Here is a 69,931-nt window from a genome sequence, read left to right as displayed (position 1 = left end):
CAACACATCAATTCTCCTTTTATTCTCCAGCTATTAGAATTGCCATGCTGTGCCCAGAGAGAAATCAAATCTACATTTCTAGGATATTATTTTTGCTAGTAGATTAGATCTGATTGATTCTGACCCATTTGTGCTGCACTTGTGCACAAAGCTAATTTGCTCTTCTTAGTAAATGTGGTCCTTTATGTTTGATGTCTTTAAAAACTAAAATGCTACCATATGACATCAGTCACTTATCTGACAGTGATGTTTAAATGGCACAACAGGGTGTAAAGCTGTTACAACTACAAGAATAAAGTCTATACAACACACTGATGCATTTTGTTGACCTTGTGTTGTATTACGCTCCACCATCCTCTTTATTTTCTACTTGTCAATATTTGTGCTCTCCTTTCACACTTTTCCATGACCTCCAAATACTTTCTGTCCATGTTTATTTCCCTTGCCTGCACCGTTCTACCAAACTCAGTTTCCAATCATTTTTTAACTCTCCCATGCAATCGGTTCCCCTGATTTCTGCCTCACCTCACACTCTGCGTCTCCCTCTCCATCTCCCCCTCCCTTTTCTCTAATCGTTCTGTTTTGCACTGAAGGTTACTCATGCCTGCAGGGCTATGAAAATGTCAGAAAGGCCCACTCCATTTTCAGCTACGTAAATAGCCATTTCCCGCCAGAGCAAACCCACTTTCCCAGGTCTGACCTGCCACGTTCCACATCTCACTTCGCACCTCCTTCTCCAATACCTGAATAGAATAGTGAGGGGGGGAAATAACGGTCCTCCTTTATTGCCAGTCATTTTGATATAACAGAGTGTTTCCATTGTCTTCTGTAGGCATTTAACCCTTGTTCTATATTTAAACAATCTGAAACAACAACCGTTTTTCCATCTGTGTCATCAGGTTTAGTGTCAGTTTTTGTGTTTTTATTTTTTTTTCATGTTTCTTTCTTGTGGTTTTTCATCACCTGTCTTGTTACTACTTCCTGTATTTCTTAGCCTCCCCCCCCTCATTTGCATTACCTGTTGTGGCGTAGGTGTGGTCTCTGGCCCGCTGCAGAGGAGGCGTGGCACAGTGAGCTCCCGGGGCGGCGTGGAGGCGGAGTGAACAGGTGTGCTAGGGACACCTGATTGATTGTGACTCTTTTTATATTGCAGTGACAGTTGAGGAGGGCTGGTGAGCGGAAGTGACAGCCGAGCGTTTATCCATTGCATATCTGCCTCATGCTTCTTCCACTCAACTTTGAACTGCTGTTTTGTTTTTGCACATTTTCATTGTTCATGCATTCGAATCCCCTCTTCAACAGCACTTTACATGAGAAATTCTATTGACAAACTTTACTAATTAAATCCTCAAAATGGGATTAAATATTCTGATATAATCACAAACGTGCAACGGCAGTGTTGAAAGAACATGCTAAAATAACTTTCCAGAACTCACAAAAGAAAAGAAATGGACTTTTAAACCTTGCCTAAAATCATTTTGTACTGTCATTATAATTTATCAGCACTTTTCATTGACAGACATAGAGAAAGCACTTACAGTGAAGAAAATGACAAGCAGTGAAAAGAAACCCCTCTCTCTCCTCCAAGCCGCAAAAAGTTGCAAATCAAATCTTGGTTCCATTAAAATTTTACTCTTAACACTCAAGGGACAAATGCTCTTTTAAGGCTGAGCAAGTGCAGTAGTTCTCAAAGGTTTAGTGTTTTCCCTGAATTAAAATAGAGCTTTGGATGCAGTAGTGAGAGGATGCGTGGGATGGAGAGGATGTCACAGAAATATTAAACTGGATTTGTGCCCTGAGTGTTTTACTGAATAAATATAATCACTTATTTGATCTCTCGTGTTCTCTAAAACAAATGTTCTTGCTTTTCTGCCCCGCACATCCTCACACTTTGAGAGTAGGGTCATGCAAGGCTAGTTCATTTCCGTGTGCTGTGTCCCAGAAAACCCTGACGGGCTGCACGTCAGTCCCGTCCTCCTCCTCTTCTCCCCTTCACTAACACTCTCCTGATCTTCGTTTTCAATTTCCTGCAGCTCTGCAAGACAATGGAGAGCTACATCAAAGGCCTGCATGACGGGTTTTATAGCTCACATCAGCAAAAAAAGAAAAAAAAAATTCACTCACAAGTCCTATTCAATAGCATTTGAACAACTCATCATCTTTCAATCCACTTGCAACCAAGGTTCCGTTTTTCTCCGAGGCTTCTTTTTAAGAAAGTCAAATAAAAACTGTTTGAATGACAGCTGAAGAGTGGAAATCATTTCCAGAGGCCACGATCCATTACTATTTTTTTTTTTTTTAAAAAGTATAAGGAATAGAAGCGAGATATGATATGTGAAAACAGACAATATGCCTTTACATCAATGTCAAGGCCATACAAGCTGAAAGTATCGTTTTTCATGGTCTCATATGTATTCCCTCTGACAAGACATGATTCATGCCACAGCCTAACCACATGTTATACTCCGGATGTGAGTGCAAAAGTACACATGCATGTACACACATTATGGTATTGTATTCTATTGTATTGTACGACTGGAAATAACAGTGAAATAATGCACAAAAAACCCCATAATTGAACAGTACATATATAAAATGACTTCAGGATCCATTCAGGCAAATTTACCTCGGTTTACTCAGTGTTGCTCTTCTCATAACAATGGGTATATTGAGTCAGCACTGTCAGTCTAGCAGTGCCCCCCTTCCCGCCGTGACTGAAAATGACTTTCAACAGCTTGATCGAATTAATTGGCTTGACTGTTGGGCAGGGAAGGATAGCTAGACCATTAGCTATTGAAAGAGAAAAGATTGACAAGTGCGTTGTTTCACTGAAATAAATGAGAGGGAGGACAGCGGCTGAAGGCAGAGTGAAGGGTACACAAAGAAAACAGGCCTTAGATGAGGACAAAAGAATAGACTTTGCAAAAATGAGCCTGCTTTGTTTCCACTCCTTGGCAGGAATCAGATGTTTTGCTGTGCTCCATCTTGTGAAGCATGACTCCCTCTTCTCCTTAGACACAAAACCTATCATTTGGACATTTGTGGACAGAAGAAAGAAAAGCGGCTTCACCAAAGACAGGAATAGACATTTTGAGGGATGTGGGGAAATTGGGGTGTGGTGGCAGCATGAAAAGCATTCAGCATGGAAAATTTATTTTCCAATAGTAGAAAACGCATGGTACTACATTCATTCATGCTCTGGGGATAGTATGTTATTACTGTGATAGTCAAATCCAAGAAAAAGCAAAACAATCAATGCTTTTATGATGTTGCTAATCATATGGATCGTTCCTAAATAATTCCCTGTGTTAACCATAAGGAATATTAGAGACCAGTGAGGCTGTGGCCAAGCTGTAGCACCGTGGATGCCACGCTGCCGTATAGCTGCTTGTGTCAGGGTTACTTTGAGGGCAGGGCAGAGGTGTGGAACTCATTCTAATTGGATCTGTCAAAACTCGCTATCAGTTAATGTAGTGCTTCTATTAAGCAAAGCTGCAGCCCATGACCTGCAGCACTCCGAGCATGATCAATGGTTCCATTTATTATTTTGCTCTTGTTGTCGCTGTTATTGGTGGTGATGATGATGATGCTGTCATTAATGATGCTCATTCAAAATGCCTGTTACATTTTGTCTGCGACTGATTCCATTATTTACATACTGCCGTCATGCAATGCTAAACCCACCACCTTTCTTTTCTTGCATAGAAAGCAGTTTGCAAAGATAAAAGTCTCAGATTTACTGTTAAACATTTGCAATAAGTTTCTTTAAAATAACTTCTATGTGATTTTGGACAGCATCTTAGTTTTATAGTACTAAAAACTGAACAGTTCCTTACATTGCTCACTTTATCTTCTGCTTCTGCCCCTTCAATAATTCTAGCGTCTTACCCTGCAGTTACAGTAAGTCACTCTGGAAACGAGAACAATTCAAATAAACCAGTCTAAGATTTGCAGAAGTATCCTCTCTCCCTTGACTGTCTCAGATGGAAGAAAGGGATCAATACCTCAATTCGCCAGAGTAAATCTATAGAAATCCTTTTATGCTACATGAGCCCTGTACTTTTCTGTGGCTATACTTGCACACAGAAACAAGGTTTTTCCATAGCTTTGATTGCACTGCTTGGGGACTTGAAAAGTGTTTATAAGCCATCCCTGTAAGCATGTTGTGTTGTCTCATTCGGTTCATATCAGATTATTCCCATCAGAGCTTGTCCCGTGTCTTGGCAAGGTTACAGATGATGAATGACTTCACTTTCAGTTCGTTTTTCATCTTGAGGACATATGCTGCCGTTCCTCCTGACTAATTCAACCCCTGACTTTTCTATACTCTATGCAGGTATTCATATAGCTCTTTTTTTCTACCTTAATTGGAATCTCTCTATATTATTGTACATTTTCTGCCTCTTTCTGTCACATGCATAGTTTTCTGCAAGACTTTTCAGGCAGTTTTTTGTGTTGGTTTTGCTTTTTTGTCATTGTTTTCTCGCTGCTTATCTGAGCCCAGGCATCTTCATAATAAAGACTGGTTTGTATAAATGTTTTTTTCAGTTCTACGCATCTGCACATAATGTGTCTGTGTGCATATTTAGGCCTCATATAATAAGAAATAAACAAACATTTAGAAATACTGAGAAACTACATTGAGACACAACATCTGCAAATTGGTTGTTTCTGCAACAGCCAATTTAGATGATCAATGTTCTAAATATTTTCTTAGAAATTAATGAACCACTGGAATACCATACGATACCATAAATTATTGTCAAATTGCCATTTGTTGTAGAACAATCAATCTGAAAGCACAAGACGTTGAATCAAAAATGACAAAACCAGATTACATGACGAGGGGGAAAAAGTCATATTTGAGAAACTGCTTGTTTTTTACTTGATGAATTAATAACATGATAGAAAGTAAGGCTCTAGGTAGCAATTATAATTTATTATTATACAACTGAATATCCCCTTGTTATTTATTTGATTAATCATCAAATGATTCAGTTAATGAAGATTCAAAAATGGTGGAAAAATATATTGTTTTTTAGAGGGCAAACATGTCTCTGACTCACTGGAAATCGAAACATATATTACACAAACACAGGGCTCAACCAAGACAATATTAAAAATGTAAAAAGTGAGTCTCTGAAGGATTCTTTGCTTTTAAATATTTCAACAATTAACTAATAGTCATTCATTTTCCCACTGGACTCATTTAATATGGAACCAATATTTTGTTATAGTTAAAGGCGTTCAAATTAAAATATTCAATTAGCCCTTTCATCCTTCATCACCCCCAAAGAAATACATTTTTGTACACATTTAAACAGGACCACACTCAATCATCCTGCAATCATCAGCATAGACATGAGTAAAAAGAAACAAAACAAAAGAGAAAAACAAAAAAAAAAACCCACAGTGTGCTTTCATATGAATCCGCAATAATCTTCACTAGTCTGAATGAGTCAAAGCGACTCAACGTGGATTAATAACAAGGATTAGTGAGACATAAACTGCAGCAGAGGCAAAAGAAAAAGGGACAGAACGACATATTTATTTGAGTCTAAATCTACAAGTATACAGTTGTGGTCAGAGGTCTACATACACTCAGTGGATATCACAGCAATTTGGGCTTTTAGTGATTTCTGTGAACTGTTCTTCTTCCGGCGAGGAATAGTTTTACAGTACTAATGAGTGGGGGAAAAGGAATTCGGTGCACAAATTTGTGTTTAATATGAATTTTATCTAATCCACAAAGTAGTATATGTATAATGTATAATGTTGACCAAGTATTGAATAGGAAATGGATAGGATAGTATTGAATAGGAAACTTGTGGTCCCCATTAAAAGATATGTGTAGTACAATCATTCCGCTCTGGAAAAACAGTTCAAAGAATTCGTTAAAAGGTTTTTATGCTGGAGCTGTAGAAGCATTAAATGCTGCAATAACAATATCCACATGAATGTGCTCCGTGCCATAAACGGTGTGTGCAATTTCAGATTGTATGTTATAAGTATTTATATAGTTTATAGCTTTATATTGTTTTTGTGATGAAGATTGCATTTAATTTAATTATATATGTTAAAGTTTATAAATACAAAACAGATATTCTCTTTTCTTCTAAAAGCTCAAAACTATACCGTGACATTCGCGGCCAGGTTGAGTGTTTATAAAAAATCTGACCACAACTAGGTCTACATACAGTGTAATCAGTAATTATATAACATTTCATAACTCTCGAGTCATTTTGCTGCTGCTTTGATATCCTGCTTTATGGACCAAAAGGCAGCTGTGCTTGTTTTGTCTTTTTAAGAGTTTATTTTTTGCCAGTAAAACAGCTGAACCATCTGCAGAGTTTAGGGGCATCAAAGGTCCTGATGAAGCACTTATGGGGAGTTCATCTTTGAGATTCTAGTAATCAAGCAGGCAGTTCTATCACAAGGAAAGCAGAAGAAAGAAACAAGACAGCGAGGAGCAGACAAAAGCTCAGGCAGAAAGAGGCAGACAGTAAAGACAAGCACCTCTTTTAAGCTGCTCCATAATAAAGCATGAAATAGGCTGGTTAAGTCGTGGCTCTGGCACGGACACTAGTCCACTTCAGAGAGCTACATCCTCAATCAAAGAAGAAATGCAACAACAAAGATGTACTCTGTGCACAGTATAATTGCTTTCATGTCCACAAAAACAGAAGCATCTGGGTGTTAAACAAATTGAATGCGTCGAAATTGTAGTTGTTCATAAAATTTAACACCCACACTCCCTCCAAATCAAAAGAATCCAGCAAAGTGGACTGCAATGCACTGACCTGAACTACAAATAAGACAAAATACAGACAGACACTGAAAATCTCAAGGCCGAGCTTGTCAGTAAAGGTAACCCGAGCCGTTATGTTGCCATGAGAATAGGGACAGTGAAGTCCTATCACCTCTACAAGAAGGTCGACAAGCAACACAGCAACCTCTCAGGTGGCAAGAGTGGCTGCCTGACAAGTAGGCTGGCCCCGAGGAAAAGCCCATCTCGGTGACAGCTTCACTTTACCCTAGGAGATATTTGTGTCTGTCTGTGTCCTGTGTGAGAGTCCTGGAGTGAGTATGTCTGACAGCTACACAGGAAAAAAACACTATTGTGTTGAACCGTTGACATCATGAATGTATTGGTTGTTTAGACCAGTTTGGCACTAGTCTAAAAGCTGTGAATTTAATGTGCAGGCAGAAAACCGACCCATCAAGCAACTGATGCACTTTAAAGATTCCATTCATATTGAAGCAGAGGCTTAAAAATCAACTGCTGAATAGCAGAATTTATAATAATAATAATAATTCTCCTCAAAATACATTTCGCTATTGCACAGAAAAATAAAGTAATTGAGAAATTAAGCTGAACTTTAACCAGATGAGACATGTGTACTCAATTGCTACAGAGCATCTACAAGTTTGTCCGCCCCTGAGAGGCTATTCATCCGCACTCAGAGCAACCTTAAGAAGCCAGCGCCTGGAAAGAACAAGGTCAGTATGTCATAATGAAATGCAAGTAATACCAACAGGCTGATAAGCATTAAATGAAAAAAGCTCATTTTGTGGTTGAAAAAAAAGAGATGCCAATTTGTAATTAGGCTAAATTAAAAAACACTTACAACATGCAGCTGAATCAGAAGAAAGGAACAGAGCAGTGCACCACAGTTTGCAGAAGCATCAGTATGGTTGACTGTCCTTCGTAGCTTAAAAAGAATCCAGCCAGCTGTGTTAGTTTCTTGGCTAATAAGCGGAGGTGGCCAGGTCACCTAGCTACCATTACAAGTTGCTAATTAGGTCAAATTGATCCTCAGTCAAATTGAAGGAGGAACTCAAGATTCATATTACCTGGCTGCCTGTAAGACAAATCTCTTCCTTCTCACCAAGAGGGTGAACACTGAGCCCCCATCTTTTAATTTTCATCTATTAGTACCACCATTTTTTCCTAGATTAATCATTATTTGAATTTTGAAAACAAAACAAAACAAGGGGACAACGTTGGCTCACACAGTTACATGGATAATTAAACATAGATCTGGGGGGGAAGTGTGCACACAAAATGTAAATAATAAATGCCCATCATTATTATTATTATGCATGACAAAATCACTGCAACTCTTAATATTGTTGAAAAATTAAATCTTGTTCAAAAAAGGCTAAACCCACGCTGATGTGAAAACAAGCATGTTCTGTTGGTGAACTTGTCTAATTAAAATTCACATTACAGTTCAGCTCCAACGCAGACTGTGAGTTTCCATGTCTCCAATGTCTCAAAAGACAGAATGTCCCCAGTGCCGCTTTCAAAACACGAGGATACGTTCTGTCTTGCTTGTACTTACAGATGTGTATGCCATAAAAACTAATGATTCTATTGTGTGTCTTAAAGGATTCCCTATATCGTACAAACAAATCTACACTGCATTTGTGTATGTAATCTCTGTGTATGTACACCTACCTATGTAATCATTCATTGCTCAACTACTCCAACTTGCTTTAATTTCAGAAGACACCTAATTGCAATTAAGATGCATGGGGTGTTGAGCTGGGAAGTAAAAGGAAGTAATCAGTGCTGATTATAGAGCCAGAGCCTGATCAGAGTAAATCATATACTGACTGTACGTCTCCTCTGTGCCCGCCTGAATGAGACGGGAATGAGACGGAACAGAGCCTGTTTTTAGTGTGATTATGTCCATGGCAGCACTACAGACTCCAGCTCGCTGCCAGATTTGAAAGGATTATGCCGCGTGTGACACCATGAGGTTGACCTAATCTTGTGGAGAGACACACAAAGATAATTTATGGGTCACATCGGACATGAATCTGTCCAATATGTTTTCCAGCTTTTAAATTTATAGTTTCCCCACCAGTCTCTTTAGTTTCAGTTTATGGGTTTGTTTTGCAAACTGTTCTATATAAAACACAAAGTGCTGCTTATGTATGTGGAGTTTGATTTGTGTATGTAAACACAGGAGCTTAACGAAACTCCAAGTCTAGCTGTCTAGGTCTGCATTCTGAGTGCTGCCAAAATGTGAGGGTTCTGAAAAACTGGTAAAGACATTATGCAACTAAATGTATTTTTTGAATTCTGTATGTTTAAATGAAAATTTGCAAGTATAATAAATCACTTCCCCTGTTTATTTGATATTAAATGATCCAAGCTGAAATGCATTAGCACATATTGATCTAGCGATGCAGAAGAAGCATGGTGATCTGAAACAGTCAAAACATTTCATGGCAGCATTCAGGTTATAGTTTAAATATGTAAACAGACGGTCTTTGAGGACGGTGTTTTTAAGTACCACCTTTTCATATAATGCTTTTTCTTGTACATCAGTTGACTGAAAAGAGTGCACAATATTTGCTTTGCTATGCTCCACACATACATCAGGAGACTATACCATCTCAATGTAGTCGCTAATGAGAAACTTCACTGAAACATTTGGGGAATGAATGCCTTGCTCAAGGGTTTTGACAAGTTTGACTGTGAGTAGAGTCATACATTCATTCTTTCTCAGCCTTATCTTTACTTTATCCATGTATTCAGACTCACTTCTATTACATCAGAGCCCCGGGCCATAGAGGGCCAATTTTTTAGTGTGAAAATCCACATGGAAAGCTTCAATCCTGGCTTTAGTCACACCATTTGTTAGCAGTAATGAGGGCAGATGAGAACTGTAGCGTTTTGCAGATTGTGAACATTGGCTATCCAACAGTGACACCTACTGGCTAATAAAGTCAAAATTAATCATTTCAAAAGACATGTCTGATTTTATTTGATATTAATTAATGTAACATTAATTCATATTAAACACACAAAAAGGGATTTAGACTTAGTAGACAATTTCTTAACATTAGGATAAGTATTTATATAAATGTCAGATGATCACTGTACTCCCACTTACATAATTCAAACACACATTGGTAATATTACATCTAAACTAATTGTAAAATAGCTAAAAATTCATGTAAAATGAATCTTTTCTTAATGACATGTCAAATGCTCATGGTTCATGTTCTTTGCTTCTGTACTTGACTTGAGATGTGAATGAGGAAATACTCTATGTACAAAACAAATGCAAATAATTACAAGCATGATTGGTGCATTAAAGGTTTTGGCACGCAGGGCTCGCAGAACAAAGACTTAACATCTGTGGAGCAAATCTGTGAAAAGAAACTCGAGAATAGGAAAACCCACACAGAGCTCTCTTATTGATGTCTTAATCGAGCAAGAAATTTTCCTGGCAGTACTCTTTAAAGTTGAACTCCTCAACAGTGAAAGGTACATCCTTCCACTTCTTCACTGGGAGCCGCTCTTGACCAGGGCTCTCCAGAACAAAGTTCTTAATGGCTAGATTTGGCAGTATGGCACACTTCTTGTACTTTATTTCATTTCCCCATTTCTGTAAATTTACACAAGAACAACACTCAGAATCCAACACGAGCATGAACGTAACATTATGTTTTGTTTTTATTTGAAGAGGGTACCTCGCTGCATATTTTACAGCCGATTGTACATCCAGGCTCCCAGTCCTCAAAGCTTCTTTTTAGAGTCAGTTGGTCTCCAAATGTATAGTGTTTCCTGAGGACAAACCAAAAGAAAAGATATTTTACTTTGTCCCCAACATGCTTTTGCGTTAACTCTTAGATCAGAACATATTTAACTCACTTAAAGTCAGGGTTGACGTTGACGTACATGTTCTCAACTAGCTTGATGTCACTGCCAGAAGCCACAGGGGTAAAACAGCTTCGACACAAGAGCTGGATACTGGAAGCAGTGTTACGACTCCTCTTCTCTGCTTGGCGCCTCTGTTCAATTTTGGTGCAAGTGACTACCATCTCTTGAAGCTGAGTAATCTGGAGACAAGGAAGAATGGAAGGTGATGTTAATACCACGGGGCTGTGAAATGTATTAAGGACTGGTAGAGTATATACGCTCACCTTTGTGCAAAAGTCTTGAGGGGTCATAGTTTGCACACGGTCAATGGCTTGTCCAGTCAGCTCCTCCAGATATTCATTCATGCGATCTTCACGCCCGCCTGCTTGGGCTACGACTGCATACTGACTGTTTTTTGCTCGTGCACGTCCACTGGCCTGCTGCTGGGCGATCTCATTAGTAAGGAGTCCGTAGCGCACCACCAGGTTGCATTCAGGTATATCAAGACCTTCTTCGGCCACACTGGTAGAGATCAGGAGGTTCAGAGAACCCATACGGAAATTCCTGATTGTTTCTGCCTGTTCATTCTGTAAGAAATATGCAAATAAAAGCAAGGAAACATGCAGAAATGTCCATAGAGATGTTACTGAATGTGACTGACTCAAAGCTTATAGGCGAAGACTGTATATCATCATACCTGTGTCATGTAGGTGTTGCCATTACCAGCGCCGATGAAGATGTCTGCCTTGATGCCAGCTTCCTGCAATGCCCTGTTTTTGAGGACCCAGTCTTTCAGGCAGTGGGTGCTTTTACGAGTTTTACTGAAGATGATTGCCCTTGATGGGACACCTGACCCAAACTGTTGTAACAGAGTGCTCTGAAGTTCATCCATCTTTGGGTTATCAAAGCGAGAATCCATAGCAAGGTTCTTTAGCTCCACCTGATTCTCTGTGTGCCACAAAATAGTGACGCAAGTGATGGTTATATTTGCTGAAACCATGAAAATGTGGATTATAATAAAAATATGAGGACTCTCACCTTCAAAAAGTTCCAACAGGAAGGTGTCTGTCCCATCAATGGGATTGGTTCTCTTTTTGGAGTAATACTCCTCTAAGGAGCGATAAGCATCAATCATCCGTAAGGTGTCATTGATGAGGAGGGCATCATTATATTGCCTTAGGTGTAACGCACATTGTGCAAGCAGCCTGTTTTTCTCCTGTACGCCTGGTCAAAGAAACAGATGTAAGCAGAAGCATTGTTTCATCTAAAGATTTACTTACTCTAATTAATTCTATGAAAAAATATGCTCAAAACAAAATCACGTTACAAGGTTAAAAACTAAGTCTGTACCTCGGTGCTCTAGATTCACCACATCTGCCTCATATTCTTGTGTTCCGCACTCTTTAAGTCTGAAGTCTGGGGGAAGGTTCATGTGACTGTGGATGCTGTTCATCATTGATATCAGATGATCACGAAACGGATCCTCAAAGAAAAACACGTGTTTGTGTTTACTAGCAGATACTGTTTTTCAACAAGTGGTTGTTGTCCTGAGGCCAGCATTTGTATGATACCTCTGGGACAGCAACTGCTTCAGCCAATAACATAATATTATATTAAATATAAAAAAATGTTTACAGTCTGATACTACAGGGTTATTTTTTATTATATATTAAAATGTGCATTTGCTTCTTAGTTTAGTATTTTTCCATGATTTGTTTAAGATATCTAAACTTAATATGTGTGTGATAGCTAAGGGTCTCTGCTACAATGCAAGTTCAGCATACCCATGATAGCTTAACTGGTTTCACTAACTAACGTCAGTGGTAAAGCAAATGTGTTAAACAGGCCATTAAGTCAAACCTGAGTTTCCCAATGTAAAAGCATTTTCATGGGAAAGGCATGTTGTTGGCAACATGTGAGCAGTCAAAAACACAAACAGGTTTACAAGCAGCACAGTGAATTATTTCACAAAGAAAGGGAAAGTGGTAAAGCTCTGTCACTAAAACACTGGAAGATCTGATAGATTATTTCTTTTTTTTTTCTTTAGATGTGCACTAGAAAACTTTACCATCATTTTTTTTCTAAATGAGCAAGTAAAGAATACATACAAAAACATTCAAATTTAGAGTTATCTTGCAATTTTCATATAAGATCAACAAGGTTAACAAGTGCTCTGTTTGTGTTTCATGCCAAGAAGTGATGTTAGGAATGGGAATAGAAACAAAGATAATAAGGGAAAAACATAAACTTTATAGAAGGATACGAAATATTTATCCCATATCTGGCAATTTCTTTTTTATTACAGCAAATGAAAAACAGCTTCTAGTGCTACTGTCACTACAACAACAACAACAACAACAACAACAACGTGTTGTTTTTATAAATACAAGAAAATTGTAATTTTCGTATTTCAAATAAATGGTCTTATTGAAATAAAAACAGGTATAAAAATATGCTTACTTTAAGTCTTTCTTTTACAATTTTGAAGCTTTTTCTGGGTTTGGGCACCACTTCCTTCAGTTCAGATGCATATTCTTTAGCTGAAACTATGACTGAGTCCAAGTTGGCACAAATCTGAAAGGAGGAGCATTTTCAAGCAAAGCCAGCTAATTAAATAGAGATAAATTATATAAAAAGCTCAAATAAAAAATGAATCCCTGACCTCCAGTACATGCTCCACAGCCTTGTCCAGGGTCTTTGCACCTCCTGTTCCTGGAGATGCTGTGAGGCCCAAGATCTGTGGCAGTGGTTTTTCTCCCTTCAACTTTTTCTCCACATAGAGTCTCATTACTTTGTTGTAGGCTTCCTCCTTGTGAGTATGGTGGCACTCATCAATTATCAGCAGAGTAATATCTGTAGAAAATCCTCAAGTCAGTTCATTTCAGCATAAAAGCATAATCAGACATGTTTAAGCTCACTTTGACTCACCTGAGAGCTCGACATGTCTTGCTTCCTCTTTGTTAATCAGAGCGTTGTACAAGATCTGCGCTGTGCAGATGACTACTTGTGACTGCTTCACCACTAACCCAAAAAAGTCCTTTTCATCACTCTCTCCACTGACTTTCTTAATAATGAAGGTACCACCCAGGTGAGGCTCAAACTCTTTGTTGTAGTGTTGGTCAACAAGATGAACCTGAATTATAGAGCACATCAAAAACATTATATTTAGTCACCTTTAGTCACAGCAGGTGTATAATAGTTTTTTTTTGTCTTAAAAATTAAATCCCCTCTTTCTGTTTTAGGTACCTTGTTTACGAGAACGATCACTTTAGCATTTGGTGTGGTCTCCAGGTGTTTTTTGGCCACATACACTGCAGCGCGGGTCTTTCCACCTCCTGTCGGTAACCATATTATGATGTTCTCTCCTTTAAGAGCCCTTTCAACCACTTCCTGCTGGTAGTTATGCAGTCCAAAATCTGCCATTTCGCAGTGCCCTTTTGTTCAGTAATATTTTTGCGTGGCATAGAATACAGATACTGTAGAAGAGAAATGGACACCCAGTTGTGACTTCAAACTCTTAGCCTTAAAAGTCTGCTGGAGCAAAGCTAGTGACAAAACAAACAGAAAGAAAGTCAGCCTTCTGAACTCACCAGTGACGAAGCTCTGTGTAGTTTTGTCTCTTTTTCAGCCGTCACAAGACAGTTGCAAGCTGGTGATGTTTTCAATTTTGTTTGGACTGCCCATGTCACGTGGAAACTGGAAAATGAAACTTATCTGAACTCAGAAAGTTGGCCCTCATGAGGGAGTCTCTGGATGAACAGAAGGTGATTACTAAAATATCTACTCTTAACTCGCTCTGCCTATTGTTTTTAGTTTTGCTTTCCTCATGTAACAAACAGCTTGTTAGTGTTGCAAAAAAAAAAAATCCCCTTGTCTGTTTTAATGTCAGCTCACGTAACTTGATCTCTACCCTCTGGCAAAAGAGCTTCAGCAGTATTTGGTTTCAGTTTCCTTTCATTGTGTTACAGTCAAATTCTTCATCTTTACAATGTAGTCTAAATGTTTATAGATCTAAACCATAAAAAACTAATTTCAGCTGTTAGTTGACAATGACATTTTCTAAAGACTGAGCTCAAATGAAACATCTAAATTTGAGATAATCAATGTATGCACAATATCATATTTTTGTAAACTAATTTGTAGTATTACATCTAAGTGCACTTTAAAATGACTACAATGGTTCATGGAAGTTCATCTTTTTGATTACATAAAGTGTACACGATGGTTAAGGTTCATGTTACAGCAGGAGATGGTTTTATCATTTGCTTCTGTGCTGGACTTGAGAGGAAAGTGAAGAACTCCTTACAACAACATGCAAAGGGGATGATACAATGGCCGTGGTCTGGGTTCATTCAAACGTCCAGCTGCAAAATGATTAACTTGCATTTTCTTAATGAAAATAGGCTCACAAACTCCAGTAGATTGCAAAAGAAAACCCCCTTTCCTCCCTTACAGGGGTCTCAATTGTGAGAACGTCATGATGTTAACAAATATTTATTTCTCTTTCAATGTTTTCCTTCCACCCTGAATCTCCAAAGAAAAATACATAGTCACTGTGGATAGGGTCTTCTTGTACGTTATCCTATTCCTGTGTATTTACATAAGAACAACACAATCCCTAACTATGGATCTATTTGTACTAGGGCTGCAACAGAAGACTATTTTGGTAGTCGACTAATCTGCCAATTTTTCTTTGATTAGTCAACGAGTATTTCAATAACTCTTATCTTCGCTTCCTGTAGGCAAACCTGTTCTAGGGTATCTCACCTGCTCAGGTGATTAGCTAGCATATCCTGAGAAGTTTCCGGTAAGCTAACATAAACATGAACATAAACATTACTGTACAAGCATTAACATGGAATTACTGTACAAACGTTAACATAAACACGGTCAACGCAACGCACTAGCTCTCTCAAACTGACTCATTCAGAGTTGACGTCACAGCTCCAGGGTGCTTCCTGTAACTGCGGTCAAGTGAGCCCTCACACACGAAGTCAGGTCAAGCTAGCCGCACCGCCAGCCGCACCTACAATCGTATTGCACTTTTCTTCCGTATATTACGGTACGGGTGCCGACTGGCTTAGAAGCGCTTCTGGATACTTGCATTTTTCCTTTTCTCAATTCTCAAGTACGCGAGTCCGTTCTCATTTTAGACTGCAGGACCAGCAGCTGGTGCTGTGTACAAGTATGGGCATCATCAGTGACAGAGATGCCAAAAGGAAGAGCAAATTCATCTGCAAGGTTAGAAGCAGCACTGGTGGGCGAAGGTCAGAGGTCATTGAACAAACGGTTCTCCATTATAGACACCCCATCACACCTGCTTCATTCCACCTTTGTAAAGCAGCATAGCTTCTTCTCCCTCTTACTGATTCAACCTTTCAGCCATGAAGTACACGTCAGGAAATCATTCCTATTGTTATGTCTGTAAAAGTGTACAATAACTCTTCGGTATGTGGCACGATCAATACAATGTCTGTGCCTTCACCTGGAGACTGGCGGTCCATCACACAAGGATTCCAGGAGCGCTGGAACTTCCCTCTCTGCTGTGGAGCTCTGGATGGGAAGCACGTCCAGAAAAAGGCCCCCCCATACATCATATAGGAGACACACACATCAATATACACTAAATATTTACTTCATTTCTTTTTTTGTGGTGCCCAAATTTATGCACCTGCTTAAATTTTCTTTAAACAATTATTGCACACTTATTGCACACACATAGTGAAAAATGCAAGTATTCAGAAGACTGTTTCTAACCCAGTCGGCACCCGTACCGTAATATGTGTATGAAAAGTGCAACAGGATTGTATAGGTGCAGCTGGCGCCAGGGCTCACTTGATCGCAGTCTTCCTGTAGTGTACTGCAGTGTAGTATACCTTGTATTACAAAAACATATTTATTAGTAGACAGTATAATTCTGCGTCTACAAATTTTTATAGTCGACGTCATCGATTATGTCGACAAATCGTGCAGCCCAATTTGACACTAGTGTTTAAAGTATTATTAAATTATAGTATTATTATTATAGTATTATTAAACACAGTATTAAAGTCTGTGCCCTGTTTAAATTACTATATCTGATTCTACATCCAGGCGCCCAGTTCCCAAAATGTTAGAAATGTTGACGTTCACTGACCTGAGATCACAACATGTCTTAATACCTCCTTGTTAGTCAGAGCATTGTATAAGAGCTGTGCTGTGCAGATGAAAGGCTCTGACGTCTGCACCAGTAACACAAAGAAATGCTTCTTATTGGTCTCTCCACTGACTTGGTCCAGCTCTTTGCTCTCAAACTCTTTTCTTCAGGATTGGCCAACAAGACAAACCTAAATTGTGGATTGCATTAAATAATAACTTGTCATCATCTTCAGCTAGAGAAGTTTGACATAGCCAGGCTTTCTGTCTTAGTTAAGCCAGGCTTTCTGCTTAGGGCTCTGTGTGCACTCAGAGGAAATAAAGCATTTGATGGATCATTTTACACTTCTTCTGCACAAAAATGACAGATTTGACAGATGCCTAGTTCAGAGACACTAGGAGTCAGTCAAATAAAGATGTATAAAGAATATTTACAGCTAAAGCCAGCACTGGTGTTGCAAATAAGTCAAGAGAGCTGCAGACAATCAGTAATAATTTGAATTAATGAGTTTATAGATTTATTTTACAACTCAGTAATAAATTACATCTAAACTTAAGCTCTAAAATAGATCTAATAAAGATTCAGTGTTCAGACCTGATACTATCCCACTGCTTATTGAAGGTTAAATGCCTCATCCGTGGCCAGATCACAGCAAAATATATATTTTTTGACTTATCCTTGGGAATAAGTCTGCTTTAAACAGACTTTATAATTGTAAAACATGTATGCCTTACTCCAGTGTGACAAATTGCAATTTGAAATAATCATATCTCTAATGTAGATCAGTTATATGGTGTTAAACCACAACAGTTAAAATACATAACTATGTATTGATCCAGTAATACTGAGGGTGCATCCCCAGGTGTTAAAACATTACATTAAAGTCTCTGAAGTCAGCATTTTCACATATCCTTTTTTTTTTTAATGTTTTTATGTAACAGTTTTATACAGAGATATAAACAGAAATATATATTTTTATATCCTCATCCCAGCAAATAACGTGTGTCTATTCAGTCAACTGAATGCACATCTCTTTTACAGTGGTTGCCTAGACACATCAGAAGGCTGCACAACCGTGCTCCTGACGTGGATAATACCATAATTTATAGAAACAGTTGGGGATTAAATGCCTTGCTCATGGGTCTGTCATGTTTGACTGTGGCCTGCAAGTCATTCATTCTCAGTATATTTCCACATTATCTGCAGATTCAGACATTTCCATTACATCCACATCTTTCAATGTGAAAATCCTCGTGGAAAGCTTTAATCCTGGCTTTACGAAAACATTTCTTGTGCTATCCAAGACTGACACCTACTGATTAATAAAGGCAAACTTATGAAAAATCAATCATTTCAAAAGGAGCATTTGTTTAAATTAATCAAATTTAGATTTAGTTAAAAAAATTATATGCTACAATATAGAAAAAATAAAAAGGATGATTTCATCTGTTAGTGAACAATGATAATTCTTAAGATTAGGCTCTCATAAAACATCTGATTTAGTTACAGAAATTGTCCACAATGTCAAACTTCATACACACATCAACAGCATTACATCTGAACACATTTTAAAATAGCTAAAACAGTTCATGTTAATTAATCTCCTCTTGATGGCATGTCACATATTCATGATGTTTAAGGGTCATGTTATAGAAGAACGCAAATGAACTCAGGCACTGGGCATAAACGAAGCATTCACTAATTGCTAATTATAAACATGACTGATGCACTAAGGTTTTTAGCTGCCTCAGGCACCATGGAACAATGACCGAGCATATGTGGAGTGAATTTTTCAAGTCTGTGTTCATGCAAACATCCAACCATACAACAGTATGGTGTTCTAAAAGAAACTGGAGTCTCAAAATCAAGTAAAGTGCAGAAGAAAACCACACAGAGCTTTCTGGTTTGTGGCTCAATCAAAGAGGTCAGGGAAGTTTTCCTGGCAGTACTCTTCATAGTCAAAGTCCTCAACAGTGAAAGGTACATCTTTCCATTTCTTTACTGTTATCCTGCCTTTGGGGGTTTCCAGGGCAAAGTTCTTAATGGCTAGATTTGGCATTAAGACATGCTTTTTGTATTTTATCTCGAATCCCCATTCCTGTGAATGTGTATAAGAATAACAGTCAGATTCCAACATGAGCATGAACTGTGGATCTATTTAGATACAGTATTAAACAGTGAGTTCACTGTACCTTGTCGCATGTTTTGCATCTGATTCTACACCCAGGCTCCCAGTCCTCAAAGCTCCTTTCTAGAATCACCCGCTCTGCAACTTTGTAGTGATTCCTGAGGACAAACAAGAAGCAAAGATATTTTTATTTGGTCTCAACATACTTCTGCTTTAACTCTTAGATCAGAACATCTTTAACTCACTTAAAGTCAGGGCTGACGTTGACATATTGCATATTGTCAACAAGTTGAATGTCACTGCCAGAAGCCACAGGGGTAAAACAGTTTCGACACAAGAACTGGATATTGGAAGCAGTATTACTCCTCCTCTTCTCCATTTTGCAGCTTTCTTCAATTTTACTAGAAATAATTGCCTTTTGTTGAAGCTCACTTAACTGGAATCACAGAGGAATGGATGATAATGTTAGTAACACTGGGCAGTGAGAGTGAGAGCAGTAAGTTATGGCTCGGTAGTGTCCTTAAACATCACCTTTAAATAAAACTCGTGGTGACTCATACGTTGCACACGGTCAATGGCTTTACCAGTCAGCTCCTCCAGATATTCATTCATGCGCTCTCTGCGATGTTCACGCCCGCCTGCTTGGGCTACGACTGCATACTGACTGTTTTTTGCTCGTGCACGTCCACTTGCCTGCTGCTGGGCGATCTCATTAGTAAGGAGTCCGTAGCGCACCACCAGGTTGCATTCAGGTATATCAAGACCTTCTTCGGCCACACTGGTGGAGATCAGGAGGTTCAGAGAACCCATACGGAAACTCCTGATTGTTTCTGCCTGTTCATTCTATAAGAAATATGCAAATAAAAGCATGGAAACATGCAGAAATGTCCATAGAGATGTTACTGAATGTGACTGACTCAAAGCTTATCGGTGAAGACTGTATATCATCATACCTGTGTCATGTAGGTGATGCCATTACCAGCACCAGTGAGGATGTCTGCCTTGATGCCAGCATCTTTCAATGCCCTGTTTTTGAGGACCCAGTCTTTCAGGCAGTGGGTGCTTTTGCGAGTTTTACTGAAGAGAATTCCTCTTGATGGGACACCTGACCCAAACTGTTGTAACAGAGTGCGTTGAAGTTCATCCATCTTTGGGTTCTCAAAGCGAGAATCCATAGCAAGGTTCCTTAGCTCCACCTGATTCTCTGTGTGCCACAAAATAGTAATATTTTTATTGGCTGAAATCATCAAACGTTGCATTATGAGCTACAAAATAAAGTTATGGTATTAACACATAACAGCAAGTGATGAAAATGTTAGGATTTTCACCTTCAAAAAGTCCCAACAAGAAGAAGTCTGTCCCATCAATGGCCTTGGTGCTCTTTGTGGAGTAATACTCCTCTAGGGAACGATAAGCATCAATCATCCTCAAGGTGTCATTGATGAGGAGGGCATCATTGTACTGCCTGAGGTGTAACGCACATTGTGCAAGCAGTCTGTTGTTGTCTCGTACTCCTGGTCAAAGAGGACAGATACAAACAGCAGTATTATTTTATTTAAATACTGATTACCTTAACTCTCACAAAATCCGTTGTATTTACCGCTGCCATCAGCAGAAGGATTAAATGCTACGGTCTTACCTCGCTGTTCCAGAACCACCACATCTGCTTCATATTCTTGTGTTCCACACTCTCTCAGTTTGAAGTCTGGAGGAATATCCATGTAACCGTGGATAATCGTCATCATTGACTTCAGATGATCACCAAAAGGATCCTCAAAGAAAAACATGTATTTGTGGTTACTAGCAGGTCCCAATTTTTGCCAGGTGGCTGTCATCCCAGGGCAAAAAATGCCTCAGACAGTCAGTCAGTGATGTGACACCCAAGAGCCCTTTAAGCACAGGCAAAATTAAAAGGAAATTTTTGAAAATCTTTATTTTAGATTCTGCTACTACAGATATATTTGACTCTTATATTAACATTTTTCCAAGGTGGAATTAAATTAACACTAGTCTTGGGAGTGGCAATAAAAGTATTTGTGGTCTTTTCTGAGGTGAACTAGTAGATGAGGCTTTTACCCATTAGTCTCTCAGTGCATTTGTTCATGTTACAAGAAAATGCAGTTTTTCAAAATCCATCAGTTTTTTGTTTGTTTTTTAATATCTGCTTACTCTATCTCTCATGTTGACAATGTTGAAGGTTTTTCTGGGTCTGGGCACCACTTCCTTCAGTTCAGGAGCATACTGTTTAGTTGAAACTATGGCTGAATCCAAGTTGGCACAAATCTGAAAGGAGGAGCATTTTCAAGCAAAGCCAGCTAATTAAATAGAGATAAATTATATAAAAAGCTCAAATAAAAAATGAATCCCTGACCTCCAGTACATGCTCCACAGCCTTTTCCAGTGCCTTTGCGCCTCCTGTCCCTGGGGATGCTGTGAGGCCCAAGATCTGTGGCAGTGGTTTTTCTCCCTTCAGCTTCTTCTCCACATAAAGTCTCATTACTTTGTTGTAGACAGACTCCTTGTGAGTATGGTGGCACTCATCAATTATCAGCAGAGTAATATCTGTAGAAAATCCTCAAGTCAGTTCATTTCAGCATAACAGCATAATCAGACGTGTTTAAGCTCACTTTGACTCACCTGAGAGCTCAACATGTCTTGCTTCCTCCTTGTTAATCAGAGCATTGTACAAGATCTGTGCTGTGCAGATGACCACATCTGACTCTTGCACCACTAACCCAAAAAAGTCCTTTTCATCACTCTCTCCGCTCACTTTCCTAACAGCATAGCGTAGACCCAGGTGAGGCTCAAACTCTTTGTTGTAGTGTTGGTCAACAAGATGAACCTGAATAATAGAACACATCAAAAACATTATATGAAGTCATCTTCTTATACCAGTTTTACGATGGTTTTTATTGCCCTTTTTCTGTTTTAGGTACCTTGTTTACGAGAACCATCACTTTAGCATTTGGTGTGGTCTCCAGGTGTTTTTTGGCCACATACACTGCAGCGCGGGTCTTTCCACCTCCCGTCGGTAACCATATTATGATGTTCTCTCGTTTAAGAGCCCTTTCAACCACTTCCTGCTGGTAGGTATATAGTCCAAAATCTGACATTTTCCAGTGTCTTTTTGTCCAATAATACTTTAGAATGGCATAGATTTCAGATACTGTAGAAAAGAAATGGACACCACATTGCAATTTGAAGGCTTAAACGTCTGTAGGACTAAAGCTGGTGACAAAACAAGCAAGCATTCTGAGAGGCATAGTGAATAGAAACACTTGATATCATTTATATATGAAGAAAATGTAATTTTAACTCACCAGTCAGTGCTGACAGAGCTCTGTGTTGTTCTGCTTCTTTCCTCTTCCGCTGTCACCAGGCACTGCAAGTTGGTGAGGTTTTAAACTCTGTTTGGACAGGCTGTGTCACGTGGAAATTGGAAAACGAAACCTCTATGTTCTCAGAACAGTGGGCCTCACGAGGGAGTCTCTTGAAGAACGGCAGCAGGTGATCATTATGCAGTGACAAGGGAAGAATGAGCTTCACTAAAATAAAGTAGGTTCTTCTAAGAAAAGCCACACCCAAGGTACTGCTTAGAAATCGATTTATTTATTTATTAGTCAAGGTAATTCCCTAACTTAACGTATTCATTGTTTGTAGTTTTGTTTTCCAGACACAGCTTGTCAGAATTAGTCTTTAAAAAAGGCATGGGGATTTTTTACATGTACTCATTCACTTGTTTTCTGCCCTCTGGCAAGAAAAGAGCTTCAACAGTATTTGGCTGCGTTACAGAGCTTGGGTACAGCTTAAGTCACCATCAAAAAAGTTGTGCCATCTGAAAACATATAAACTCACAAGTAAGAATAACCAAAACCAAAAACTAAAACCATAGTTGCCCTTTTTTCAAAGGAGCTTGGAAAGAAAGTGGCTTCTTCAGTTCTAAAACCAAACGGCGGAGAATCTCAGGTATGTAAACCTTAATAGTGGTTGTCCCTTAAGAGGGTGATAGGCCTCGCCGTATCATGTGACCTAAGGTAACGTGACGCAAGGTGTGAATCGGGGTTAAGGCACCTTGGAAGGGATCTCAGAACTGCACTGAAGGTGGAATAAGCCACCCACTCTGTTCAGCTATGGCCTCTTTTACTCCACTTTGAAACCATTGTCATCTTCTCAATTCAAATTGCGAACATTGGCATTCTTAAGAGAGTGACCTTTAACCTTTAGCTGCAGATGTACCACTGAGTCGAGGTGGCTCTTCTATATTACACCATGCATGGTTTTTTTGGACTGGCTGTTTAGAACTGAAGAAGCCTCTCGGATGAGAGAAGACACATCGTCATGAAACTTTAAAAAGTCCTGTGGCTTTCATTCTAAGCTCTGTAATTAGTTGGCACATTGTGTAAAATATCAAAAACAAGATGCAATTATCTGCAGATCTCGTAAAGCGTTAAAAGAGGAGAGCATGCTACACTATGGTGAACACGGGCCTCTACCAAATTTTTTGCAACATGTTGCTGCCATCAAATCCAAAGTGACCACATTTTTTCTCTTTAAAATAGTACAGTTTCTCAGTTTAAACATTTGGTGTGTTTTACTATGTTCTACTGTGAATAAAATGTGGGTTTATGAGATTTGCAAACCATTGCTTTGTTCTTTTATTTACATTTTATATAGGGCTCCATATTTTGGAATTGGGGTTGTACTTCAAAGCAGTCCAGCTCGTTTAATTTTTCATAGTACAGGGAGTACACAATTATTAGGCAAGTTGTATTTTTGAGGAATAATTTTATTATTGAACAACAACCATGTTCTCAATGAACCCAAAAAACTCATTAATAACAAAGCTGAATGTTTTTGGAAGTAGTTTTTAGTTTTAGCTATTTTAGGGGGATATCTGTGTGTGCAGGTGACTATTACTGTGCATAATTATTAGGCAACTTAACAAAAAACAAATATATACCCATTTCAATTATTTATTTTTACCAGTGAAACCAATATAACATCTCCACATTCACAAATATACATTTCCGACATCCATCCATCCATCTTCATCCGCTTTATCCGGGGCCGGGTCGCGGGGGCAGCAGCCTAAGCATTTCTGACATTCAAAAACAAAACAAAAACAAATCAGCGACCAATATAGCCACCTTTCTTTGCAAGGACACTCAAAAGCCTGCCATCCATGGATTCTGTCAGTGTTTTGATCTGTTCACCATCAACATTGTGTGCAGCAGCAACCACAGCCTCCCAGACACTGTTCAGAGAGGTGTACTGTTTTCCCTCCTTGTAAATCTCACATTTGATGATGGACCACAGGTTCTCAATGGGGTTCAGATCAGGTGAACAAGGAGGCCATGTCATTAGTTTTTCTTCTTTTATACCCTTTCTTGCCAGCCACACTGTGGAGTACTTGGACGCGTGTGATGGAGCATTGTCCTGCATGAAAAGCATGTTTTTCTTGAAGGATGCAGACTTCTTCCTGTACCACTGCTTGAAGAAGGTGTCTTCCAGAAACTGGCAGTAGGACTGGGAGTTGAGCTTGACTCCATCCTCAACCCGAAAAGGCCCCACAAGCTCATCTTTGATGATACCAGCCCAAACCAGTACTCCACCTCCACCTTGCTGGCGTCTGAGTTGGACTGGAGCTCTCTGCCCTTTACCAATCCAGCCACGGGCCCATCCATCTGGCCCATCAAGACTCACTCTCATTTCATCAGTCCATAAAACCTTAGAAAAATCAGTCTCGAGATATTTCTTGGCCCAGTCTTGACGTTTCAGCTTGTGTGTCTTGTTCAGTGGTGGTTGTCTTTCAGCCTTTCTTACCTTGGCCATGTCTCTGAGTATTGCACACCTTGTGCTTTTGGGCACTCCAGTGATGTTGCAGCTCTGAAATATGGCCAAACTGGTGGCAAGTGGCATCTTGGCAGCTGCACGCTTGACTTTTCTCAGTTCATGGGCAGTTATTTTGCGCCTTGGTTTTTCCACACGCTTCTTGCGACCCTGTTGACTATTTTGAATGAAATGCTTGATTGGTCGATGATCACGCTTCAGAAGCTTTGCAATTTTGAGACTGCTGCATCCCTCTGCAAGATATCTCACTATTTTTGACTTTTCTGAGCCTGTCAAGTCCTTCTTTTGACCCATTTTGCCAAAGGAAAGGACGTTGCCTAATAATTACGCACACCTGATATAGGGTGTTGATGTCATTAGACCACACCCCTTCTCATTACAGAGATGCACATCACCTAATATGCTTAATTGGTAGTAGGCTTTCGAGCCTATACAGCTTGGAGTAAGAGAACATGCATGAAGAGGATGATGTGGACAAAATACTCATTTGCCTAATAATTCTGCACTCCCTGTATGCAGGCAAGTTTGTGAAAGTTGCAAAAGGATAAACTAAAGTTAATGTACAAAAAATCCCAGCTGATTCGAAGTAGGAATTTTTACTACTTTTTTACAGCACTGTGTAAACAATATGCAAGTTCTAATAAATCCTTTGGTAATTTCCATTACCTATCCACTATGTGAGTCACAGCACAAAATATCAACAGTAAGGAGTGGACGCGTTGTGTGATACAGAGAAACGAAATCAAAAGCTCTGTGCAGAATGGGCCAACTGAGGGAGGCTCTGGAGCAACAACAAATCACAACTCAAATGCAGTGACAAAGCCTAAATGTCATTGACAATAAAGCAGTTGTTTTACAAGCCTTACATAATACAGCAGCAAGACATTTTGCAGTTAACTGTGCAGGGATTTTATGTTCTTTATAACTAATAGAAATCAATGAAAAATACCATGAAAAGAAGTAAAGTATACCATTACATCTACATTGAAGTAATATATTGTTTTTGGTGTGTCCATAAATAATTCAAATTTCATAATTCATTGTTTTTCACATTAGATTTTACCAAAACGCCTTTAAGAATTTGCATTCTTTGACAAGAAACAAACCACAACTGAAAAACACCACCTCCTTACCCTGAGGAGCTGGACTTTTGCCTGAGATGACTAATTTCTTTATTTTATCTAACTGGTTTAGGTAGCACTGTTAATGATCCACTAGCCTTTACAAGCCTCAAGTATTTTTGAAGAAAATAAATATTTTTCCTGATAAAACCTTCAGTTGAAAGTGTCAGGCCAACTGAAAAGTTACCCTAAATATATCTTAGTACTGTGTAAACCTTAGGGTGTTGTAGATTTTAATCAGTTTTTGCATGCACCACGCCCTTGATACACCCGTCTTGTTTTCATTGCATCAGGAAACAGAACTCTAAAGCCTATTATACACAATCATACAAGAGAGCCTAAAGACGCATTATAGATAACAGTCACTTATTTAGTTATATGCACGCAATTTTTTACATTTGAGCGGATCATAAAGTTCACTGATGAAATCAACCATTACACACTACGTGGCCTTAACTAGTGTTATTAGGTTATAATATTCACTGTCCTCTAAAAAGCCTTTTACGATTTTACTAATATTTCTGCCTCAGATTAAAAGTGTTTGTTGGTGACCTTCTTTATTTAGCCAAGTGACCATGAAAAGAATTATTTACCAAAAAAACCAAAAACAAAACAACCCCAACAACTTTATTGTCGTGAACAGTTTTACAGTTACAGTAAACGGTATTTAAACCATAACTCAACAGTAGCCATCCTCAAACAGCTGGAAGGTTCACTCAGACACCTTTTAAGAAAGTCTGAAATGCAACATTGGTAGTCTGAGGATGAACTACATAACTGACAACCCTGAATAACGAAACACTGACATCACTCCAACAATTCAAAGCTTGTCATGATTCAAGTACAAAACAAAACAGACATTCACACACACGCAAACATACGATGTTGATGAAAAGTTTAAAAGGAAAAAAAAACAACAAAAAAAAAACAAACAAAAAAAAAACCACTTAAACCCTGCAACTGTGCCTGAAGGTTTTGTTTTGTTTTTTTAATGCACATTGTAAACTGTAGCCATGCATTAACACCTTCCACAGCTTGCGAACAGTGTGATAAAATAAACCAAGTCATGTTCTCTTTCCAAGTCATAATCTATACAGGACTGCTGATTAACGTCTGCCTCCCCTGTTTTTTGTGTTTGCAACAAAAACTAACCAGTAAACATGGAACCACCACAAAAGTGAGGCTACACACAAAGCACTCCCTATGTGGAGGTGACAGTCCTACAGGACAAATCAGTTCAAACACGTACAGTAAACACCTGCAAAAGAAGCTATACTAACTGTGACCTCATCAAAATCGTTTGGAATGCTGCATAAACATTATGTTTTATATTTTATGTATAAATAAGTATTATATTAGCATGAAAACGTTTCTATTAAGGTAACTTTTTACTTATTTTCTTCATCACACAAGTGCTGGAAGTATTTTATGCCCAGTCCATCACGGAGTGCCTCAATTTGTCTTAACAGTAGAGCTGCAACCAGCAGTTATTTTCATCTGCAGTGCTGTTCTCATAATTAGTCATTTATCCAAATGACAATTTTCTTTTATCATGACCAACAGTCAAACATTTAGGAAAAAAAAAAAATCAAAATCAATAGATGGTAAATATTAAAAGAGAAAGCAAAAAAAAAAAAAAAAAAAAAAAGTCCTCACTTGCAAACATTCAGAATTTGCACTTCACGTGAGAGTAACAATTTTACTCTTTTTTTTTCTTCTTTTTTTTAAACAAATGACTAATTCAATTGTTTCAGTACTACTTAGCAAAGTACTTCCCATTTTTCAAGTGCTCTAAGCACTTTGCCCCTTAGAGCTTTTATATTCATTCCTATGAAAATGGCTGGGATGCTCAAGTGTCTCAGTAATGGAAGGCAACGTGGCTTTAGGTCCCAAGGTCCAGTTTTTGTTGTTTTTTTTAATGAACTCTTTACTACTTAAACACTGGCTCCTGTAAAATGCAACAAAGCTGAATCTGTCACTCTACAAAGAATGGTGGAAAGTCGCATTATTACTTGGACCTGTAACTTTGGTACACTCATTGAAACACGTATTAGCAGATAATTCACCCACTGCGAGTACTGAAAGAAGACGTCATCAGGTAAGTTTAACTGGATCACATTTTGAAACTTGTAGTATTCAACTGGCTGTGATGCAAGTCCAACAATTTTTCAGCAATTCTTTTTTTTCCCCTTGAAAATAACCTTTTCTTAACCAAGATATGACAATAGCTAAAAATCTTCTCTATCTCGGCGTTTGGCCGCTGTGAAAGTAACTCCTTGTCAGTCGAAATAGTTCTGAGGCAGGCTTCATTTCTCAATCAGACCTCCGTCTTTTAATTTGAAGTAGAAAAATTTTTCTAAGGTGTTGGCACACTTGCAGTACTCGCTGTCTGGGGGGTTGTACTCGCGACAGTTGGTGATGATTCGCTGTAGGTCGGCAATAAAAAGTTTCTTGGTCACATAGTATCTGTTCTTGAGTCTTTCTGTCATAGTCTTTAGGTCTGTGAGGGCAAAACAAGGACAAAGAAAATCTGCATAAATTAAAAAGTAATGGCTTAAATACCACAAACAATAAGCCCAATTCCAAAAACACTGGGAAGTAAAATGTAAACAAAAATGAAATGCAATGATGTGAAAATCTCAAACCCATATATTATCTATATTATCACAGAAACCATTTTGATGGCAGTAACACATCTCAAAAACAAGGTGGAACATAGGCACAAGCAACTGGAAAAGTAAACTGGATTCAAAGGGAACAGCTGGGAGGAACCCCAAAAAGTTGATTGTGTTTGTCTGGTCATAGCATTTTCTTCAGTCTGAGGAAGTCACTTGGATGAGAGACAAAATATTTCTCCCACTGAAAACGCTACATCTAGATGAACAGAATCAACTTTTGTGATTTACTTACCTGGATGATTGAGCATGCGTCAAGACAGTTGGGAAGAACATTTTACAACAAAATAGGTTAATCCACAACATATCAGTAACATGATTGGGCATTAAAAAAAAAAAAACTATCAAAAAATAAAAAAATAAAAAAAATAAAAACAGCAGCAGCTTCTATCAAGGTAGCTTTTTTGGGGAAGGCCACCCAGTTTTCAGCAAGACAATGTTAAGTTGCCTATTGCATCTATTACAATAAGAAGACTTGGTAGTAGAAGAATCCAGGAGTTAAACTGGCCTGCCTGCAGTCCAGACCAATTAAAAAAAAAAAAAAAAATTGGCATATCATGAAACCAGTAATACAACAAAGACGACCCTGGACGGTTGAGCCGCTAGAATCCTATATCAGACAAGAACGGGCTCAACACTGCTCCCCCTGAAAGTCCATTAGCTATTGTCTTCAGCTCCCAGGTGTTTACAGACTTTTGATAAAAGAGAGGATGCTACACAGTGGGAAACATATAGTCCCTGTACCACCTTTTTTAAAAGATATGTTGCTGCCATCAGGTTGAAAACCTTTTTTTTCTTAAAGTGACAGATTTGCTAGGTTTTAATTTCTTATGTTTTTACTTTGAACTGTGTATTGTATTGTAAAATGCAGGTTTTAAGAGATTTGCAAACTATTGCTGGGGGGTGGGGGGTCATATTATCTAAGCGAGGCTTACTCACCAATAGGAAAACGGATGATTTCGTAGTAATCCGGAGCTTCAGATTTCTTCACTGGTTCCATAAAGGGCCAAGCATCAGGATGAGTCTGCAGAGGTGACAAAGTTTTAGTTAGTCTCAGGTCTTGTTAGTCTGGGTGTATCCTTGTGTGTGCTCCACTCAGGTGTTAGCTGGGGCTTGTACCTGAAAGCAAGTTCAACATGCCAAGAATCTCTTTTCCTTAAGTGTCCAATGACAAACATGCAAATCTGCTGGCAGCAGAGCAGCTTATGTTACAAATATTGAAAAAATACTGACTGAAGTCCACACAAGTGATGCATCCAAAGCAATGGTGTGTGACTGAGTGGAGAGTCAAGGAGGTCAATTATATGAAAAGGCAGTGACCTGTTCTGAACTGAGGAGGGGGCCTTTGAGTACATATTTCACCATCTAAAGCGGTTTTCATGTTTTCAGCATCCATGACTCCGCTTGGGCAGACTGTGACCTAAATTTCGTCATCGGACATTAAGCCTGAGGACATACGTGAATGTCCATGTGCCTGTTTGTTGTTTTGTGACTGGGCAGACTTGTCTGTGTAGAATTACATTACAGTGCACAAACTACACATATGCCCAGGCAGCTGAAGTATAACAGAAATGAGTATTCGGCCGTCGGGTCTCCAGCTGTCCATCTCTGCAATAGAGTATAATCCAGGCTTTACAATACTGTGACAGCGGCCATTCCCAAACTCTTCGTGAATATGGTAGCCATGGAAATAGATCAATAGTCATGACAATATTAATACTCGAGATCGTGAAACTGAACTCACGGTCCATTGTTAGTCAATGCAAATTGACTGTTATGCAGTCATAACAGTCAATTTGTTATGACTGTGTAGGTTGATTTGTCTGTGTAGGTTCTCACTCATCCAGGTCATGGTAGCCATGAGAGCTTGAAAATAAACAAATACAACTGGACTTTTGTTTTGTTTTAAAGGCATTTCACCTCTCACGGATGACGCTTTTTATGGGAACTTCTTAGCACCATGATGTACCCTGGTAAAAGAGTTAACCCTCATAACAGCAAAAATCTATGGTTAACCCTGAAGTTAAGCCCCAAATACTGCTTCCGAATACAGGCCTCTGGTGATCCTCACCTTTATCTGGGCGAGAAGGTTCTTCAGCATGTTGTATAGCACATCAGGATCCTTCACCTCTTTCCTATGAAAGATATAAATGATAAGTAAACCTTTGACTACACTTAGCCCTCTCAAGGCAGGCGTTGCCGATTTGCAACAGTTAAAAACTAACAACCTGATTACCCCACATACATATTTTATGAGGGGTTTTTTTTACTCAGAAGTACCACTGCAGGACTTGGTTGTGCATTAGCAACAAAAAGTGTAATTTGAACCTGAGAAGGTTAAAGGACCTGTAGACTTAAAGACACAACAAAAAGCTAAAGTTAGGTGAATACATTTCTGAACACCAACAATAGTGGCATCTTAGCATTAATACCAAAATCATAACAACTTCGATAAATTGTATATTTCAGTAGGTATTTCTTATTATACATTTTTTTTGTTTGTTTTCTTCACTACTCAGTCATTTCTAAATCTTAATCTGTTCAATGAAAGTGTCCCTGCAGGGGAGGTCACAGTCCAAAGCAACATCATTTAAAAATATATCCAAAGAGTTTACCCTTTGTCCTTGTTACTGGGTTTCCAGCCTGTCTCTCCTGAATAGAAAGACAAAAAAATAAAAAAATATGTATAAAAGTACTTGTAAGTAAAACATTAATAAGCATTTTATTATATATATTTTCAGACACAAACACAAAAACAAACACTCACTTATGCCTGGAATGCTCTCCACTGGGATCTGTCGTACTCCCTCTTTGAAGCAGGTGAGACCCGGGTAAACCTTTCTGATCTGGCTTTGTTTCCTCTCAATCAGTTTCTTAATAATCTATTGACATTTTCAAATTTATCTCATAAGAAACACACTGACATGTTCACAAAAATGAAGAAAAACAAGGTTTGCTTTAATGAGAACTTCTGACGTACCTCCTTCTGTCTTTTAATGATATGAGAAAGCTCGGTATAAGGGATTCTAGGGTTCAGTTCGCACTCCATGAGGGTCGCTCCCTCGTAGTCTTTGATGTATCCAAGGTATCGACTCTTCGGCACTTTGATGTCTTTGGAAAAGCCCTGCGGAGGGAAAAAGAAAAAAAATTAATAGAAAGACAAAAATGAGAGAGGGAAAGTTAATGCACAAGTCACGCCTGCAGTACCTGCTTCTTGAAGTAGCCAATGGCATACTCATCAGCATAGGTGAGGAAATAGAGGATATTGTGTTTGATGTGGTACTCCTTAAGGTGGTTCATCAGGTGGGTACCATAGCCCTTAAAGAGACCCGAGAAAAAGCACCGTATTTATAAAAGAAATTCCAACAATATTCAGCAATACTGCTCATAATCGTATTCATGTTTATTTTGCTATAGGTACGTGTAGGTAAGCTGGTTTTTCCGAACTGAAAACTGAGTATAAATTTAACCCCTTATTATATACCTTAACTTGCTCATTGGATGTGACGGCACAAAAGACGATCTCTGTGAAGCCCTGAGTGGGAAACATCCTAAAACAGATGCCTCCAATGACGCGGCCATCTTTGATAAGGGCTAGGGTCTTGTGTTTCCTATTAAAAAAACAAAAAACAAAAAAAAAAACAAATAATAAAAAAGACGGAGATGTCAAACATGTGTGGGCCTCAAGTGGCACAACATGTGGAAAGAACGTTAGACTTACGGGTCAAACACCAGTCGTGTTATGTACTCTTTGGGCATACGAGGTAACTGATGTGAAAAGACATTCTGTAGGCCAACCAGCCACATCAGGATCTTCTTGTTTGATTTCTGGGAAAGTGAGTTTCCAATGACATGAAACTCTATGATACCACGTCTCTCCTCCAGCCTTGCAGTCTCATCACGGGCAGCATTTGGTGTCAGCAGATTAGTCTAGCAATATTAAACATAACAAAAAAAACAAAAAACAACATCAGTATTAAATGTCTTTAAAATTGTACCAAAACAACACCAACTTCTTTACATAACCCTGGTGTTAAGTCAAAGCTTTTTAAATACCACCACTTAGGCTGTTATGACACATCATAGTAAATGTGACTGAACTCATTCATAATTGTTCCATGCTAAAAATGTTACCTTGCCTGGTGAGTTAAAATTTTGATCACAGAAAATTGACCAGGGTGTCTCCTTAGACATAACTAGGGATGGGTATCGTTTAGGTTTTATCCGATACCAGTACCAAACCGGTACTTTTGAAACGGTGCCGGAATAATAATATTTATAATAAATAAAAAACGGCTTTTAAAAAAAAAAAAAAAACAAAAACAAACAAAAAAAAAAAAACGCTATACGTCGCCAGGTGTTTCATCAGATTCGAGGTGTTACCTCCTTTGCACAGTATTACAGTATCAGCTTAAAGCAATTGTTGCAGGCTGCTGAGTTTGCATATTTTGCTGTGAAGTACAGCCAGACTTTTGACCACTTCGCCTTGGGCATTTTTAATCTGTAGCTTTGCTCTAAAAGAACGTACGTACCTGGGCCCGCCTACTACGCTTGCAAAGGTAAAATGATTGGCTAGAATTCAAAGTGTGTGACATCTCAGGGAAAAAAAGCACCGAAATGTGCGCTGCTTTTCGGTCTGGTTACTACCGTTTATGTCAGAACCGGTGATACCGGTACCCATCCCTAGACATGACACAGGTGTTATGAACTTAACCAAACATTAAAAGAATGGAGTTTAACCAACTGACCTCTGGTCCGAGCATAGCAGCAGGGTCAGTGATTGTCATCATGACTTCATTGACCAGCTCCATTGGTATATCTCCCATCACACGAATCCGCTTGGCATCCTCCAGGGTCAAGGTCTCAGGAAGTTTGCGCTTTTCTCCTGAAATGAGCGCAACATTTCTCAGATCAAAGCAATAAAAAGCATAAACATTCGCCGACAGTGATCTATGACACAGGAAGGTCTGATTGGAAAAAAAAAAAAAAAAATCTCTACATCTTAAAATAATATATATTGATTAGCCACGATAGTAAAACCCAGTGACATGCTGGTTCACCTTCAAAATATCATCCAATTGTGCACCCACAGGAAGTGCTGAAAACATGTCTGATCCACAGAGGCCACTGACAGCATCTAAGCACTAGACATTCTAGACTCCTGTGCAGGTGGTTTTAATGTTGGTTTACACACCTGTCTTTGGTTCTGCTCCACCAGTATCCATGCTGCTGACAGAAGAGCTGCTGTTCAGACACTTGGACAGAGCAGGAGAGCCAGACACTGAAGCCGGACTGATCACTGCAATGACAGACAAAAAGACTTGACATATTTACAAACTATACAACAGGAACTAAGCCTTCAGTCACACAGGTCTAGAGCCTTCCGGGAAACCATAGGTTGCGCAAGAAAAATGCACAGTCATTGAAACGTTGTGTGCCACACCAAAAACCTTCTTGTGATTTCTTGGGTTGCTAGCATACTGCCACATTCACTCTTCATTTGCCTTTAAACATATGCCTTACACATAGACCAAACACATTGCAAAAGCTCAACTGTACAACTTTATGACTGCCTCACCTGTCTGATGTCCGAGCTGTGTGCCATCGGAGGCCGGCATGGTGAAATCAGCCTCCCATATGGGTGAATTCTCACCATAGATTTCCTCCTCCAGCATGGACAAGAACCTGAAGACACACATGTACAAATGTAATAACCATAAAGTGATCCCCACAAGATGAATGTGAACAGTGTCCAGTGCACCATCAAGTACACTGATAATCTTTCTGCAGCTTTTCAGGTTGCCTTTTAACTTGAATACAAGGATACACCGTTTCAATAAAGCTTGTCCTTACTTGGGGAAATGTGTAAGGATAAGTGTACGTTTCTCTGGTAGCAGTTTATCCTTCTCCACCCTAAACTTCTCCAGGAGTTGGCGTCGGGTGACAGTGAAAATGGACTTGAGCAAGTTGCGCCCAAACACCTGAGTGGTTTCATAGCGCGGTAAGCTGTCATTACTTTGCGGAACATGGCAATAGCACAACCACCTGCGATCATAAGAAGAAACGCCTTATTGCACAGACTGACATACAATAGTCACTTTAGAAACAAGTAAATGTACACATCGGCTTTCCCTACTATCAAATGAACGCACCTAGTGTAGTCCACTTTGTAAGCTGTACCATCATCCTTCTGGGTACGTTGACGATACTGCGTAGGGGTCTCAAGCTTCCAGTAATTTAGGCACAAAAGGAACATCTTTGACAGTTCAAACATTGTCTGTCTTTCCTTTGGTGCAAGGTGGCTGAACTTATACTGGACAAAATTCAAAACCCCCTGTGAAATTAAAAGAAAGACAAAAATATTTAAAGATTTAAAGTAGGGCTGCTCAATTAATCGAATTTTAATCACGATTACGATCTGGGCTTTCAACGATCATTAAAAATGACTGAGCCGATTATTAGCCCCTCCCTCATTTATCCGCGACACCTTAAAGGCCGGTCCGTGAAAATATTGTCGGGCATAAACTGGTCCGTGGCGCAAAAAAGGTTGGAGACCGCTGATTAAGAGGACCCGAGGGAAGCTCGGAAAGCTAAGCAGAAGTTATTTGGAGAGTGACTGCCGTTGGTTGAAAAGAGAGTTTAAAAAAAAACAAACTTCAGTGGTGTTGCACACTATTTTATATTATTTTTTTAAAGTCATTGTTAACCCTTTAAAGCCGGTCAGAGCAGCACGCTCCGTTTTGCGTAACTATTTTTAAATCCCTGTAGAACCTGAACCGTGTAAGCTAGCGCAATAATTTGTTTTGCATATGAAACCGGAGGAGTTGTACTTACATCTCATACCATCAGCTTGTCCTCGGTCACGGTTTCGTTCCACATATAGCTTTGCAAAAATTGCATAAAAAGCGCTTGCAGGAACAAAAACATAATATTCCAGAAACACGCTTTGCCGTTCCTATCAGCTGTTCGTAACACTTCCCACAGTGAAATGATGCACATGCTGTTTTCTTTGCAAATTTGCATCATAGGATTGTTTTTTGTTTTTCCTGCAGTATATAAAAATTGCTGTATCTCCAAAATAAAACTATGAAGACACTCAAAATAAATTTCCTGTGGTGGGAAACTATTTTTTGCAACTTTATTGTATTTAAAGTTTTGAGGGATAAGCCTCTTAAATTTCTCCAAGTAGAAATATATGTAAACAAAACAAAAGCGATTTTCAATTTTTTTTGTAGTTTATTGCACTTTTTTGCAATTTATGTAATTACTATGCACTTAATGCATACATATTATTAAAATATGGGCTATAACAGTTGTATTGATGTATAGCAACTTGAAATGCTCCCACAAATGGCACTACAGCATGTAAAAAAAATAATATAAGCTCTGGTGGACTTGGTTCTATAGTAGGTCTTAAAGGGTTAAATAAATATCGTCAAATAATCGTGATCTCAATTTCAGTGAAAATAATCGTGATTATCATTTTTGCCATAATCGAGCAGCCCTAATTTAAAGTCTGTGCTCACCAGTAAGTACACTGCTTAAGACCAAAACATTCACCGAAGCTATTTTCTTAAAATTTACCTGCTCAATGTTGGGCTTCTCAAAAGGTGGACTTCCGAGGGATCCTTCTACGACTGGCTGGCTCATCTGAAGGATGCATTTCCTCAGCAGCTGAAGGAAAGAGTGAAGAAGTAACGAGACAAGTTTATATCGGGCTAAAAAAATGTCATGTACATCAACTTCTAAGTTCAACTGAACCAGTATCACAATCACACTAATGTTTGAATGCCTTTTCCATACCTTAAAAAGGTAGAAATAGACCTGCTTGGTGTCAGTGTCTTCCTCTTTGTGTACAGACATAAAAAGGTTCTCCACATCAACCACCATCCCCAACAGCCTGTTAATCTCATCTTCAGACACGTTCTCCAGATGTGACACATGATTAGCTGTAATTAAGGTGTAAAAAAAATGTAAATGCATGACTGGAATACACGTTTGTTCGTTATTACAGCATGTCCAAGGTGAGCAGTACGTGGATGCTAGTTTGTACCCAGAGCATGTCCACAGCTGCGGCAGGGCTCGCTTAGGCTGGCTGCTTGCTGTTGCAGATCAATACGTGTGGCCGACGGTGGGTTTGGGTTTTTCCATCCATTGCACTTGCATGTGTCATTAGCCTGAAAATACGCAAATAATCCATACACATCGATTTACACAATAACACAACTGTAGCTTTTGTACGTAAATGAATGACTGTTCAGTTAGCCTAACAATAAATGCATTTTTGAGGCTTTAATGTGAATAATACAGCAAATACAAGACTGCCTTGACAGTTAAAAACTGATACTGCAACACGTATGTTAGGTTACGTGCTACATGTTTGTTCCTGAATATACACAGTAATGCTAATACTGTCTGAAGAGTGCTTTGTTATGGTGAACTTTGGCTAGCTATGCTAGCTACCTTGCATGCGGAGAATACGCCAAGTTTTTCAAGCTTCTTCGCCCGTGGGAAAGCTCGGACTTGTGCTTTTTTCTGGCTTGCACGTTGTTGCTGGCTGAGCCCTGGTCTGACCGGGTCACTGTTCCCTGATCCTGAGCCTGCAGTAGTAGTAGTACTGGAGCCCGCTGACCCAGCAGACTGGGCTTGAAGAAGCCGGGGTTGTAAGGCCTGCGCCGCCGGGTCCGACATATCCACGCTGCTATAGTTTCTTCCTCAGCTCCCGTTTAGCTCATATGCTGCATTCAAGTTCTGTCGGCAAAGTAGGATTTGTTAGAATTGCAGCAAAGTTATTTTGTACTGTCTACGATTAAAACCGATATAGCCTTCTTCAGATTTATTGACAACTGATTTATATTGCCCCTCCCCTTAACGGACTCCGACCAGTTAAATCCGCCCACAGCATAGAGCAAACGAATCAACTCACTGTGATGGTTTAGGTTTTTCCTTTAATATGCTACACTTCTGCATGTGTAACACGTGCAAAAATAGCTAACTAAGTGCCTGTAAGGTTAGGAATCTTGTCATTTGTATGTCCTTATATTTTAAATGCGTCAACATAAATGTTACCATAGATCTCCGCTTGCATGGCTTCCCTGCTCACCTTCCTGCCGTGTGTTGTTAAACCCTCTTTAGCTAGCAGCTCACCCTCTATTGGTTATAGTGGGATCTGCAGCTCTCACATTTTTGTTTTACGTAAAAGGAGCCCCAGATGTCACTGTATGCACCCCAGAAGTAAATGACAATCCACAGTAAGTATTAGAAAAAATATCCAATATAAATGTTTAAACGATAGTGTCATTATCAACTAAACCCCATCAGGTAAATTTAAAGTTTTAGGATTCCTTCAGGACTATTATAGAAGGCTAAAATCTGCTCCTTTTGGGCCTTTTCTATAGGACAATGTTAAAGGATAAGATTAAAGACATTCTGACTAAGGAATAATTAAACTGAATAGCTCCACACATCCAAATTCAGGATTAAATATCCCTTTTTATACATGTCCTCTTTTAGGCATGTCAGCAAAACAGCTGCCACAGACAGCAACTGACCTCAAGTGTGTATGCATGTTAGTTTACACAATGTGAAAATGTGATTTAACAATAAATAATAACAATAAAAACAGGTTCTAGCCAGAGATCCAAATCCCCCTTGGGGTTGTGTCAGGAAGGATATTTGGCAAAAATATCAAATTACACGACCCCTTAAGTAGCTTTTATACATCATGTCTTGATGATGGAATCCTTCACTGTGCACATTAACGTCGTGGATAAAAACATCAAGTTCACCAGGGACAACAAAAAGGATAACTGTTTGCCTTTCCTGGACTGCGCTGTGCACACTGAAGAGAGTGGCAACCTCAACATCGAAGTTTACCGGAAGCCCACACACACGGACCAGTACCTCCTCTTTGACTCCCATCACCCTCTGCAACACAAACTTGGAGTAATTAGGACCCTACACCACCGGGCAGAACATGTTCCCTCTAAGCCTGAAGGGAAAAAGATGGAACACACACATGTAAAGGAAGCACTTAAAACATGCGGTTATCCAAATTGGGCGTTTATAAAGTCAGCAAAGATGCACAGAAAAGAAGATCAGACACCAGCGAGGGAGGATAAGGACAGACGCAACAACATTGTCATCCCCTATGTAGCGGGTGTATCAGAGAAACTCAGGAGAGTTTTCTCCAAGCACGACATCCTGTGCATTTCAGACCCAGCAACACACTCAGACAAAAACTGGTTCACCCGAAAGACAAAACTCCAGAACACAAACTTAACAATGTGGTGTATGCTGTACAGTGTAGCGAGGACTGCCCAGACCTCTACATTGGAGAGACCAAACAGCCACTTCATAAGCGCATAGCACAACATAGAAGAGCCACCTCCACAGGACAAGACTCAGCATTCCATCTGCATCTAAAGGACAAAGGTCACTCTTTCAATGGTTTGAAAGAGGAGTGAAAGAAGCCATTTATGTCCACTGTGAGCAACCATCTTTGAACAGAGGTGGTGGTTTACGACACCAACTGTCTGCCATCTATAATCCAGTTTTGAGATCCCGTCCCAGACACCTTAATGCCCACTCACACCCTGGGCCATCTGACCTCAGGAAGTCAGAGGATAGGGTGGGGCTAGGTTTCACAATGAGCTCACCCGAAACCCTGGCTGATTGGGACCCACACCCGTTTTCACACCTTGGCTCATGTGATTAGGTAGAGGATCATCAGGGGGTCATTTTCTCTCCTTGGGGGGAAACTCCCACGGGGTTTAAATCTGGGACTCTGCCATTTGACCCTTAGAACTGAAGAAGCTTCTCAGATGAGAGGTGAAACATCCAGACGCTTTTCTTTCCAAGCTCCTTAGACCATCACAGTAATGAAATCCCAGAGAGAGCTCATTCTGTTTATCTGGACACAGTATTCTTAGTGCAAAGTACAGCTTGAGTTTCAGCTGACTACAGGTTTCCCCAGCCTTATAAATGGTACATTTGCATAAAGACTGAAAGTAGCACCACTGACTAACAGTCAGTTCAGTTTCATCATCGTCAATATGCAAATTCTCATGATCACTGACCAGTGGCCATGAGTATCATTCACAGACTTGTGAATGACTTGAGTGACTTAGGGAATAAGTAGGGGATTTTTAAAACATCCACGTTTTATTTTTTACATTATTTAAGCAGGTAAACAAAGTTATTTTACAAAACCAAAAACTACCAGGGCCTGATGCTAGCAATCAATTGTGTGTTTTAAATTGTATGTCTGTGAAGGTTCTCAGTCATCCAGGTCATCGTAGTCAAAGGAGCTTGCAAAGAAAAGCGTCTGGACTTCTTTAAGTTACTTGAAGACGTTTCACCTCTCATCCGAGAAGCTTCTTCAGTTCTAAGGTCAAATGGTGGAGAGTCCCAGATATAAACCTAGTGGGAGTATCCCCCCACAGGGGGACAAAAGGACCCCCTGATGATCCTCTAATCGCCTGAGCCAAGGTGTGAAATTGGGTGTGGGTCCCAATCAGCCAGAGTTTCGGGTGAGTTCATTGTGAAACCTGGCCCCCCCTTATCATGCGAATTCCTGAAATCAGATGGCCCAGGATGTGAGTGGGCGTTAAGGCGTCTGGGAAGGGATCTCAAAACTGGATTATAGATGGCAGAAAGTTGGTGTCGTAAACCACCGCCTCTGTTCAAAGATGGTCGCTCACAGTGGACATAGATGGCTTCTTTCACTCCTCTTTCAAACCATCTGTCCTCTCTGTCCAAAATGTGAACATTAGCATCCTCGAAAGAGTGTCCTTTATCCTTAAGATGCAGATGGACTGCTGAGTCTTGTCCTGTGGAGCGTGTTTTAAATTGTAGTTTTCAACATGTCACACCCATGCCTCCTGTGCAGTGTCTTTATGGTGAAAAAGCTATTTGTAACGTAGTCATATCTGACCAAAGACATGCTTCCAGTATGTCTAATTTTTCTCCAGATTGTCCTTAGTGTACTTCAGTCTGGCTTGAAGATGTCTCTTATGCAGAAATGGGGGGTTTCTTGGTCTGCTGTCCATTCCTGTGGAGAGGTCTAGTGATTGTCTTCTTTGAGACTACATTTATCAATTTGGCTAAGTCTTGGCAGTTGTTCTGGGGTCTTTGAAATTTTTAGTTATTTATTTTGTGTCTTAAACTTATTTTTGTTTTGTCAATGCAGAGCAGTGTGCTATGGGTCATTAAAAAGGTCAGTTTTTCAATAGGCAACTTATAACTTAAAAAAATAATTATGTCCTTGTGTGCAAATAGAAATCATTTATGCCTATAAAGAAAACTAGCCCATTTAGAAATATTACATTGAAAATCCCTTGCTTTGTAAAAGAGCACTTGGGAAGGTTTTGCAAAAAAAAAAGCTTAAAGGCTTATAATTTTGTCCACATCTTTATATAATTATATATTTAAGTTTATCTGGAGCTTGTTTGGTTGGATGAGATGCCTACGATTTATGTGTCTAAAATTTCTTCAAACCACTTTGCAACCTTGGTTGGCACAAAGGATTCACCTTTTCACAAAACACCTGGGGGATAACAGGAACAAACAAAAACCTAACAGTAAACCTGTATTTAGCGCTAACTGAACAATTACCTCTCTACTTTACGGATCTCTTCAGATGCACTTAGATTAGCTAAGGGATTATTATACTTGGTATTGTCCAGGAAACTCTAGTGAGCATGTGTTAACAGCCAAGAAAGCAAAGCCAGTTTAAACAGAAATCTAATCTTTAGGAAATCTCAGGATATGTAGACAATAGCCTGGAGAGAAAAGAAACAGGAAAGGAATCGGGAAATATAGAGAGTTAGTAAAAGTAATGCCAAAGCCAATTTGTGGCCAGCTACAGATAATACATGTCTTTTAAACTCTTGTGGGGCAGTGGGATAAAATCATTTACAAGCCACAACAGTACAACTCATAGTTGTCATTACTAGCACAAGCTGATATAGATATATTTATAAAAATCCAGTGTGATAGTTAATTAGATAGGACAAAATGATTAAACAGGCATACAAAGAAACATAACCTTACCCTTGTTTATTCATAAAATTACATTTTCCTTCCTCCTCCTCCCCCCCCTCACCTAACAGCAGTGACTGCCGTGCAAGTTCTGTTGTGCTAGTCTTTGATGCCATAACAGGATGATAACAACAGTGTTGAAAAGCAGTCCCTCCCTGATGTGCAGAATACAAATAAGGAGAGAGAAAAGAAAAAGGAAGCTGAGGATAACATCTAAATTCACCAAAATGATGAGACAGAACCAGTGCATTTAATACCATAGATCTTCAGAGAAAAATTAAGACATAGAAAAAACAAAAAACAAAAAAGAAAAATCACAACATAATTAAGGTTGACAAAACATCATGTAGAGATCGGGAAGATAATGTTTTGACAAGAACTACTGTTTGATTATAAACTTCAAAAGTCGGATACAAATACAGTCATATGTTTTCAGTACACAATTGTGATTTTGGTCACGAAAACAAATCTTGCTTTATGTATTTGCCATTACACAGATGATTCAAAGACATTTCATTAATGCTAAAAATTACACAAGTGACAATGTTATTAAAGTACTATTTACTGTTTATTGTTTAATAACATGGTTGGATGATTGTAAAACCTGAAAGACTAGGCTTTAAAATCATATTGACCAGCTTGTGTCAAAAGGAAACAGAAAAAAATAATAATAATAAAGATGATTTATTTCAATCTACACAGCTCCATCAAGATGGAATATGTTTCGATTCCTCTTCTCCTGGTAGAAACCTTTTTCCAAAAATCTGACCAGGGACAAGACAGAAAAGTGAAGGATGCTGCATGCACCTCTATTTGAGTTTTAACCGTGTCTCAAGACCACGACGGAAAAACTTCAGAAATTTATGGTGCACGGGAAAGAAAGAGGGCAGAATAGAAAGGGTAGGGCTAGTGAGTCTTCTTATACTCCCTCTGGTTGCATTACTTTTTGTAATCCTTTACACAAATACAGAAACAAAAATGAGTGGCGCTAGTAAGTGCCACTGGTAATGACTGAGCTTTGTTTTTTCCTTCTTCCATGAATGGGATGCGTTTCCCCCCCCAAGATGACATCAAGGGTCCATCATCAATCGAGAGGTCATGGATTGGCATGAAACATGATTCCCTATGAGTAAGTTGATTTCTTGATCTGTTGCTTGGTTCGCCAGTTTAAACCATCAGTGGAGTCTGGCAGTTTACTGGCCAGTGGATTCATTTGCCAAACAGTTAATTGGTGCCGTGTTGCTCATAGGGTGGTTGGTCTGACCGTGGTTTGGTTTGACCAATGGGACGTCGTTTGACAGCTGGCTAATTTCTGGTCGGGTTGATCGAAGCTTTAGATTGGTTGCATCAGCCGATTCATTGTGCTAGTTGCTGCCCCCGCAGCACTGGCCACTTCTGCCCTGTGGTGCGGCTTCCTGCAGGTCCACACCACCTCTGGCTCGTCCGCCCGCGCCTGCTGCACCATGAGGCTCGTTTTTCGGAAGCTTCTTGGCTGTTTTGTGGTACAAAGTACAAAGACTTAATTCCTATACTATAATAACATGACAGTAAGCGTCCAACAACCTGCTATTTTCATTAGTAATAAGAATTTTTTTTAATAACTTAAAAGGAACAAATTCAAACATTATTCCCCTGACATGTAGGGCTATTTTTCCAGATAGAATTTTTCTGGTAATGAAATGAAAATGTGACCTGCAGCGTCAGTTTCTTTTACTGAACTACACCTGCAAAGCATGAAAGGTGCCAGACTGTAGAAGTAGGCACCTGTTTACCCATGAGAGGCTTACACTTGTAACAGGATGGAAATATTAAAAGGCATCTCTTGTCAGTGAGCATTTCATTTGAGTTGGTCGATACTAACAAAAGGCCCACACCATGGTTTAGAGGGTTTTTTTTTTAAGGTCATTGTACACAAGTGTGTGGGGGGTATCATTTCTAAACGAGACGATGCATTCAAAGGGTTTTTTTTTTCTACTTTGCCCACAACAAGTCAAATGCCATCTGGTTCAATAATAATAATTATTATTTATTAGTTATTATGAGAAGGCATAGATGCTGACATCTCCAGAACTGTGCAACTGTGCAACTCTCACAAACAAGTCTAGATTTATAAATAGCACTGTAGGACAGAGGAAAATATCCTAATCTATTTTTGGTGTCAATGTTTCAACAGCAAAAAGCCTTTTTTCCTCTGAACAGTCCAAACACCAAAGTTATCCAATTTAGTGTAATGCAAACTGAAGAAAATCAACAAATTCACATTTTACAAACTTCAGCAATTACATTTAACATTTACGTGGGAAATGACCATCAGTGGTCTTATGCAGTATGTTTTGATGAGGATTTCTGGCAATCCCCCTTTTTTCCCCTTGTATGAAATGATTATTTTGGCCAATGGACTGAGCAGTGCATAAAAATGAAGTCTAAAGTTTGCCACCTTGCATTCTTAACATTTATCATCATTTCGTCACATCGTTGTAAGAAAATGATTACTTAATCCAGACTTTAGAATTCCTATCATCAGGATGGTTGCTGATTTATTTTCCACTTCAGTACTTAATAAGCTATTATCCCTCTGTCTAACACTTACCTATAGCCATAAAAATCTCATTGACATTCATTGCAGTCTTAGCTGAGGTTTCCATGAAGAGCAAACTGTTGTCATCGGCATATGCTTGTGCTTCCTAAAAAAAAGAAAAATGCAAGCAGTATGAATTCACAGTAGTCTGTTAAATAATTTCCGAAGCTTTCACGAGCTTCAGCAATTGATCTCAGAACTTCCTCATTACCTGGAAATCTACAGCTCTCTTGTTTGCCAGGTCTGCTTTGTTTCCTGCAATTGCAATTACAATATTTGGGCTGGCTTGTCGCTGGAGCTCCTTCACCCAGTTCTTTGCACGTGTGAATGTATCCTTTAAAAAAAAGAATGTGCATCATTACATATTGCTGTGCTTTTAAAATTTAAATCACAGCTGCAGGTTTTTCATTTTACATTTTACTGAAAAAAAAAAAAAAAAAAAAAAAAAAATTGGAAGGCCAAAGGTCTGATTGCTGTTAAGCAATCATCAACCCAGGCTAGAAGACAAGGGTCAGCAAACAAATGACGTACGACTTTTGACTGTCCACGGTCCTGTCACAGCGCATGTTACTTACTGTGTTGGTGATATCATAGACAACAATGGCAGCCTGGGCTCCTCTGTAGTACATGGGTGCCAAGCTGTGATACCGTTCTTGTCCAGCAGTGTCCCAGATTTCAAACTTAACTGTTGTATCATCCAAACATACTGTCTGTGTGAGGAAGGCAGCTGGAAAGGAAGTAGAAAGAAATTATTCAATATTTGACAAAGAGGGGCTTAAGAGAAAGCAGAAAAGTCATCATCTCTAGGGGTGGACTTTCATATTTAAACTTGGCTTTGTAATCACAATATCATTAATGAAATCAGTCATTGAATGAAAAGAAGTTTAAAACTTGCTGATAAATTCAGACTCCAGAGGACATGCCAGCTATGGAGATAAACCTATAACGCAAAAAAACCCAAGAAAAAACAAAAAAAGCTACCAGGTACAAACAAAATGCTATGGTTTATGAACAGAGGCAAAGCTCCATTTAATTAGCCAACTGTCACAAGACCGAGAAAACTGAGCACTCACATAGCACATACTTTAAAGCTTTGTAATCTTTGACTAGGCATGCTGCTGACCAACCACAAGTTCGGGAAAAAAAACATAAAAAATGCTGACTCGTTTCAAGTCTTTTGGCGAGTGTAAGCACAGAGCTTCCTGTCATTACATCCTATAGCCACATTACTCACAAGCAACCTGATACAGGAAACATGGGGAAAGTTGGTTCTACACAAAGCAAAAGGAAAAACGACCAAAAGAAAAGACAGAACGAATGAACCAACTGTTCAGCGCTGATTTAACACAGTTTACTTTTGGCTTTCACCTGATACAAAATTGCAATGCAAGCAACTTTAATTAAAAGTGAGAAACTGCAATAATACATAAATATTGGATCCAGACATGAGCAGAGAGGTGGTGTAATAAATGTTGCAGCAATAATATTGAGATAGGTAGATGAAGAACTGAAGAAGAAGCTTTCCCTCACTTTCACTGAACTCAAACTTTGTCATTAAGGTAAGAATGATTTTTCCATGCCTTTGTTATTATACAGAAACATCTTTTTGGTCTTGCTAATCACAACATACTTAACAGTTTTTACAACTGTAAAGAAACTCCATATAAACCCAACATTGAGAAGCATGTGAATGGCTGCAACCCAGGAAACAAATACAGATACTTTGCACCACCTCCTTACATTATATTTGTCAAAAAACTGTTATCAATTAATTTCATTTTTAAAGTCATTAATCGGTATTCAGTCTCCATTTCATTCTTCAGCTAATCATTTCCTTACTTGCTTACAAATACATGCATTAGTTTGTTTACTTTACTGTATTGAGTATTCAGCACTAGAATTCTAGTAGGAGAGTAAATGTATTAATATCTAAACTCAGTGATTGTTTGTCCAGCTGGAGCAATGATTTTGCTCAGGCAGAAGATCCCATAGTGTAGAGAAAAAAAAAAACCATATTTAGCCATCACCTCAAATACATTTTAATATCATCAAATATACATGTGAGGAGTTTGGTGGCTCATTTTAGCTGCAAAGAACTGGTTGCACGACTCTTCCTGCACAGACTCTAGTAACGGAAAAGATTAAGACCTGCAGGCAAGCAGTTCTCTGAACTAGCAAGGACATGTTTTTCTGCTTGAGCACCTAAGTTTAAAACTTTTTAAGAGTCAGAACAAAAAGAAAAACATTTGTTTATGATTACGTTTTAATTTTTTTTGAAGTTATTTGTAAAGTCTACTTTTACACTGTAGATGAACAATTTCAAACACGCATTAAGAGTCTGCTTACCTGTACATACACAAGACATATATAGCTTTGATGCTACATATGTCTGTAAGTAAAGCAGAAAGTCAAAGAATAATACAATAGACAATTGTGGAAATCAAGCAAGAAAACAAACAAACAACCCTCACCTCCGATGGTGCTCTCCTGGTACTCGTGGAACTGGCCTTTGACAAAGCGCAGCACCAGGCTGGACTTGCCCACTGCCGACTCTCCCAACAGCACTAGCTTAAACTGGCAGATCTTGCTGCTTGCTGTGGTGCCGTTGGTCCGTGCTGGTCCACCTCGCCCTGCCATATTGCAGTGTTGAAAATTGGGAAAAAGAAGGAGGAGCTGGGGGAAGAGGGTGTATGGCTGACTTCAGGCTTGGGCTTACTATAGGGGAGCTGATGAAGTTAAGATGGATGTAGGAAAGTTTAGGTTGGTTGGCAGATTTACTGGAAGAAGAGGAGGCCTCACCAGTGGGGAGCTGCAAAACACAACAAATTTAGTTAAGCTCTACTCCAAACAAAACAGATTTCTACTGAAAACAACCACAGTCATTGTGAAACCTGTGAACACCAGTAGCATCAAATCCCCCCAAAACAAAATAACTCCTTGTTCCTGCAAGCGGTTTGACATAAGAAAGATTATTGAAGAAAGCAGTAACACTTTTTCTTTAACCCAAAATGATTAAACAATTTAAAATCCAAGTTGTTGACACCAAAACTCTCATCACATTGGGCCTCGAGATATAGAGTTTATAACCTAACTTTATTTACTATAAACAAGAGCTGAAGGAGAGCACTTAGTCTCTGATTTTAAATTGTGTCCTCCAACTTGCTCTCACAGGTTAGGTTATTAAACATTTAAATGGCTGAAGCATGCATTACAGGATGAAATTCTTACTTTTGCTTAATTTTTTGGCTTAACTACCAGTTAACGCAACTTGCCTAATGCACAAATATAAATACAATACAACTCAAAGTGTTCCTGTGATTTCAAAAATAGCCACAGCTCAAAGATATAGTCATGCATCATTAATATATTCGTGGCTGTTATCTACATAGAAAAGAAGAAACTCATTAAACGTTAAGCATTGACCACAAAAGAATGCCAGCAGTGGCTATTGGCCAAATTTTGTTTTGCAAGGACTGTAAGAACAATAAAAAGAAACCTTTGAAAAAAAACAAAAACAAACGGGGGTTTGTGGTTAGTTTAAATTGGTACAAAATAAAATCTGTAGCTTATGTGTAAACAGGACACCACCAATTTGTTCCTTTCATTTCGCCTACTGTTAGTAAGTGAAACCTTGCCTGCGTGTGTGCGTGCGTGCATGTCAGTTGGGTGATACACATGAGGTCAGCCAGCTTCTGCTTGGTCAAAAGACAGGAAACACAACTGAGCTCAAAGCAGGAAGTGAAGATTGCAGAAGACATTTTACTGCTGAGCACATTAAAACCTGGGATAGACTCAGCTTGATCACAGGAATAGCTCAACACAGAAGCATGATGAACAATCAAGCCACGTATGAGGACTCTTCCTTAAAGACAGGGGGATAGCTCAAGAATGAGGGAAAATCAAGAGGCGGCATCATGGCTAATGATTTGGTTGTGCCAGCTCCACCCCCGCCTGTTGCTGAGCTATGCTTAATCTTTAGCATGTGACTGTAGATCATGGCTTTGTCAATGAAATATTAAGAAATTGCATGTTTTATTTGACAGTGAATCAACCAAGCTACAGTCAGTCAACAGACTAACTTGTCTCCAACACATTTCCATTATGTTTTTGGAGGAACTGGTTTAATTTAGCATTTGCAGATATAAGGAGCTATTTAAAAAAAAAAATACACCAGTTCCTTTACAGTTTCCTGTTACACAAACAAAAACGATGGCCATAACACACAGGCATTACATGTGTTATGGTAAAATAAATATTTTCCAATTTCATTAAAGCATTAAAGTCAGTTAACTCTTACATGGGATTACAGCTGTATACATGTACAGTAGATATCTCTAGCAGTACACTAAAGTTTACGCTGGGCTCCTTAACTAGTAGATCGGCTCTGCTTCACAGCCTAACAGAGAAAGGAAATCCTTTATAGCACAGCAGAGTTGGAAAAGTCAGTCTGTACTCATAAGATTAACATTCCTCACTAGGTGAATGAGTTGTTTCTTCCTCTTTTTTCTTTTTCTTTTTAAAACAGAAGAATTAACTTAATTCTTCTGTTCTTAGGAATAAGCTACATAGTAATAGATAAACTATACTGGTACTTTCCCATGATACTGGGAAATTAAGACCTATTCAACTAACATTCCTTAAGAAAATTATTTTCTACTATTTATAGTATTTAATATTTAATACTGAATTTCAACTTTTGACGATGACAAAAGCACTGCATTCGTAAATAATACACACACAAGTTAGGCATCTTTTGGTAGCAAAAATTCATCTTCAACCAAGGACCATGACGTAGTTTTTTTTTGTTTGTTTTTTTAATAAAAAGAGGATATATAAATGGGAAAACAAAGTACTAAAAATCTAATTCTATCCACAAAGCCTAGCTGCTGGATTGATGATTTAGTAATGACTGAGAGCCACAACAGTAACATCAAAGCTGGAAGCAGCTGACAGGCTTGCAATCAGAGACTCTTTGTTACACTGATAGAGACTTTCACACATCTTAAGCAGCATCTGATGGATGCTGTGATGGCATCCCTAATGGGTACTGCAAACCTCCACGGGGAAGTGGGTCAGGGAACGAGAGACAGTGGGACATAGGTCAGAGGGGGAGGAGAAAAGGCAGGAAAAAACAACAGACGAGAGGGAGAGGCTGTGAAATATTTATTGTGGCCCCTGTATGTTCTGCTGCTGGCATAATATCCAAGAACTTAGCAGCGATTGTGGTTTATTGCAATCTAAATTGGAGAATGCATGCACAAATTAAATGCGTTTAATCAGTCAAAGAAGCAATGAAAACATTTTTTTAATTGCTTTTGCTCCGTGAACAAAATCTAGGTATCGTTAAACATTAGTTATACTGAAAAATTAAGCAGAAAGATCAGGTTACCAGCTGCTATGATCAGTTTCCAAGTGTTCTTGTGACTGCTAGATTTGAATATTTTGTATTGTTGTACTAGTGCGTAATCGAGGCTCTTCTTATGCAGAAAACAAGCTGTCACCTAACACCAAAAGACCATATTTGCAGAAGGAAAATAACAGGATTCATTCTCCATTCCTGGTCACACAATTAAAAATGACATTCTGTAATTAATAAATTTTGGTTTGCCTGGACAGTATGATGATTTCCTTAAACTTCAGACTAGATTTTAGAAAAAGAAAATCACTTTCACATTCAATTTATAAACTAGATTAACAACCTGCCACCAAAACACTGACATTACGAAGACAAGCAGAGACATGTGCAGTTCACTTTATTTGAAGGATGGGGTCATGGAAGAAATGGTATCTGATGAGGGGCTGCATCACCATACTTGTGTCTTAGCTCATAATCCCATCTGCTTGTACAGATGGCTGTGTCCAAATTTGCATGTACACATGAGCATATATTAAAGGCCTATCTATTGCTGCCAAAGGTGATAGTTTGTCCTAGGTTGTAAACAAATATTGAAAAGCAGCACCATTCTTGGGAAATCAAAAGAAACAGGAAATGTTCTGAATCCAAGATAGCTACAAAGAATTGGTTTGGCATTGTGATTTTAGATGGGAATGTGGTGACACAATACAGGAAAAGCAAACAGCAGAGTCACCACAAGCATCACTGGCGCTTCCCAAACTGAGACCTTTCAACTCATCAAACTGTTTAAAACAGACTTTGTCCACTTTATGACTTCAAGTGATTTTAAGTGAATTATTAAATAATGGGATTTGATATTTGATCCTTTACACAGATTTACTCAAAAATTGAGTCCAGTTGATTGAGCGACATTTAGTAGGTCCAGCTGTCCGTTTAACTACAACAACTTACAACTTTAAAGGCAATGCCAAAACATAGCACCCAAATGTATTGCATACTAGTGTTCAACTAATTTGCAGTCCTTATTTTAGGGCTGGGTTGTCAAAAAGAGTGGCTGTTTAAGAAGGACAAGGTCCACATGCCATAAACATGAGAGCTCAGGCAAGCAACTGTAAATCACATCTTTATCTCAAAGGCCAAGCTCTGTTACTTGTATTAAGCCATAAACATAAGCTGTGAAGATACACAGCATACAAAAAAAGTATTTGCTGTTAAATGCAAGAAGACACACGTGCAGGCACATAACAACCCCAACGTTGCAATATGCGGATGTTACACCACAAAGTCAGCAGTAATGACATTTTAATGATGAGAAGGCACTGCCATAAATACAACTTCAGAGGTAAGCAAGAGACTATGTACGCACATTTACTCTGTCACACAATGTGATGCACAAATGCAGCTGATAATAAAAAGCACCAGATTGTGAAGAGATTACAGCTGCCTTGATAGTACATCTAATTTAGAGAACATTAGACGACTATGATGTGCCTCGACTGAGCCTAGACATCGCACATAAGACCAGTCATTAGACACTTAACCGGTGGCAGGAACGTGACATATTAAGTTAGTTAATCTACAACTAATATTTCAAAGTACGTGAGAAGTTTTGCTCGGTCGATGCCGGGTTAAGCACAATGATTAGGCAACTTAAACTGTAAAGCTAAGGTTTGATTCAAAACAATCGATAAAATAACTATCAAACAACAATGCACCTGTCTTGGCTAAAACGGCACGTTACATTTAGGTGCGATACGGAACCGCTTTCATAAACGTAGACGACACGACTGGAACTTGTGAGTTCCACTAAGCACTTGGCTAACAAAATGAACGCTGACTACACAACGTGAAAGAATCAACCTTGTTGCTTACTTAGCAGTAGCACCCATTTGCTAGCCTAAACTGACAAAGAAAACAAAAGCTATGTTCTTGGCAAGGAAACTTGACTTCTGATAGCATTAGCTGTGTTAGCAGCTACGGCCAAAAGTCGAAAGCGTCATTAGACAACTTTTCTTTTCTCGGCCCTGTGTCGTCAGCTGTCTGACGTTTGAGAAACTCCGGGACGTCTTATTGCGTCCACTTGCTTGCATGAAACGATGTCACATTTTTCTAAGCTATCTCAGGGCTCTGCCGTGGCATTATTATTTTATTTTTTTTCAATATTTAGAATGTTTGTCCCACGGGGCAGCTCGTAGCTTCCCTCGATCCAGTCTGATAAGGTATTTCGGTTGAGCCCGGACTTTGCTGACATGCTAAGCAGAAAAAAATAATAATAACAAAATAGATCAAACTACAGTAAACAGTTTGTCGACAAAATAATCCAACACACGTTCAGTATTGCTCTTCACCAACATGACTCTTAATTTCAAGTTGTTTTACTTACATTACTTTTTCTTCCTTCGCTGGTCTCATCGGCAGCAGCTGCCTTCTTCTTCTTCTTCTTCTTGGGCTCCGGCCTTCCCTTCCGGTTAGCAATTTTTCCGGGAACCTCCCACTTTTTGTCAGTGGCTTTCTGACCAATGAGGACAGCGGGTTACGCTAGACCCTCCAGTCTGCAGCACGACATTTTTATCAAGGTTTTATTATATCTAGTCATAAATAACATCTAAAATTATCTTAATTTGAATATAATTATAATATAATGATATGGTGTTTATGAAAATTATGTATAATGACAATAAAACTTGTGCTTTTCAAATGGCGTGAAATTTTGTAACAAATTTTGTTTAGCATAATATTTTTAATAAGCTTGGGATACAATCTGCGTTCATAAAGAAGGATCCTTTTTTTATTTTTACTAATATTTTAATGATCCTTGTGATGTCTCCAATGTCAAACAGTAAATTCTGATCTTCATCTTCCTTTGGCTTCTTCATTTAGGGGTCACCACATCATCTGCCGCCATTTAACCCTACCCCTAGCATCCTCCTCTGTCACACTAATCCTCTGCATATCTTTCTTCACTGCTTGAGTCTTCTCCAGTGGGCTTCCTGTTCTCCTCCTGCCTGGCACCTCAGTGTTTGTCCAGTGTATCCACAATCCTCTTCTACATATGTCCAAAACATCCTTGCCTCTTTAACTTTGTATCCAAGCCACTTAATCTAAGCTGTCCTTCTGATATACTCATTTCTAATTTTGTCCATCCTGGTTACAACCCAATGAATATCTTAGCATCTTCAGTTCTGCCACCCCCGGCTCAACCTCATGCTTTTTTGTAAGTGCCACCATCTCCAAACAGTAACATCTTGTAAATGTTTCCTTTCACCTTTGTTGCTATCCTTCTGTCACAAATCATCTGTCACTCATTTCCACCCACTCTAACCTGCCTACTCGTTTTTCTTCACCTCTAATGGGCAGTGTTTGTTGCTTTAGATTGTTAAACTCACCAACTTTCACTATCTCATCTCCTTGCATCTTCACATGTTCAAAATGAAAGATGAATTAATAGTGAAAGAATGGCTTTCTTTGCTTTGACCGATGACACAAAATTCTACATGCCCCTCAGTATATTATTAATTTCAGAATTGTTGCTAAATGCTAAAGAGTCACATGGACATAAATATATCTGCCATGATACTACCAATGAATAAAAATATCAAGATTTTTCAGCAGTCTGTTGAAAATGTCATTGCTATATAGAATAGAATAGAATAGAATTCAACTTTATTGTCATTGCACATGCACAGGTACAGTGCAACGAAATGCAGTAGGTTGATTGGACCAAGATTGGTCAAATATGATTAACACGTTTCAGGAATATGTTACATCATTCTACAGGTCAAAAGCTTGGTTGTGGCTCCAAAAGGCCATATCTCATGAAATGCCAGTCTTGTGTTTGTTGTAGTAACGACATATCACCACTCAGGGGTGCTGCCCATTCACTTGCGGCTTCTAAGCCAACCCTGGAAACATTTTGTGGCTGAATACAGCAGTGACAATTCACGTGATAGAAAAAAATTAAAAATAAATAAAATGAATAACTAGCCAAACAATTTTGCATTGAATGGTTGAGTGAGAGTGTATGGTCTGCAAAATAAGATTGCTTCAGCTATGATCTATGCAGACCATGACATAATCTCAATTCACAAATATTATTAATGCCATATAAAACACAAGAACCATCAGTGGAGAAAAACAGGTTTATTCTGTAGTGGCAGTTGGATTCCAATAGTTGATTGAGAACTTGGCTAAATAACAATTTATTAATTTCAAACTTCACACCAGATTTCTTGGTAAGGTACTCTAAACATTACGTCAGCTTTGTTATTTACTCGCTGATAGCACAACCAGATAGGGATGTCATCAGTGTGGCCTTTCTTTCATATCAAGAATGCTGTCTCCTGTGGAATGAGACTCCATGGTCTCTGTCCTCTCTTTATAAAGTGAAGCTTTACTGTCCATGTTTGGTACTTGCTCCATCAGAGAATTTGCCAGATCCTGTGTTTGGTGGACAGGACTGGATCCTACCGGATCATTCTGTCTGGAGCCTTCGACAGTACCTCGCTGGTCCTCGTATCCTGCGTATATCAAAGTGTGGGCTCTTGATGGCGTCAAAGAGCTAAAGGCAGTGTGATACTGTGGTTGGGCTGAAGGAGTGGTGGATAAATGTATAGGTGTCTGGGATTTGGTCTGATTATGTGAAGAATCCGAGTTGGTTTGAACACTTAGGGGTGGCTGGGAGTAGCCACAGTTTACTGTAGAACATAAGGAGTGGGTGCTGCTTATTGTGTGGATTTTTGCACTACTAACCACGTGTGAGGCCTGAGAACTTAATGGGTAGCCACTGAAGGCAGAACTGATACCCAGGAGCGATGGACCTCCATGGGCATGAGAGGAGGTCATGTAAGGAGAGCCTGGAGATGTTCTGGGTGTTTGGAAAGGGCTAGAGAAGCACTGAAGCCTCTGAGTTGTGTCTCTGTCAGAGCAGACCAGGTGTGAACAGGATGGTATTGTGCTTGACGAGTACAGCAAGGCGGAACTGGTGCACTGGGAGGGTATTCCACTGGAGTGCCATATATTTCTAGTAGGATGGCTAATCATTTCATGAACAGGTGGTAACTCAGTGGAGATATTTAAAGGGACATCCGGTTGCCAGTGGCTAGAAGTTGTCACACTTGGGTTGGGGAGCACCTGAGTGCCACATGAACATGTGGAAGCTGGAGAGTTATTGTGGAGCATTGTCATATGAGAATGCAGAAAATGTATTATGTCATGGAGTTCCTTGGCAAGGTTGGAAACATCTTGGTTTAAGTTGTTTACCTGAAAGAATGAGAAATAATGACTGTTTATTCAAAACTGTTAACTGTTTATTTGTAACTGCTATCATGTTAAGTTGATATGAATTCAAGCATTAACTGATTAGATTCACTTGGTCAAAGGTAAAGGTTACTGTGTCCTCACAAAACACATTTGGGCATATTTCAAGGAGCAGCACTTTTGCCTAATAAGGGAACATACCTCTTTGCTTAGCTTGCTGACGCTCTGTCTCACTTCTTCTGTCTCAAGAAACAGGCTACAGATGTGTAACCGATCTGAAAAAGGATTTTTTTTTTTAAAAAGTGAGAAACTCATCTAATCTGTCCCGACTTTGGGTTATATTTAATGTCTAGTCCTGAATAGAAAGGCTTATATTTACAATTTCTCATTAATCATGCAGTTTTCAGACACTTTACCTGCAACATTAGTCTTTGCCTCGCTCTGTTCCATATTAAACTGAAATGTGTGATCATTATCCTCAATTCCATCCACGACCCTGACAGTAAGACAAATGGGTGTTATATTAATTTAATTATATGCAAACAGATTATTGATATTTGACCAAAGGAGAATGAATAGGTCACCTGGGGCTGAGGTTCAGAGGACTAATACAAGAACCGGATGGCATGAGTTTGGCAGGCCGATGGTTCAAGTCTAGGTCACTGGTAAGACTGGGTAAAGGAGATGGAGAGAGCTCCTCGCTGAAAAAAGGTTGTGGGGAAGGACTACAACCCCTGCTTCCCTGAGCAGGTGATCGGCAGAGCTGCAGTGCGCAGATGTGCCGGAGCTCCTCGCCCAGCAACGTGCTGAGGCAGGGTTGATGGACAGGGCTGCCCATACTCTGTAGTAGAGGCAGTCTCTGGTGCTGAGAGTATTTTACGTGGTCTGTATGTTTTACATCAGCTCCTTGAATGATATAGGGTAGTTTATGATCCATAAACTGAGGAGAAAAAAGATGGAAAACTCAATGAAGCCGATTGCAAAGATTTGTGCATGATTTTTGTTTGGGTAATAGATTTGTTTGCTACAAAAATTCTTAGTCTAGTGATTTTGATAGTGTCAGAAATACTTCTCTTGTAGGATAGTTTTAATTAAGCTTAGTGTTTTTCTTGATGACTGGAGTGTAGAAACCATATATAGTACATGCTGTTTGCTCCATTTCTCTCTGTTACCTAGCAGCAACTGGAGCATTATTATCTCAACTATAAAAAAAAAAGGCATTTTAAGTGTTTTCATATCTACATGACATTTATCAAGAGAATGCAATGCAAGCCGGACTAATCCCTTAAGCTAAGACAGATTTAACTATGGCTGTATCAAGCATGTCAAGGCTAAATTAATCATCCTAATGAGGCAGACATACCTGAGACTGCCTGGGTGTCAGCTGAAACCGTGTTACTCCCTAAAGGCATGGAAGTGAAAATGAACAAAGCATTACACTCACACTGGAAACTGAACATGTAAAGCGTTCCATATAGCATAGGTATGTTTGTACACCATATTCTGAATTGTGGTGCATTCGAATGTGTCTCATTCTGAGTTTTATTCCATTGCTTCAAAGTAAATGTCTTACATCAGCTTCACTGCCTTCTCTCAAGTTGTAGGTGAGATTGTGGTGGATGTCCAAGCTGAACCGACTGCAATACTCTGGATAAAGCCCCAGGACCTCCCTCAAAGCCCTGACACTGATGTACTGCAAGTCGCAGTATGTCAGTGCCTTCACATCTGCATTGGTCTTGATCACCTTGTCATGCTCTGGTAGGTCAGCCCCTATGAGGTCGCCTTTGCCTGTAGGGATTGTCACATAAGCATAGTATGTGTAATATGTCAATACACAGCTAATATGTAGAGAAATCTGTATGAGATTAACATTAAAACACTGGGTGCACACTGACCCAGGATCGCTAGGACCATGCCATCTTTCAGAACCTCCAGGGAACCGGAGCACACAAAGTAATTAGCTTGTAGGGCATCTCCTTGGCGAATAAGATATTCCCCTGGTGCACAGAAGGAAGTTTTGATGTGGAGGGAGAGGGAGCGCAGACACCCTCTGCTGGCTCGCTCAAACACAGGCAGCTGCAGTATGTCTTTGTTCAGATGCATGGTAATGTCAGCTCGCAGTTCATCTGGGAAGTCATGTAACAGCTAAGAGCGAGGACACGATAAAAATAAGAACCGCTATTTAATAGTTAACCACCGTACCGGTACTTAAATGCATATAGAGCTTTGCAAGACACAAATTACCCTCTTTTTTTAAGTACTTGTAATTATCAGCTCATTGTTCACCCAGATATTCTTCTCACAGAAACAAAACTCCACTGCCTTCTTGTCTTGCTACATTTCGGCTTGATAAAACTGGAATATTGCAGTACTGCATTTACGTGTTTCCTGTAAAGTCTGTCCCTCCTCTTGTAGTCAAAAATCACCAGGTACTCTCCTTTTAAAATACTTCAATCTTTTTGTTTTAGACAATTACTTAGAGATATTTGACTATGCAATAGTGCTACTAAGAAGCCTACACATATGGTATGGTTAACCACTCCTAAATTAAACAAATTAAAAAAAGGGCAGACTGTGTTTTTAAAGACATGATAATACTGCCAGCATGTTCTCAGAAACCAGTGGCTCTCTCTGTTACCTTCAACACTGAATTAATTATCTGAGGATACTGATGGTTGGGGGTGTTAATGAGTGCTCTCTCTATTTCAGCTCCAACCCTTGTAATTACAGGAACTTCTCCTAGATAGGCTCTGGCAGTATACTGAAATTCTATTTGCAAAAAAGGACTATCTACTTAAAGAACTGGAATAAGACTCCAGAGAATCTGAGGTGCCCGATATTTTAAGAATGGCATTTCTGAGTGTAGAATAACCAATATCCAAAAAGAATAGACATATTCTTCAGCTACATATTAAAAATGATGCATTCTGCCAGAAAAATAACTTATTATGTCCAAGCAAATATTTTTCATAAACACAAAGAGCCAGGAGAACACGGCTACAGTGTGATTCTTTACCCACCTCATTGGTGTTGATTCCATTGTTGACAGACCAGGTGGCCTGAAAGTACTCCAACATCCTTTGCTTGAGCTGTTGAGGTAGCCGATGCACACGGATGAAGTCCTTGAGATCCTTCATGCGGGTGTGGTAGAGGGAGCGACGTGAGTACATGCGCTGGATGATAGCAGTCACGTTGCCAAAGACTACTGCATGCATCAGGGCTGGAGGTGACAGAAATATGGGGACATTCTTGAAACATTTTTCATATAGTTGGGAATTTCCTGCCATGTCCTTTAAACTCACCTCCCATCAGCATAATACAGATGGAGAAGATTTTCTCTGCATCTGTATTGGCGCACACATTCCCAAAACCAACACTTGTAAGGCTGCTGAGGGTGAAATAGAGAGAAGCAATGTAGGCGCTAGGCAAGGATGGACCACCCACGGTGCTGTTGATGTACGGCGTCTCCAGACGTTTTCCCAGCTCCTGAAGCCAACCTGGTGGAAGAGGTTAGAAGGTTGTTACGTAGGTCTATCTGAGTGATTAAATTAACTTTTGTTATTCTTTTTTAATGGTTGAACTTTTCTGCTGTCGTAGGTGATATAATACATGATATAATATAGAATGACATAATGTGTTACTGGTGATATAATGTAATCATTTCTTGACCTACACTTCCTCTGAGGAAACAAGCTAGGGGATGAAATGATGCTGAAGCATTCAAGCATTAGCTGAGATGTGCAGCACTGACACGGCGATGTTGCCAAAAAAAAGACACCTAATTTGTCTCAGTAAAGCAAACGAGTGAGGGAGAATATTATACTTTTAACTGTGTGGGACTATTCAAACAAAACTGCAGTGTCCTCACCTATGTCCCAGGTTACTGGGTCACCGCTTTCTATCTCCTTGCGTCCAATGATATACCAGACACAAGCCATCCAATGAGCAAGCAGTGCAAACACAGACATGAGCAGGGTCAGGACTACAGCGCTGTACTGGGAATATCGATCCAGTTTTTGTAACAGCCGTAGCAAGCGCAGCAGACGGACTGTTTTCAACAGGTGCACCAATGAAGTCTGGAAAAGGAGTGGAAAAGTACAACATCAAAGATGCAGATTAGTTTATTTAGTAGTTTTGCCGTTCAAGGATCTGTATGAGTGTGTTTAACTTGTGACACATCCCCACTTCTCTGTTAGTACCATCAAATACTATCAAAGTTAGAACAGCGTAATAGCTGGAGAGTTTGCAGCGGACGTCGAGCAAAACAAAAATACAGTTAGGGAGATGACTTTGTGCGTCAGCTGAAGTTGCCTTTGGCAAACTAAGACTAATCCATGAGAAGTACTAGTGTCGAAGCAAGCAGACTAACAAGAATGTTCAGTGAAGGGCATGAATGTAGAAGGATAATCATCTCCACTCTCTTCTCTGGGGGAAATAGCACTATAGCATTACTCACTATAGGCTTAAAGTTAGTCCATTTAAAGACACTGGAAAGTATAAAACAAAGGTCATTTTAGATTTTCACGTATCTGGAATAAAAGTCTTACCACTGTAATGTTGAAAGCATAGAGAAGGTCAAAGGGGAGTGCTGCAATCAGATCTACAAAGAACCAGGTAGTGCAATAATGGAGGCAGATGGATCGGGTGTCGTACACCACCTGACCTGACTGACTCACAAAGGTGGTACGGAAATTCAGGAGAATATCTGAAAAGGAACAGTAAAGTTAAAAACAAAAGAGAAAGATGGCAAACCAGAACAAAGAAAACAAGATTTCACTAGAGTCATAGCCGGGGCAGTTAATATATAAAATAATATACATTACAACAATATAGCTCAAGAAGACAGCGGGATATTAGGATACAAAGCCTCATTTCAGCAAATAATTAAATCATTGTTATAGTGCTAGTTAAAGTTGCACAGATTCTATGAGTAAGGGGCGGGGGTTGCAGCCCAAGAATGTTAAACAAAGAAACATATCAAGCTGCATGTTGCAAGGACAAATAGAATTTGCAGCATAAGAAGCACAAAGCAGTTAATGCAAGGTTTCCCTGGCAATAAACCCAACTCTCTTTTGTATACTGAAAAGGCGACTGTTTGTTTAATTTCAGTAAGACTGAACTGAGGATGAGTTTAAATGAAAGAAAAAAAGGAAAAACGTGTTACCAGGTGAGCTAATTTTGTGATGGTGTCTGTCCCCAGACAAACTTGTTGAGAGACAAGAAGTCAGCGAGCCTCGTGGCACATGTGCTATCGCGCATTCTTTGGAGGAAAAATGGGACGACGTGAGAGAAATCTAATTATGATTTCTAACCTAGGGCAACAAAGACAGCCTGAGTGGGTGAGAAAAAGTAGGAGGTAGTCGTGTGTTAGCCATTGCCAGGGAAACTACTGCAGCTGCACTGGGGAATATGTTTCTTCATTTAAACTTAACATTGTTGTCTGTTCGTAATGTAAGTAATAGGTAGAAGAGACTAGTAGCTTGCAGAGTAGAACCTCTTAGAAAAACATTTTCATTTGTTTAAGGTGTTTAGTATTTCAATTTTACCTAAAAAAATATTAAAGGTTATACTACTGCATCCTTATTTTTTTCAATAAATTCAAATATATTATACCAAGAATGAAGAGCATCTCTACAGCAATGTCACTGCCTATGGTACTGCGGCTGACAAGTGGCCGATGGTCACGGTCCTCATCACGGCTGACAAAGCAGACGTTGTAAGGCACTGTGACTGCGACATAGAAAGTTGCCAGAAGGATTAACCAGTCCCACAGAGCCTTGAACATGCTGTAGTGCAGCAGGATAAAGCGGGACCTCTTCACAGCTGCCACCTTGTACTCGGGCAGGGACGGTTTCTGGAACACACTCTGAAAAGATAACAAGTCATTCAGCTTTAGACTTCAAATCAGCACTGCTTTGATATCCTTGCTTGGTGGCATAGTGATGACACAGATGGAGAGAGTAAGCTAATTTTACAAGCCTGCAAATCTCAAGTGCCCGGACTGTGTTTGCAAGTACTTTAATTCTTGAAGGGCACTAAAAGTATGACACATCATCATCATCATCATCACAGCTGTTTGAATAGGGCCAACTGCCCCTATCTGGTACACAAAGTACGTACCTTGGTACTAAATGCAAAACTCACCTGACTCAGGGTTACCTGATTATTAGCATATAAAGGACAGCTTTGTTGTTGAGTGTAAATGTTTAGCTAGTAAAAGTGCAAAACTGTGCTTTAGTTTTATGTATTTATTTCTAAGCCAGTGGTTTGCTCTCACATTAGGCAACTTCTTCTTGTTCCTCTTGGTGAACAGCCTGTTCAAGTGGTGTAGAATGGTTCTCCCCCTCTCTCTACTTTGAAAAAAGTGTGATTGTCCACTTTTTCTTCTCTGGTCAGCAATCTCTAACATTCCTGTAAGGAAAATAATACGCACTAAATAAAATTGTGTGTAAATTATGCCAAAAAATGCACATTAAATGACACAAAAAATAAGTGCTTTTGTTAAAAACTAAAGAAACGCAAGCAGCCAGGCCTCACCGTCTCTTTGAGTACAGCGATATTTTTTTCCATGTGATTCGCTGACATCTTTGAAGGATAACAGGAACAGCACAACCTCACCTTTCTCATTTTTAATTGGTACAATATCCAGGAGGCACCAGAATGGATTTCCTGGGAGTATTAAAAATGTTATTACAAAGACATTACCTCGTCAGACAATTAATTCACCAAAATGATGATTAGATCTCTAATACTGATGAAATAACAATTTTTTTTGTTGCCAAGCTCAAGTCATTCTCGTTTGTGACCGTGAGTGTCTGTGATTCTCACCATTTTTCCTATAAAAACAGACTTCTCCTTGGTACTCCTGCTGGCCTTCCAGGGCTTTGTCTACCTGTTGAATCACATTTTCACTGGTCTCAGCCCCGTGAAGGAAACGACACGTGCAGGTTTTCTGCATCACCTCTGTTCGAACAAAGCCGGTTAACTCACAAAAGCCATCGGAGCAGTAGACAATAGGGTATCCACAGCTCCCCTGAGTATTTCCCAGGAGGAAGTTACAGTCTGTGAGGAAAATAAAAAGATCAAAAATCAGGTAAAGTTATTGTGTGACCTGGAGAAACAGACATGGCGAACCGAACAGTAGGAAGTGAATAGATGTATCCAAAGTATATAGCTGCAGTTCTGAAAGAAAACATTTAAATGTGTCAAGTATAATGTTTTTTAATATAAATTTTTAAATACAAGTTCTTTTGAAGCACAAAAAGTAACTTTTCCTATCTGAGTCATTCTTTGTATTTTCAGCTCAGAACCCTGAAGTTGGCAGTTATCTAGTGTACATCAAAGAGAGCTTTGAAGTTTGCTGCTGGTGAGCATTAAGTCCAAGAATATATGCAGAGTGCCAGCTGGTCCCAGGACCTCAGTGAGACTCTGGTTCTAAATCATTTTCAGTCATTAGACATTGCACTGATGAATATTTTCCAAAATGTTTTGTCCTGTTAACCAAAAATTTCAATTACATTTCCACCAAACTATGCGGAATTGGTGGAGTTCATTTAAACTGATTGATTTCCTGGCATGGACCCGGCACAATTTATGAGCAAAGTTTAGGTTAGGGTTTTTGGGAATGCTATCCAGAAGCTTAATGTTAGCCTACTTTATCAATTCCAAAACCAATTTTGTGTGCAAACATCTTTTCAAACCTCTAATTGTTGATTTGAGGTGAAGTTAAAGTCCTCCTTTTTTTATTTTTCCATTCACTTCACAGTGAGTCAGGGTGGCTGTAGCTCAAGAGGTAGAGCGGGTCAACTGCTGGTTGGAAGGTTGGTGGTTTAATCCCTTGCTGCTCCAGTCTGTATGCTAAATATACTTGGGAAAGATACTAACCCCAAGTCGAAGATGTGTGAATGAGGGATGTTGTATAAAGTGCTTTGAGTGCTCTGGGAGAGCAGAAAAGTACTATATAAGAATCAGTCCACTGACAATGTGAATGGAAAACAGCCCCATAGTAAGATGCTGCCACCACCCTGCTTGACAGACTGTACATTACATCTTTACTCCACCAACAATAGCTCTTATCATTGTTGCCAAATAATTAATAATTTAACAGTGTAAGAATAGCTTTTCTTTGTGTATCACCAGTCAAAAAGGTGGAAAATAGAATAGCTTACCCAACTTGCCCAGTTCCTTAAGTTACAAACTGATATATAGAAATAAACTGTTTGGGGTGATGCACTTTAGACTCTATTGTAAAGGGACGCAACAACCAGATGTCTTCATCATTCAATGACTAATGGAAGTGTGCTTTCAGTTGTCCAACCCATCAATATTTAGACAAATAGACTGAGTACACTGACATGTCATCTTTTATTTGTTTATTCAAACACACTTTGATGCAAGCAAATTTAATTCCCCCAAAGTTCTTTGTTTGCTTATGTAGCAAAGCACTCCAATGATGATATAGCTGCAAGGACAACACCAAGCACCTGTACTGCGGCCAGATATAATGAGGCTGATGCTTTGTGTTCTCTCTACAGCTTGGAAAGTAAACAGAGACCGATAATAGCAGTTTATTCAGATGCATGCTGTCATACGGTATTGTATTTTAAATGATTTTTCAACCACAAAATAATTGCCAGCATCACTAAAGGGTGCTAACAAAGTGTTGCCTCCAGAAGAACACATATGCAAGGTTTTTTATTTTATTTCATTTTTTCACCTGAAGTGTCTGCACTTAATCTCATAAGAAGCTAAATTAAGATCTTCCTGCGCCTATGTTGCCATGGCAATTTGTGCAGGAAAAAAAATGGTAATGTTGCAACAGTAACCTCACTCTGATTTGTACAAAACACATTTAATAGATTTGACTAAGTCCCCTTGCTCAAAGGGGACCTGCTACGATAATCTCCTGCACCACATTTGTATTTTTGGACATTATTGGGCTAGCTGTGCATGATTTACAGTTGAAATAACCTTAATTTATCTTATACTGGTGCAAGCCCGCAGTCTTAAAGCTACTCTGACTTTCTTTTGACTAGCCACCCCTCACAAACAAAAGGTTTGAATAGCAATTGGGTCAACATGCCATGACCATGGTTAACACTGACACTCATCAAACCTCAAAATGATGTGAATCACTACAAAAACATTGTTAAAATGCAAGCATTTGTTGATTCAGATGCATTTAGTATTGCTAACTATCCACAACAGAACGTGGGGAGGAGAAAACTGCAATTTCAGCACAAAAACAAACATGTTTGATAGACTCCTTATGCTTCTACAGGCTACAGTGCACATATATCTAATGAATATTATTCTGAAAGCTTTAAAATTGTCGATTAAGATCAGTACCCTGTATAAGTTGTGAGTGACTAGATGAAAAAGTAAACTTTTCCTGCTTTCACAGGTTGACTGAACCACACCTCAAATTATATTTGATTGGCTCTCTGTCTCTTGCATATGCAGTAATTCATCTAAATTAATCTCTCTGCTCTCATGTCAGGATCATACTGCCTATATTCAGTCACCCTCACAGTATGTGATCCAACACTTTCAAATCAATTAACATATATTTTTCAACTATTCCTGGATTCCTGCGGCATTATGCTGAAGCCATCTCTTGTCAGTTGATCCTTTTACATCCTACTCAGTGACTTGATCAGTCCACCGACGCACGACTCACATACAGAGGCACTGTGGCTGCCAGATAATGAAAACATGTTTGCTGCCCAGATATGTGTAAATGCAATTCTATATCTGCTTTCTGCGGATGTGAAGGTGAGGGCAAAAAACCTCAGAGAACAGATGGAGAATTTTCAATGGCGAGAGAAACGCAATGTCTGACCTGTGCACCACTTTTCTTGTTTTCTGAAAAAGTATATATATATATATATATATATATATATATATATATATATATTGTTGATGTGTTTCTCTTTTTTTTTCACTAAATCTGATGTAGAGTAAAACTGACATGCTTGGATACTTGATGTAAGATGTAACTTTCCATGCCTGGTATTGTTCATATGTGTTTGAGTGGGTGTAACCAGGTGGATCTGTTCCATATGCTAAGGTAATAAGATTTTTCTTTCTGTATATTAAGTGTTATAGTGTGAGAATGTTGTTTCATTTCTTTGCTTCTGAGGCAGAACAAGCAGGAAGAAAAGCCACGTATTACCCAGAAACAAGAAGAAAAAAAGTACAATATTCTATGTGCTGTAGAGTGAGACTGTTAATCTGCCTCTTCATCTCATGCTAGGTTACATAAGACTGGAAAAATAATTGTGCTTTCTTAGTAATCCAAGCACATGTAAATATTAGCTTTACATTGTAGTGTAGTTTCGCATAATGAGCAAAAATCAAATCATGTCAAGCACTTGGTGCATAAGCTACATTTTCATTTGAAACTTTAATGGCTGTAATTAAATGCTAAAAAGTAATATGTTTTATTAGAGCTGGTATTTAATCAGGATTAATTATTCAGCAAAGTCTAGTGTTTAAATCCAGTAGTGTTTTCACAGTTATTAGCATCATTCTGTAACTGCCGCACATAGTTATTTAATTAACGACACTGTGCTGAGCCGGTCTTATAATAAACAATAGATTTTTCAGTAACTTTTTAAAAAGCTCATATATATATTTTTTCCCTTCTTTTTTGGTAGATTTTAAACTGAAAGAAAGATGCCAGACTTTAGCTCTAAAACTTTAATGTTGCTCCTGAATAATTTGATTTGCCTTTATTTATTTTTTTTGTTTGCTGTTGAGAAAGACCTTGACATTATTATCAACAGGGAAATATTCTAACAAGCAACACATCATCTCAACAAGTGGCTCTTCAGCTCCAACATATTAAATGGGATCTCACTACTGTTGGACATATTGATTGACAGCAGTGTTTATCAGCGCCTGTCACAGTCCTAAATTGGGTTACAGAAATGCCAATGGCAAAAATCCTAAACGCAAGCTGGGAAAGCTTCATCTTTAAAATTGATTGACCTTTTGCAGCCAACATATTTCATATATAAATGTATTATATACCATTTCTTTCAATATAAGTAATACACATTTTAAGAAGAACACATACTGATCAAAATCTGCGGGGACTAGCAGTTTGACTTGTCCAACAATATCAGTCGCAGATTCCGAATACTTGGTCTGCAGGTTAATCGATTTACTATTCATGTATATTCATCAGAAATGTAATTATCAGCATTCTTTTAAAAAATCTGTATTAATGCAAAGTGATCCCCTCTCCCCAAAATACTTACGAGTTCCATCAAAGTGATTGGCAATGGTGTCCAAGAAGGTATTTTGTGGAGCAAGGAGGCCCTTCATTACAGGCATCTTTCACCAGAAAAAAAGGTCACAGAGTCCTAGTTTCAATTAGTTTGCCACCATTCCCTATAGAAGACCCGAATTAGACTTTCAACACCGCTTCTTGAGTTTTCTTGTAACTCTTCAGTGGAGTGGAAGTTTTATATATTCTATATTGAGTGGATAAAACTACTGAAATGTATCACAGAGTTTTCCATTTCTTCTTTGAAGGAAAATTCAGAGGTTTTCCGTGCTAAAGCTCTAAAGCTTTTCTCAGCCTGAGTCAGAAGTATTCAGGTTCAGTTGTGCATCGCTCTGTGCTCAGCACTGCTCCAGTATCACAGCAAAGTCTCAGCTGCTCCTCAGTCAGTGTAACTCCACTCTCCATGAATCTTGCCACTGAGTCCCCAGCCTCTCTCGCTCCCTCCCTCCCCTTCTCTCTCGCTCCCTCTCTCTCATAGAAAAAAGCTTGAACCATCCCCCGTTCTATCCACTGAATTTATGAAATATCTCTTGCCTTCACTTTCTTTCTCACATAAAACCTTGCCTTCTCCCCAGAGAAGTTATTAGAAATAACTTTCCTTTTTCTTCCATCTCTTGCTTTCTCACGCTCTCACCTCTATCTTTTGTGAAACTCCACAATGGGAGGCAGAAGATGATTTTCTGTTGCTTAGACTTCTCACTTAAATTACCAATCATTTTTCTGAGGTACAGCTGGATCCCGCGTTAATAACACAGAAAGGGAGGTGTGTGTGCACGTTTTGTTTGCTGTGGAAGAAAGCAACTGATTACATGAGGGTAGAGGTCAAGTTGAATAAAGCACAGCATCAAGCGATTCACGTTTTTGCTCAGTGTAATAACAGTCAATTTGCTGCTAGGCTTTTTGTTGGTGTGCTGGAAGAATCTAACAGGCTGCTGTCTGTATCACCACCTCGATTTCACATTTTCTTTACTCCCCATGCATCAACAAACACCCACGCAGATAGTTGCTGTAGAAGATGCAGTAAAAACCTATACACACAAACTGACCTCGAAATAGCAGATTTCACTGGTTCTTTATGTTTCATCGTCACTTATTAGCATTTCCTCTCGACTCCATATGGTTGCATAAAGCTGTTGTGCACACAAATCCACTATATTAGTTACGCATATATATTCATACCCATGAAAATTTCTATTTTTAATCACAAACAGTTTTGTTTTTGTTTGTTTTAACCAGAGGTACTTTCTGTTGGACAGATTTGAGATTTATATGCATCTGTGTCAGTTTGGCAGATATAAAAAAATTCTTTAAAAAGCCACCAGCCGGACTGAGTTTGAGTCAGGTGCCTGGCAATGATTGCGAGCATTACAGGGAGGCATGTGTCTGTTCCAGTATTTCAAATCGGCAGACTACCTTGGAAGTCTATGCCTTTAATACCTGGTAAGGAAGCAGTTAAAAAAACAGTTTGTGCTTTATGTTTTATTCTCCCCATACTACACTTAGATGAAGCAAAATTAAATTTAAGAAACCTGAAGCACCCTACATGCACTGGTGGCTGGTTACTATTTACCTTGGGTGTGGCTGATGGATTGTGCTTATAGACTAACACGAAGGTTGTTTTTATTTTTTGGCTGGATTCAGGCATTCATCAGTGATTTTCACGTGGATAAATCTTGATTATCTATTTTAAATCTCTGGGTGTCTTCCACAGTCTGCTTTTTATCCCATAGTCCTCCCATCACCCAAGAAATGATCATTACTGTATGTGATGTCTATCAAATGCTTAACTTATTCCAGAAAATAAAATTGAGTGTTTGTCACCTTTGTATATAGTCATGAAAGTTAACAGTTGATCAGCTTTGATTCTTTTTTATTAGATCACAGACCCTTTTACATATATGTACAATATAGAACATTTTTCCTAAAATTTGGAGATCACATTCAAATTCACATTATTTCTGAGGAAAAAAAAAAATACATTTGGTGGAAGATGTGACTTTTTTCATCTAAACAGCGTCCCTGGTTTTACTCAGTTTCAAACAGGCAGGGGTGTCATAATGGTCGTTCCAGATTGAGCCATCCAGTCCATGTACTGCTCCCCAGCTCTCTCTCTGGTTCTCTTCCCCATTGTCAGAATCCCTGCTGCTTGGTTCCTGGAGCCTTGTAGGAGCTGTTGGAGTCGGCTCTGAAAGCGATACTCGTCCTCTTTTCGTTTGCCCAGAGTGAGGATCCCAGCGGCCGCATCATCCGTGAGGGCTCCACCCGGTCCCTTGTTGCCTGAGCGACACAGCAACACATAAAGGCGGCAGGGACGAGACGGTTCTCTGCAGCACTCAGGCTCGCTGTGAGCGTCACAGGCCAGCTGAGACAGTAGCAGCAGCAAGACCAATACCATGGCTTTCTGGTCAGATTAAAAATATGATTTTTAGGATTAAAGAGGTATGATTAAATAACAGAAAATGCATGAAGTGCATGTAAATGTGAATTAATATGAAATTGAATGGACAAATTCCAATGCATAATAAATATAAATCACTGAATTTATAATAAAATAATACTGAAATCTATTATAAACAATGATAATAAGCCTAAAGCACTAGTCAGTCAGTATCAACATGCCCATGCAACATGTTGGTAAGCTTAAATTTTAACCAACATTGCATTACGTACAATACAAACAGCCCCCATTTAATGATAAAGTTTATAAGCCTGAACATATATGTATATAGCCAGGCATAATTAGTTATTTCTCCTATATCATAGGGAAATTATTTCTATTCTTCTATTTATTTTTATTCCCTCACTCCAGGGTTACAGAAGAGAAGATGCTGTATAATAAATGTACATATGTATTTATCATAGGAGCTTGGTGACATGATAAAACCACATTCAGTAGGAAATGGTCAGTTAAATATTTATAGGAAAATGCATTAAATGTATTCCTCCACTACACTTGAGAATTGAATAACTGATACCAAATATCCCAAATTGTTTTTCAGTAGGCTGCTTATACCCTTAGCAGCACAAAAGGATGCTAATGTAGAAAAAGCAATTAAAAAGAACAAACAAAACAAATCAGCAAAGTAAAACCATGACAAATGCTCAACAAACAAACAAAAAAAATGAAGCTGTCTTCTTACCTTGTTATTCATTTCCATCCCAGCAGCTTGTTGGAACTTGGTGGGGAACCACAACATCTGCTCTGTTGTCTGAAGGGAAGTCATCTGGTCCCAGGGGTAGAATGAGTGTCTTTTATATTGTCCTGTGCCATCCATCCCATCAGTCCTCTGGACGTCATTTAGACCAGTGACAAACGTAGCACAAAACCACTGATTCTCTCTTTTTTTTGGGTCTTTGCTCATTTGAAGTTTGCTGTAAAGCTTTCTGCCATTAATTAGCGGCCTATCCCAGGTCATCTCCAAGACGCCTGAGTGGACCTTTGATGCACTGCAGGTATGTTTTTGTGGCTGCATGCTAAAGGTTTATTAAGACATACCATTACAATGACTGGTGAGGGGCTGAAGTCTATTAGCAAATATATATATATATATTCTTTTTAAAAACGGCTGCCCTTTCTCTGCTCTAATGACAAGTTCATTCAAAGTCTATGCTAATGAGGATGCATGGACTTTACTCTCTCATAGTGAAAGCACTTCACAAGAAAAGACCTAGAAAAAGACTTCCGGTAGGGTGTCAGGCATGTCAGACACATCTGTGCACAAATGATCTGCTTTACAAATCGGGGAAAATTTGCAGTAAAAATAACAAGATAACAACTCTTAAAAGTTGTTTTTATCCTCACAACCATTTACTTAATGTTTGTTGCCATCTTATGGA

The 69,931-nt window shown here is 39.1% G+C and overlaps 6 protein-coding genes across 6 annotated transcripts; all 6 read right to left on the bottom strand.

Annotated features, from left to right (window-relative positions):
* Positions 1–10,058: 10,058 nt before the first annotated feature.
* Positions 10,059–14,278, bottom strand: LOC146634039 (ATP-dependent RNA helicase DHX58-like). Its single transcript, XM_085352726.1, has 12 exons — positions 14,251–14,278; positions 13,907–14,136; positions 13,589–13,793; positions 13,323–13,513; positions 13,121–13,234; positions 12,011–12,143; positions 11,699–11,884; positions 11,358–11,608; positions 10,945–11,247; positions 10,673–10,860; positions 10,492–10,585; positions 10,059–10,406 (listed from the first exon to the last, which is right to left on the bottom strand). Exons 2-12 carry the CDS (start codon positions 14,081–14,083, stop codon positions 10,224–10,226), a joined length of 2,025 nt encoding a protein of 674 aa, XP_085208852.1. The 5' UTR covers positions 14,084–14,136; positions 14,251–14,278; the 3' UTR covers positions 10,059–10,223.
* A 4,142-nt stretch (positions 14,279–18,420) lies between these two features.
* Positions 18,421–22,292, bottom strand: dhx58 (DEXH (Asp-Glu-X-His) box polypeptide 58). The gene is made up of 12 exons (XM_085352725.1): positions 22,245–22,292; positions 21,861–22,090; positions 21,562–21,766; positions 21,296–21,486; positions 21,094–21,207; positions 20,564–20,696; positions 20,253–20,438; positions 19,878–20,128; positions 19,456–19,767; positions 19,170–19,360; positions 18,989–19,082; positions 18,421–18,894 (listed from the first exon to the last, which is right to left on the bottom strand). The coding sequence occupies exons 2-12, from the start codon at positions 22,035–22,037 to the stop codon at positions 18,709–18,711; spliced, it is 2,040 nt and encodes a 679-aa protein (XP_085208851.1). The 5' UTR covers positions 22,038–22,090; positions 22,245–22,292; the 3' UTR covers positions 18,421–18,708.
* Positions 22,293–27,676: 5,384 nt separating this feature from the next.
* On the bottom strand, positions 27,677–37,691 carry kat2a (K(lysine) acetyltransferase 2A). The gene is made up of 19 exons (XM_085352724.1): positions 37,674–37,691; positions 37,034–37,321; positions 36,624–36,747; positions 36,374–36,519; positions 36,155–36,244; positions 34,723–34,904; positions 34,424–34,615; positions 34,149–34,255; positions 33,765–33,869; positions 33,319–33,455; positions 32,292–32,500; positions 32,055–32,181; positions 31,778–31,888; positions 31,551–31,694; positions 31,338–31,452; positions 31,186–31,222; positions 30,642–30,705; positions 29,510–29,594; positions 27,677–28,395 (listed from the first exon to the last, which is right to left on the bottom strand). The coding sequence occupies exons 2-19, from the start codon at positions 37,259–37,261 to the stop codon at positions 28,202–28,204; spliced, it is 2,397 nt and encodes a 798-aa protein (XP_085208850.1). The 5' UTR covers positions 37,262–37,321; positions 37,674–37,691; the 3' UTR covers positions 27,677–28,201.
* Positions 37,692–42,178: 4,487 nt separating this feature from the next.
* rab5c (RAB5C, member RAS oncogene family) lies at positions 42,179–51,999 on the bottom strand. The gene is made up of 6 exons (XM_085352723.1): positions 51,929–51,999; positions 46,661–46,998; positions 44,765–44,916; positions 44,401–44,523; positions 44,202–44,295; positions 42,179–43,103 (listed from the first exon to the last, which is right to left on the bottom strand). Exons 2-6 carry the CDS (start codon positions 46,824–46,826, stop codon positions 42,976–42,978), a joined length of 663 nt encoding a protein of 220 aa, XP_085208849.1. The 5' UTR covers positions 46,827–46,998; positions 51,929–51,999; the 3' UTR covers positions 42,179–42,975.
* A 1,848-nt stretch (positions 52,000–53,847) lies between these two features.
* On the bottom strand, positions 53,848–66,141 carry kcnh4a (potassium voltage-gated channel, subfamily H (eag-related), member 4a). Its single transcript, XM_085352722.1, has 16 exons — positions 66,066–66,141; positions 61,630–61,863; positions 61,339–61,470; positions 61,079–61,212; positions 60,415–60,667; positions 59,349–59,506; positions 58,670–58,877; positions 58,104–58,298; positions 57,822–58,021; positions 56,697–56,946; positions 56,375–56,589; positions 56,080–56,085; positions 55,386–55,741; positions 55,218–55,297; positions 55,003–55,076; positions 53,848–54,804 (listed from the first exon to the last, which is right to left on the bottom strand). The coding sequence occupies exons 1-16, from the start codon at positions 66,139–66,141 to the stop codon at positions 53,848–53,850; spliced, it is 3,528 nt and encodes a 1,175-aa protein (XP_085208848.1).
* A 1,988-nt stretch (positions 66,142–68,129) lies between these two features.
* Positions 68,130–69,567, bottom strand: hcrt (hypocretin (orexin) neuropeptide precursor). Its single transcript, XM_085352721.1, has 2 exons — positions 69,235–69,567; positions 68,130–68,495 (listed from the first exon to the last, which is right to left on the bottom strand). The coding sequence occupies exons 1-2, from the start codon at positions 69,565–69,567 to the stop codon at positions 68,130–68,132; spliced, it is 699 nt and encodes a 232-aa protein (XP_085208847.1).
* Between the last annotated feature and the right edge of the window lie 364 nt (positions 69,568–69,931).

This window comes from Diplotaxodon limnothrissa, linkage group LG4 (assembly GCF_057381915.1).
Source record: "Diplotaxodon limnothrissa isolate DT_005_m linkage group LG4, D_limnothrissa_male_GT1.1, whole genome shotgun sequence".
Taxonomy (NCBI): domain Eukaryota; kingdom Metazoa; phylum Chordata; class Actinopteri; order Cichliformes; family Cichlidae; genus Diplotaxodon; species Diplotaxodon limnothrissa.
Note: the sequence above shows the minus strand (reverse complement) of the source record. Positions and strands in the feature narration are given on the sequence as shown.

What these genes read in the sequence shown, in the direction of transcription:
- kcnh4a (XM_085352722.1), bottom strand. Translation starts at nt 66,141, where the DNA reads ATGCCTGTAATGAAGGGCCTCCTTGCTCCACAAAATACCTTCTTGGAC. An exon ending in AGAGATGCTCTTCATTCTTG is followed by an intron (nt 59,507 to 60,414) that starts GTATAATATATT and finishes GTTCCTTTTCAG; the next exon opens with ATATTCTCCTGAATTTCCGT. An exon ending in CTGTATTATGCTGATGGGAG is followed by an intron (nt 58,022 to 58,103) that starts GTGAGTTTAAAG and finishes TGTCACCTCCAG; the next exon opens with CCCTGATGCATGCAGTAGTC.
- hcrt (XM_085352721.1), bottom strand. Translation starts at nt 69,567, where the DNA reads ATGCAGCCACAAAAACATACCTGCAGTGCATCAAAGGTCCACTCAGGC. An exon ending in GGATGGAAATGAATAACAAG is followed by an intron (nt 68,496 to 69,234) that starts GTAAGAAGACAG and finishes TAATCTGACCAG; the next exon opens with AAAGCCATGGTATTGGTCTT.
- kat2a (XM_085352724.1), bottom strand. Translation starts at nt 37,261, where the DNA reads ATGTCGGACCCGGCGGCGCAGGCCTTACAACCCCGGCTTCTTCAAGCC. An exon ending in GCGTATTCTCCGCATGCAAG is followed by an intron (nt 36,748 to 37,033) that starts GTAGCTAGCATA and finishes GCGTATTTTCAG; the next exon opens with GCTAATGACACATGCAAGTG. An exon ending in CCCAGTAACAAGGACAAAGG is followed by an intron (nt 30,706 to 31,185) that starts GTAAACTCTTTG and finishes TATCTTTCATAG; the next exon opens with GAAAGAGGTGAAGGATCCTG.
- LOC146634039 (XM_085352726.1), bottom strand. Translation starts at nt 14,083, where the DNA reads ATGGCAGATTTTGGACTGCATAACTACCAGCAGGAAGTGGTTGAAAGG. An exon ending in AAGACATGTCGAGCTCTCAG is followed by an intron (nt 13,514 to 13,588) that starts GTGAGTCAAAGT and finishes GATTTTCTACAG; the next exon opens with ATATTACTCTGCTGATAATT. An exon ending in GCAACACCTACATGACACAG is followed by an intron (nt 11,248 to 11,357) that starts GTATGATGATAT and finishes TATTTCTTACAG; the next exon opens with AATGAACAGGCAGAAACAAT.
- dhx58 (XM_085352725.1), bottom strand. Translation starts at nt 22,037, where the DNA reads ATGTCAGATTTTGGACTATATACCTACCAGCAGGAAGTGGTTGAAAGG. An exon ending in TGATGGTTCTCGTAAACAAG is followed by an intron (nt 21,767 to 21,860) that starts GTACCTAAAACA and finishes TCTATTATTCAG; the next exon opens with GTTCATCTTGTTGACCAACA. An exon ending in CTTGTTGGGACTTTTTGAAG is followed by an intron (nt 20,129 to 20,252) that starts GTGAAAATCCTA and finishes TGTGGCACACAG; the next exon opens with AGAATCAGGTGGAGCTAAGG.
- rab5c (XM_085352723.1), bottom strand. Translation starts at nt 46,826, where the DNA reads ATGGCAGGGCGAGGTGGACCAGCACGGACCAACGGCACCACAGCAAGC. An exon ending in TCTATGATATCACCAACACA is followed by an intron (nt 44,524 to 44,764) that starts GTAAGTAACATG and finishes TTTTTTTTAAAG; the next exon opens with GATACATTCACACGTGCAAA. An exon ending in AGAGAGCTGTAGATTTCCAG is followed by an intron (nt 44,296 to 44,400) that starts GTAATGAGGAAG and finishes TCTTTTTTTTAG; the next exon opens with GAAGCACAAGCATATGCCGA.